At 35.3% G+C, this 57,340-nt stretch overlaps 1 protein-coding gene and 1 pseudogene across 1 annotated transcript; both read left to right on the top strand.

Annotated features, from left to right (window-relative positions):
- The first annotated feature begins 18,783 nt into the window (after window positions 1–18,783).
- LOC112039467 (UDP-glycosyltransferase 83A1-like) lies at window positions 18,784–20,773 on the top strand (annotated as a pseudogene).
- A 22,736-nt stretch (window positions 20,774–43,509) lies between these two features.
- On the top strand, window positions 43,510–45,237 carry LOC112039466 (UDP-glycosyltransferase 83A1). The gene is made up of 2 exons (XM_024072343.2): window positions 43,510–44,092; window positions 44,322–45,237. Exons 1-2 carry the CDS (start codon window positions 43,597–43,599, stop codon window positions 45,206–45,208), a joined length of 1,383 nt encoding a protein of 460 aa, XP_023928111.1. The 5' UTR covers window positions 43,510–43,596; the 3' UTR covers window positions 45,209–45,237.
- The last annotated feature ends 12,103 nt before the right edge of the window (window positions 45,238–57,340 follow it).

The raw sequence follows: 57,340 nt of genomic DNA, 5'->3' as shown, positions 1-57,340 counted from the left end.
AAGGGAGAGGAGCTACCAACTAAGGACATTGACTTTGGAACATACATGCTCTCGAAGTTTTAAGATCCCTAGGTGTACTTCATCATACATTGGGAAGAAGTTGATGAAGAAGGTGAAAAGATAGCCTAACATCAAGCTGAGAGACATCTAAGATGCTGTCCATGAGAAGTATACCCTAAATATAAATGTAGTAAAAGCAAGTAGGGCTAGGGATAAGGCTATAGAATATGTGGATGGGGCTTATATACAACAGTATAACCAACTGTGGGAGTACTGTGAGGAATTAAGGAGGTTTAGTCTTGGCAGTATAATGCTTATGAAGGTACATACCTTCAATGATGGTGATTTAGCAGCTGAGATGGACTTGGTGTGTGAAGTGCTTTATTTTGAGAGGCTATACGTATGTTTGGAGGGATGCAAGAAGGGGTTTTTGGCTGGATGCAGGCCATTCATTGGTTTGGATGTTTGCCATTTGAAAACTAAGTTAGGAGGGCAATTGATTACTGTAACATGCAGAGATCCTAATGAAGAGTATTTCTTACTTGCATATGCAATGATAGAGGCTGAAACCAAGGACTCTTGGACTTGGTTTATCAACCTGTTACTTGCAGACATAGGTCAGAATAGGAGATGAGTATTTATGTCAAACTAGCAAAAGGTGTGTAGTTAATTCTCCATTTGGTTGTTTTAATCTGTATTTAGTCATTGTACTTTTGGTCACCTAACTTCACATACTTGCCTGTGATACTGTTTGTGACAAGGGTTGGTGCAAACATTCATTGACAACTAGCCATAGTATGAACATAGGATTTGCTGCAGGCACATCTATAACAACTTCAGGAAGAACTATCTTGGTGTTTTGATTAGAGATACATTTTGGAAGGCAGCCAAGGCAACTTACAAACAAGAGTTTGATAGGGTGATGGATGAGCAGAAGGAGATTGATGCTGATGCATATAATTGGTTGGATGTTCACTCAACAACAAAATGGGCCAGACACATGTTTAGTGAGGATGGCTTGACTGACACCATACTCAATAATATGTGTGAGAGCTTCAACAACAGGATTCTTAAATTCATATCTAAGCTCATAATTAGCATGGTATGAGTATTTATGATCACCTACAGTTAATTATAGTGATTGTTTGGTACTATTTTTGGTAGTTGTTGCAATTAATATCTAATGTTTCATTGTACTTGTATGTGATTGTAGCTTGAGTGTATCAGGTTATATTTGATGACTAGGTTCCAAGAGAACAGAGAGAAGGGTGTGAGGCTAGAGTCATATATTTGTGCCAAGGTGATGAAGAGGTTGCACAAGGAAAAGCTAGCAACCAATAGGTGGTTAGCTTGTTGGGTAGGGCAGACACAATTTGAACTGAAAAATGGTCTGCAAAGTTTCATTGTTGACTTGGCCAAAGCACACTGCAGTTGTAGGAAGTGGAACATAACTAGCATACCATGTGCTCATGCAATCATTTGCATATTTTTCAACAGACAAGATGTCGAGTAGTATGTTCACCCTTGTTACCATGTCTCTACATACAGAGCATGCTACGAGCCAATCATATCACCAATCACTGGCCAGAATATGTGGAGACCAAGTGGTGTGACTTCAGTTTAGCCCATATCAAAAGAAGACCAATTGGCAGGCCTAAGAAGAAGAGAGCAAGGGAACCTAATGAGCCAACAAGTAAAAGAGTTGGTATCTCTAAGCAGTGCAAGGCCTGTGGTAAGTTAGGGCACAATAGAAGAAGTTGCAAGGATGAGATTGGAGGAAACTCTTCACTGCCAGGCACCACAAACAGAATCAGCACATATAATAAGGTAATAAAGTAACAATAGGGTGAAACAGTTGCTGTTCAATACTTACTATTAATGTTTGTGAATTTCTTATTTGTAGACCAGCAGAAGCACAAGTGCACCATCATAGGCCAGGACAGCCTCAGCCACACCATTTGCACCACACCAGGCCAGCATGCATAGCTTTAGTCCAAGTGCACCACCACAATTTAGCATGCATAGCCCATCCACTCCAAGTGCACCATACTAGTTCAGACTAGGTGCTCCATCCTAGTCCAGGACAAGGTCAGCCACTCAGTTTGCACCATATTAGACCAGTATGCCCCAATCCAATCCATTTGAAGCAAGTAGAGGCACATTCATCCATTTTTATACACAGCAGCATAGCTCTACACCAAGTGCACCATACCAGTCAGGTGCACATCACAGCTCCAACAGCAGCAACCCAACTTCAAGGTAGAAAAAGAAAAGGGTGGTCACATCAGAGACTCTGAAGGCTTCTAAGAATGCATCCAGATACATGGAAGCAATCAGCCATGCTGGGAGTCAATCATCTGTGCAGGGTGTAAGGAAATGAAGAGAGCAAGAAGTTGATTTTTCCTTTCGTTGATAAGGGTCACTTGTTTTGTGTTGGCTTAACTATGTAATTATGGTGATTGTGTACCAACTAGAGTTTTGGGTTAGCTGTGATAGTTAGAGTTGTAGTTGAACATGCTAGTGTGTTTTGTACAATTTTGGTAATGATAGCAGGTGTTGTTTTGTTTAAAAATGAACCATTTGTCTTGCTTTAATACTCATACCAATGAGTAGCAGTCAATGATAAGTTGAAGATGTATTTCTATTCAATTTGTGTTGTTTAGTTTAATATTGAATCTTGTGTCCTGTTTTGGAATACACAGCAATAGTATAGTTGACCTGTGTGTGAACTTTATTGTAAGTGATGGCAGTGAGGCAGTTATTGTAAGTGATGGCAGTGATAACAGGTGTTGAACATATATATCTTGGCATACTTTTGGTACTCACATCAATGAGAGGTAGTTAATGTATTTGTATTCAAAATAGATCTTATTCTGATTAATATTGAGTTTGTGATTTTCAGTAGTTAATGAATTTGTAATGTAGTTATTTTCTGCAATAGGTGTATTCATTTCATTCACATTTGTTAGGTTCTAAAGACTTAGGATTTTATGTATTTAGAACTCTAATGTGTAATGTTGGCAAAACATGATCAAAAAAATATGTTTAGTCTTGTTTAGGGTTGCTCAAAGTTATGTAATTCATGTAAAGTTGGAATCGAGTGGCTGCAGATGTATTGGTGCATTTCAGCTTGACTCGATCGATCGAATCTCGGGCATAATGTTTTTTTTTGTAGAATTTTCCAACTTAGCCCTACCTCATTAAACATTTTGGGTTTTCTAATTTTACCCTAAGTATAAAAGGAAAAACCTTAGCCACATTTTAGAGAGTTGTTCTGAGTGTATTGTTGCTCATATTTTGCAGTTTGTGTGAATCTCTTGTGAGATCCTTGAGGAAATTTCTTTCACATAAACTTAGGATTTTTTAGGTAGAGATTACTTCAACACCTTGATGATCAACTCAATTGCTGCCATTGAAGCTTAAAGACAAACAAGCGTGGGTGCTTGTACTTGGTGGAGAATCCAAAAAAGGAGTTCGTACATTTGGAGTTTGCACGTGGTCGTGTCAGTAAGTTCTACTAGTGGGTAGCATTAGGAAGTCAAGCGGGGAGCTTGTAAATCCTTTTGTATGAACTTCGATTCTTTTGCATAGTAGATTCAGGTTTACCTTAAGAATAGCTAGGTCAAATCCTCCCTAGGTTTTTACCGTGTGGTTTCCTGGGTCATCATATCATTATGTTATTTATTTTTCCGCTGCCTTATTATTTTTGATATGATTGTTTGATTGTGATAACCTAGATTTGCATAATTTGACTTAGTTAATTACTTGGCTAATCAACTAAGTTAATACAATTGTTGTTTTAAGGAGTCTAAATTTCTAACAAGTGGTATCAGAGTGGGTAGCTCTTCTGTCTGTAGATCCTTTGATCTAAGAGTTGATCCTTAACCTCTGTTATCATGGATAATTTGAAGTGTCTTTCTGCTCATGTTTGTGATGATTTGAATAAAAAGGACACTGTTGTTTCTGTTGATTTTATAGATGTCTGTGAAACTTTTTGTAAGGAATTATCTAAATCTTTGAAAATTGCTAAGAAATTTAAAGAAGTGTTAAAATTGGCTAATCTTGAAAAAGAGGAATTGATTGTGAGATTGGATGAGTCTAACAAAAAGAATGAATTTTTGAGAAATCAAATTTCCTGTCAAGATGAGAAGATGAAAAGCTTGGAACAAGAGTTAGTTGAATCTAAAGCTAAAATTGAAAATTTGACTAGTACCAAGCCTGCTGATGATAACAAAAGTGTTTCTGTTTCTCTTAAGCCTAAAGCTGAAAAAGTTTATATCCCTCCTTTCAAGGAATAATAATGAAAATGCTTATTTTGCTAGGTTAGATAAAGGTAAAAGTTCTAATGTTAACGCTGAAGTTTCTAAACCTATGTCTAAACCTACTATTACAGAGTATAATAAATCTGTTTTTGTGCCTACTTGTCACCTTTGTGGTGTTGTTGGTCATATTAGACCAAATTGTTCTTTGTTGAGACAAAAACCAAAATCTGAGACTAGAATTGTTGTTAGGAATACTGATGTTCCTAAATTTGTTCCTGCTTGTCACTTTTGTGGTGTCTCCAGTTACATTCGTCCTAATTGTCATAAATTGAAATTTAAGCATTTTGTATGTCAATCTAGGATATGTGATGATATTTCTCTTGTCATAAGTTCAAATAAATTATTTCATATGCTTTTGAAAAATTTGAGCTTGTTGGCTTGTGAAAGGAAATTGCAGGATTTTAGTTTTTCTCAGAAGATTGGTGTAATCCCTCAAATACACTTTGCTTCACATGGATTTTCACCTACAAAGCCGAAGACTCATGCTAGATGGGTGAGAAAAGATTCTCCTAGGTGAGTGTTGCTGACTTGTCCCTGTTTTAATTCTTTCAATTGTTTGTGGACATGTTTTGTTTCTGTTTTTGGTCGTGTATTTTTTAGGTTGTTTTTTATTTAAAAAAAAAAAATCCAAAAACATTGAAAAATTTCAAAAAGACAAAAATATTTTATTTTGTGTCTAGTTTTTCTTTTTGAGGATTACATGAATTATGATATCTCTCTCTTGATTTAGAACATGCTTGATATTGTGGAGAAACTTGCATAGTATGTGTTATATAAATACTAAGCTATTTCTGATTTTGTGTGAGTATGTACTAATTTGTACATGTACTTAAGGGTTAATAAAGAAATTGATATTTCTTGTTTGTGTACCCTCTATAACTTAATTAAGCACTATTATGCATTGCATTTGCATTGTTCATTTAGCATAATATTTGCTTTTTTTTGTTTTTGTTTTTGGTCATATAGTTTTTAAAACCAAAAAGATTTTTGTATTTTGTATTTCACATCTTGGATTTATAATCAAGGATTGACCATATTATCTTTACATAATAAGTTTATGTACCTTGTTTAACTTTGATGAGCTTATTTATTGCACTTTACTAGTTGAAACTTTGTAGTGCATGTTGTGTGGGAAATATTTTTATGGTGTTTATCACTTTACTTTAATCTTGAAGTCATATGTTATTTGACTGTTAGACTTGATCCTTTTGAGAAAGGCATCAATAACCATCTCACCATTGTTCACTAGCCAATCATGAACACCTTAGTGCATATCGTAAGATTCTGTGCTCGAGAAAGTGTAGCACATGCACAAAAAGAACATAAGGTGTAGCCTCGTTTTAATTGCTTAGTACTTAAAATTGGTGTGTACTATTAGACTTGATGCCAAATCACATAATTAAAATTGGTGTGTATATTATGAGGCAAATTTCAAGAAACTTACATGATTGCAAGCATATATTCTAGGAGATGTGGGAGTTATATGATGTAACTCTTTAGGTGATAGTCTCTTTTGAATTCTATGTGATGAATTTTGTAGACTTTGTGATTGATTGCTATTCACATAACACCTCACATGTATCTTAAGCTTTTGCTAGTCACACACACTACATAAGTTACTCTTTGCTAAACTTGGTATATTATATTGTGTGTGATTTTGTTGTGGCCATCCAAGATTAAAAGTTTCTTGATTTTAATGCAAAGTGTGTTTAATGTTTGCGCTTTGAGGATAAATTGATTGAAAATCTTGATTTTGAAAGATTTGGGTTGAATTCAAGTGTTTTTGAAAAACTTTTCGTCTCATACTCATGCATTTTTTTTTTTTTTTTTATAAAACAATGTGCTTTGAGGAGTTTTTGCATTAAAATATTCTGTTTTTTCAAAAATTTGATTTTCGATTGATTGAACTTGTTTTTCGATCAATCGAAATTGCAACTAAAATTTTTGGTTTGAGTTTGCTTGACTCGATTGATGTTTGATCGATTCTCGATTGATCGAAACTGAAAATTTTCAGTTTCTATGTTTTTGACCAATTTTTTTTTCATGCATCATTTGTGTTTGGGATTCACATGCATTGCATTGATTTTGTATCCATCTTGCAGTTTTGCAGTCATATCTCTCATTGTTTTCACACATAACATGCATACACTTTGCTACATTGGGTACTCAACTTGATCAAAAAATTGATTGATTAATTTTTGAGTTATGTACTTTATAGTATATGCATTTTTTTTGTGTGAACTGTAGAAAATATTTTTCTTAAGTGATATGATGGATAATCAATGTGCAAATATTTTCTCTCCTTATGCAACTGTTTATGGGTCACATAGTGCCATGTTTGCATTTTATTGAAAGAGAGAATATTTTTTCTTCATGTGTATCCTCAACTTAGTTTTTTTTTTTATTTTTTATTATTATTATAAAAAAAGACTTGGTTTGTGTCTTTTTATTTATCCCCACCCCCTTTATTTTTCCCCAAAACTGTTTTTCCCAAAACTTATTTTGTTTTTCCTATTTTTATAGGGGGAGAATTTTTTTTTAACCTTTGTGGTTCTTAGGGGGAGTTGTCTCTATTTTCTCTAGAGTTATATTGTTTTGTGTTCCCTTAATTTTCTATTTTCTCTTATCCTGTATTGCGTATGGTGACTGTTTACTCTTTGTATGAGTTGTCTTTGTCAATACGTGACAAAAAGGGGGATAAATTATTGATTTATGGGAATCATGTTTGTCTTGTTTAGGGGCAGTTGAAATTATTTTTGAAAGGGGAGAATATAAATAAAAACTTTTTGTTGTATCTAACTTAGGGGGAGAGTTAGTTTACTTATGTTTTTATTTCTGTTCCTTGTTCACTGCTCATTATTTATATTTATGAGTTATTCATGATATATGTCTTTGTTTTGTGTTTTGTGAAGTCAAGAATTTATTTGTTGATTTACTATTTTTCTGTCACACATGTGTTTATGCGTTTTGTTTAGTGTTTCAGGAAATATACAGTTTGATTCAATTGAGGTGCTGTCTACACTTATAACTGATGGATAGTAGTTAGGATTGGATTTGTTATAATGGACATTTTTTTTTGTAAATGGCTATTTTATTTGTAAACTTTGAGTTTTTAATTTGTGTTTTGTCACGGATTGCTAAAGGGAGAGTTTGTTAGGTTCTAAAGACTTAGAATTTTATGTATTTAGAACTCTAATGTGTAATGTTAGCAAACCATGATCAAAACAATATGTTTAGTCTTGTTTAGACTTGCTCAAAGTTGTGTAATTCATGTAAAGTTGGAATTGAGTGGCTGCAGATGCATTGGTGTATTTCGGCCTGGCTCGATCGATCGAAAGTTAGACTCGATTGATCGAATCTTGGGTAGAATGTTTTTCTGCAGAATTTTCCAACTCAGCCCTACCTCATTAAACGTTTTGGGTTTTCTAATTTTACCCTAGGTATAAAAGGCAAAACCCTAGCCACGTTTTAGAGAGTCTGAGTGTATTGTTGCTCATATTTTGCAGTTTGTGTGAATCTCTTGTGAGATCCTTGAGGTGCTTTCCTTCACATAAACTTAGGGTTTTCTAGGTAGAGATTACTTCAACACCTTGATGATCAACTTAGTTGCTGCCATTGAAACTTAAAGACAAACAAGCATGGGTGCTTGTACTTGGTGGAGAATCCAAGAAAGAAGGAGTCCGTGGATTTGGAGTTTGCACGTGGTCGTGTCAGTAAGTTCTACTGGTGGGTAGCATTAGGAAATCAAGCGGGGAGCTTGTAAGTCCTTTTGTATGAACTTTGATTCTTTCGCATAGTGGATTCACGTTTACCTTGAGAATATTTAGGTCAAATCCTCCCCAGGTTTTTACCCTGTGGTTTCCTGGGTCATCATATCATTGTGTTATTTATTTTTTCGCTGCCTTATTATTTTTGATATGATTGTTTGATTGTGATAACCTAGATTTGCATAATTTGACTAAGTTAATCACTTGCCTAATCAACTAGGTTAATACAATTGTTGTTTTAAGGGGTCTAAATTTCTAACAACATTGTGGAACCCATAGGTAGATGCATTCAAATCAGAATTTACATTTACATGGGCACAAAAAGTGTATTCATTTCATAGGGAAGTGGGTTACATTGCTAATAACTGGCAGGAGCACAAAATTACCAGGAGGTAATACATGGCTAAACACATCTCATAAAAAAATTGTACACATTGCCAGCCCAACATAAATTAACACTGCCCTACATACATTACCACTACCACTACCAGCCCTAATAATGCCCATAACAATCACTACCCTACATACATTTAAATTGCTAGCCTTACTAATGCCCTGTTAACAATATTGATTACAATAGCAGCATTAACAATAGTAGCACACAACATCAACAGTAGCAGCACACACCAGCATCAGCACTTGTTGCTTGCACAAAGCAGATGGTGCTCAAACATAGCAACAATTTACTCATCCTTATCTCATTAACACTGCGAACCCTATATACAACCCTACATACATTAACACTGCCAACACTACATACATTACCTAACCAAACATAGAGCTACACATATCACCATTAGCAATGCCACAGCCACAACTAAAAACTTCTCCCTCTTCTTGCAGCTTGCAACCTCAGCCTCAAGTGTGATGATCCTCTGCCTTTGCTGTGGGAGAAGCACCTTACCATGATCACATATCTCATCATCACGTCATTGCAAGAACACACACTTACACCCCACCTGAAATGCAAGTAATGCTCAAAAAATGAAAACCCATAAACTATTGCAGCAAAAAATTGAAACAAAATACTCAAATTAATTAATGTAGTAAAGACCACTTAAACAATTTACCAAGTAGTTTGGACAACCGTAGAATCTTTTGCCAGGATTGTTTGATGTCCATGACATAACTAGGACAATTTTTTGATTATAGTAGCACCTCATTGGTGCTTTCCTCCTGATGCGAACCCCAATCGACACGCTTTGAGACCCAACAAAAATATTGGAATACTTGGCCAAGAAAACTAAAATTCAGATTTTTGATAGAAACCCTGACCCTACGTTTATAATCGAAACACGAACCAAAGGTATAAGTGTAACACCTTGACCCAATGATTATAATTGAATCACAAACCAAATGTATAAAGTTTGAACGCCACAAGGAAGAATCCCTAATAAGTTCATAGTTCTTGAAGAACCAAAAGAAGAGCAAAGCTTCACATTTTCCAATTTTTATTCAATAATATTTCTATTACAATGAGTGCATGTCATTTATAAGACATGACTGGAAATAGAAAATATAAAAAACGTACTAAATAATAAAACCTTAAATAAAAGTTGATTTGGTCTAAAATTAGCAGATCTAAAATAGGAAAAATAGCTAAAAACGTTCTAAATAATAAAAGCCTAAAATTAAGATAGATCTGGTCCAAAATTAGATGCTCCAGACTAGGAAAAATATCTATTAACTAATATGGAACTGGAAAATCAATCAGCCATTAATCCACACCATAAATCACACCCAATTAAGCCTAATTAGCCCTCAATAGCTTGAATTAAATTTATTAAGCCTTCGTCTTTCTTTGGGCCAAGCTTGGAATGTCCTCCGTTAAAATCAGCCCAAAACTCTTGAATCAGCCCATTAAGTGCTTCTTTGATCTTCTTGGATCTTGCTTTAGTAATAGGCCCAATTGGAACATGCAATGGATCCTTAAATGCTTGTTGATTCTCATCACCTCCTCATGCTGGAACTTGTTGAAGAGCTTACTTTTGTTCTGGTTTAGGTTTCAAGGAATAGCTGTGTGGGTGGAGGTGAGGAATGTTTTTTGTTGTTAGGTTTTCTGGTACTGATTTGGGGGATTTTGGTTTTTTTGGTACTCATTTGGGAGATTAACATGGTAGTGGTGGTCACGTGAAGGACACGTGTGAAGTAAATTGGGTGGGAAGGCCATATGGCACGGCAGACTTGGCCACAATGGATTTTTAATGTTTTTAAACGATTTTTAATTCTCTTTGTTAACCACATTAGCTTTCCTCGTTAGTTGGCTGATAGTAAGGACTTAAATGTCACGCGTTAATTGATTTAGGGATTAAAAGTGGTAAAAATAAAACGTAGGCACCAAAATAGAAAAATGTGAAAAATGTAGGGACGAAAAGTGCATTTACGCTTTTTTTATTTGATGACAAGAGATTTTACAATTTGAGTTAGCTAAAAACCTACTCTCAACGTATCTTTTGTTGTAATAAATTTGGGCAATTAATTTTCTTAAGCTGTTTGCAACCAATAGGAATGCCTGAGAATTTAAGAGAATTCTTGGGATCGTTGAAAATTACCTTGAACCTAACACAACTTAGATCTAATATCTAGCTATTAAAAATTCAACTTGTTTCTGTTATTAAAATTATTTTGCTTTAGATGTTGCAACTCATAATTAATAAGCATATTTAGTATTTAATATTTGGTGTCAAAGAAGAAAGGGAAAAAAAGTATAAGAAGATAAAGTCCACAAAATTTGTGTCATCTAGTCATTTCACATTTTCTATTTTATAATAATTAATGAGAAAAATTACACTAGTCTCCCTCGAGGTTTTTTTTTTTTTTTTGGAAATTACAATCAACTCCCATCTAGTTTGGAATAAAACACTCACCTCCCTTAAAATGCAAACTATTTACACTAACCTCTCTTGGATGATTAAAAAATAGTTGGCATAAATGCACTTTTAGTCCTTACATTTTGACTCTATTTCTATTTTGGTCCCTACATTTTATTTTACCGCTTTTAGTCCCTAAATGAAAAAAAGCATTCCATTTTAGTCCCTACCATTACTTACTTAACAAAAATATCCTACGTGGCAAATAGAGTGCACTGTTAGCACCGTAAATACTGATGTGGCTGTTAAAAATAATATTAAAAAAATTTATTTAACATCCACATCAACATATAATTTAAAAATTAATTTCTCAATTTAACAAAATAAAAAACAGAATTAAAAACAAAAAATAACATGAATTGAGATCCGAATTTATCTTGAACAAATACAATAAGAACACAAACCCAAAAAATTTAAAATCCAAAAAATTAACATTTAGATCCACATGAACAAATCCAAAAAATCAAACCCCCACACAACTTCAAAACATCAAAATTGAGTTTAGATTTCACTTTCAAACCACACAGCCACATTTTTTTTTTCTTTTTTTCATTATTTTTTGAAAGAACAATGAACTTTTCTTCCATTTTCTCATGCTTTTTGAGAAACCAAACACAAACCCAGAAGATCACACAAACAAAGAAAAATCAAACCATCCACAAATATCAAACCTAGAAAACAAACCCATAAATTTCAGAACTAGAAAAATTTGAAACAAACAAAGACCATTAGATCAAAGTCCCTTCAAATCCAACCGATCCTTGCAACTTCCCAATACAAACAGACAAACCCCATATGAAGCTGAGAAGCCAAACCCATATAAAAATAATACCGTGATTGAAGATCTGAGATTTTGAATTTGAGAAGTCGAGTCTTTGAGTGGATCCATCGAAGTCTTCAATTTTGGTGTGGTGCATAAGACATAAAATTTGGGGATGTGCTAGGTTTACTAATGATATTGAACTGGGTTTGTGTTTTTGTTGTTTTTGTCCAAGATAAATTTAGATCTCAATTCAAAATAAATCTTGAAGCTTAACAATCAAAATGATATGCCATGAGCTCCAATTGAACCATTGGATTGAAAGATATTGGGGAATCAAATTTCAATGGCTAAATGCTTTTGCATGATTTAATCTAATCACGTGTAATTATGAAAAAGTGGTTTTGATTGGTTCCATAAAGAATAAATCTAAAATTAATGACGTGTCACAATCTTTTTGGATTTGACTTAAAATAATCATGAGGGAGCACACATTGGACAATTTATATTGTCAGACATTAACAATCCCTAATTGATTGGTTAAATAATATTTTAAAAGGGATACTGGATAATTAGGCAATAATTAAGGGTTATTATTACTAAAGTCAATGTAATTTGGCTTGAAATTGGCAAGAATCCCAATTTTACCTCAATTTTTATCCAAAAAAAGAATAAAAACATAGGCTAGCATTGGCTCTGCTACCCCATTTACTGATTGGTAGACATAAGGCAATATCCAAGTGCTGAAACCAGCTGACTCAAAATTCCAAATTCTAGCTCCTTTTTTCCCTCCAACTTCAAATTTTGAATTCAACGCTCCCAAAATTCGAGTTAGCCCACCTACCCATTGTTTTAAAAACCGAATCGGACCGGTCGTCCAACTAGTTCAATCAGGAGCTAGTCCGATCCTATAAAAACCCCTAAAACTAGTGAAAACCGATCAAAAACCGGGTTGACCCTGGAATTTTTTAGAAAAGGGTTCGGCTCTCGGTTTGGTTTTTAAAACCATGCACTTACCCCTTTTCTAGAGTCTTCTTATGCTCTTTAAATATATGGGGGATTCATAGTTCAAGGCACTCCACTCTTCTAGAGCTCTAGTGGAAGAAAAAAATAATGGTCATTGTGCATCCAACCTTACTAGTCTTGGATTGCGACTAAGTATTTCATTTCTCCTATTTTATGGTTCTAGAGAACTTCCCCCACCCTTGTTGTTTATTTAATTTTATGCAGGTTAGTGTTGTTATGTTTTAGTGCTATTATGATAGAATAAAAACATATTTTGTGGTGATGTTATCATGGTAACTAGGATCAAAGAATGTTAGTGATGTTCTTGTGATATTAATTTGTTCATATGTAGTTCATGAGATAAATTTAATCATGGTTAATCTTTGATTCCCATTAATTACATGCAATAATATGTTTATTTTTCCATTCTCTCATTATTTTTTATATCAAAGGTCCATGATCATCACTAATCACAAACAATCACATGTTTTTCTTTTAAGTTTCAAATCATGTTCTTATGGCATGTTCATCATCCCCTTCTTTTCAATCTTGACATGCACTTGTTTGCTTATAGTACATTATTTATTTGGGGATGTGACATGTTAATTGACCACCATGGTCTGGTGAATTGATTTTATCTGGCGGTGAACACCTTCTCACCTTGTAACTTAACATTTGAACTTAGATTATGGGTTCTTAGATTAAGGTTTTATACAAGTATCATCTTTTTAGAATGTTACTAGAAACTGTATGTTTATAGACCCCTTAAAACACAATTGGATTAACTTAGTAAATTAGCCAAGCGATTACTTAGTCCAAATTCCAGATCTAGGTTATCACAATCAAACAATCATATCATGTATAGCAGCGAGAATATAAATAATACAAAGATATGATGACCCAGGAAAACTAAACCGATAAAAAACTTGGGAAGGATTTAACCTAGCTATCCTCAAGGTAAACTTGAATCCACTATAGAAAGAATCAAAGTTTTACAATAGAATTTAGACCATTAATATTCTATTGCTACTCACCAGTAGAAACTGACACGACCATGTGTAAGTTTCGAGATCACGGACTCCTTCTTTCTTGGATTCTCCAGCAAGTATAAGCACTCCCACTTGCGTATCTTTAAGCTTTTATGACAGCAACTGAATGATCATCAAGTTTTTGAAGAAATCTCCTCCTTGATAATCCTAAGCTTGTGTAAAGGAAAGTTCATCTCAGATCTCGCAAGAGATTCACACAAACAGCAATATGAGTAACTTCTAAAACGTAGCTAGGGTTTGCCTTATATATCTAGGGCAAAACATAAAACCCTAAACATTTTAAATGAAATAGGGCTGAGTTGGAATTCTGCAAAAAAACGCATTCTGCTCGATTTTTGATTGATCGAGCCTAAACTTTGATCAATCGAGCCGGGCCAAAATGCATAATAAATTCTACATCAGCTCGATTCCAACTTTACATAAAAGGCATAACTTTGAGTAAGCTTAAACAAGACTAAACAACTTATTTTGATCATGGTTTACCAACATTACATATAAGAGTTCTAAATACATAAATTCTTAAATCTTTAGAACCTAACAGAATCAAAGCCATGTAAATTTTCTCTTAGATTATATCTAGGATTGCAACCATGTAATGTTTTAAGTTGTATTCAAATTGATGTACATTTTTATCAAACCAATGAAATGAGACATTTTATTTATTTATCTATGGCTTTCTTAATTTTCCAATAAAATAAGTGGTAACTTCATTCAAAACCCTTGATTTAGAAGGAAATATATATTAAGTTGAATCACCACCATGAGGGACACGAACAAGATCTCAACCATTCATATTGGTTTGGCCCAAGGTAGAAGTGGGCTGAGGTTGCGGTCATGGTCTCTCATAGTTTGTGTTGTGGAATGCACATTTGTGTGGGTTCAAATTAAGTACACATATCTCGACCTTACTTCTTTTCCAATTGAATAGTTAATATAACATATAAAGACACTACTTATTTCAAAAGTTTAAACATATAAGTTTGGGCCTAACTATATATAATTAACTACTCATTCTTATCATTATTATTTAGTGTGAGACTTTACTCACACATACATACTCAACAATAATTATACTCTAAGACAATGTCAATGAAGATTGCATTGTACCCATGTTAATTGGAATTGAGGATCAGCACTGCCATCTGTTCAGTTCGTGAGGGGTTGGAGACAGGTGATGACCCAAAAGATGAAAGGAAGCTAGATGGGATTATTGCTCAGTAGTGTCATGCCTGGTTAACTGGAGGACTTGATAAGAAGACCAATCAAAATGATATTGATTCAGATTGATCTCATCATTGCTGACTTTGGTATCTTGTTTTTTCACATTTTCTATTTTATAATAGTTAATGAGCGTAAATTGCACTGATCTCTCTTGAGTTTTTCATAAATTAGACTCACCTTCCGTCTAGTCTGGAATAAAATACTTACCTCTAACCTCCCTTAGATGACTGAAAAAAAAGTTTTAAAAATGATGAATTTCGTATTCTACCCTTAACTTAATCTGCCATCCTCACACTCTCTAATAGAGGATTTGGATTTGTTTTTCTGAGATTTTTAGCTCATTTTTTTAGTCATCAAGAAGAGGTGAGTGTCTCATTTCAAAATAGAGGAGAGGTGAGTGTAATGACATAAAACCTTAGGGAGGTCAGTGCACTTTTTCCTGCCATATGGGTTAACTAAAGTTGTGTTTTTACAAAGAGTGTATAACAAGATTTAGCCTATTTCAAAGATTTGCTTAAGCCAGCAAATCCGTAATTACTTCACTCATATAAATGAGTGTCAAGGCACAAGTTTATACTGAAGGTCAGAATAATATTGTACACATAACTTTTACTTTTGCAGAATTTGAGATCAAAACCTCATTCTTAATATATATATATATATATATATATATATATTTATATATATTTTGGGAGAGACTGATTCATGGGCTTAAGTAAACCTCATTCTTAATATATATATATATATATATATATATTTATATATATTTTGGGAGAGACTGATTCATGGGCTTAAGGGCATGTCACTGATATAAATATGTATATGTTGGTGTATGAAGGCAGTAAGTGACCACCACATATTATGGGCAAGCGAACACAGGTGCTAGCTATAGCATACCCTGCGCAAGGCCATGTAGAGCCTCTCATGAAGTTGTAGCCGGGAAAAAAAAGTGAGGACCATAATGGGAATTGGCTCAAAATGTTGGATCAAAAGTGTATTTACACCTTAAAAAAAAACAATATGTTTTAATAAAATATAAAATATGCATCTAAGTTTTAGTTGATAAAGACAACAATTTATTTGTTTTTATCAAATTTTTAAGGTAAAATAACAATAAGTATTTTAACAAAACATGCAACATGCATCTAAGTTTTAGTTGATAAAGACAACAATTTATTTGTTTTTATCAATTTCTTTAGATTAAATAACAATAAGTGTTTTAACAAAGCATGCAACATGCATTTTAGGTAAAATAACAGTAAGTGTTTTAACAAAAAAGTGTATTTCAATTGATAGAGACAACAACTTATTTGTTCTTATTAATTTTTTTAAGTAAAATAACTATAAGTTTTTTTTTTAACAAAGCATGCAACGTGCATCTAAATTTCAGTAGATAGAGACTAACTTATTTGTTTTTAATCAGTTTTTTTTGGGGTTAAAGTAACAATAAGTGTTTTATGACATGCAACACGCATCTAAGTTCTAGAAATTTAAATCCCACTCCAACTAAAATTCCATTATCGTTATTTTAATACATATATTCACCGATTGACCTTCCATAGCATCCCTTTTGCACCCCATGTTTTTGTTTATTTTTTGTTTTTTTTAAGTTACAACTTACGCATATGTATTTGTATTGGATGGATATACATGTTGTACAGGTTTATAGAAGTTGATAAATTTATATGATACTCTCTCTCACATGGGAACAATTTTTTTCCTAATAAACAACTATTGTCATTAATTATTAAATTATTATTTTTTAATTGTTAGGACAAATTTCTTTAAATTATGGGATAAAATTAACAACAATTTAACCTAAGCAAAATTTTAAAAGTTTTTTTTTGGTCCTTAAACTTTCAAAAGTTCATTTTTGGTCCCTAAACTTTGCAAAATGTTCTACTTTTCCTCATTCCATATATAATGTTGACGTGGTATTTAACATTGCTGAAACTAATTTATTTTTAAACTTATAAAAACATGGTGCACAATGATTGGCCCACATAGATTAAATAGTTCTACTAGTGTAACAAATTTACCCTTACACCCACACAACCCAATCAAAACCTCAACCGTCTTAAAAATCCCCAAATCTGAAACGCTTAAAACTCCAACACCACAATCTCACAGGCCAGTCCACGGCCTTAATTGATGACCCTAACCGGTGACCCCAAACCGGAAACGAAGTACCGGCGACTGAGTGTTCAAAGACAACTCTTGTTGCCGATTAAGAGAAATCCACATGAAAGTTTTGACCAAGACACAACTAATTAAACTCAAATCCACCAACAAATTTCAAACAATACAAGAAGAAATGTGACAAAATCAAATACTGATTCAATATGAACTATGAACTTCACTAAACTTGAAAAAAGAAAAATAATAAACCCATGCACCCATATCAAAATTTTGGCATATCATGGGCTCATCTTCAAAACAAAACAACAAAGGAGTAAATTTCAAGATAAAAAAAAAAAAATCAAATGAACAAAAACAAAAGACTGACAAAACAAAATTTTCTAACAAACCTCCAAGAGCAACTTTTGGCCAACTCAAAGAAGCCAAGAATCCCTCAAAGATTTCTCTTTTACTCCACACCAAACAAAGCAAGTCAATATTTAAAATCATTAGTAAACTTTCAACAACGCAAGAGAGGTTTCTTCTTTAGAAACTTTCAATTAAGCAAAAAATTTGTCTTTTGTTTGTGTATAACAAGAAAGTTCAAAGTCTTTCTGTTGCTTTAGTAATGGTTAGCTTCAACGATGGAAGAAGGCTTTCGTTGAACACTCCTTTGTCAGCTTGAGGTCGCCAATTAAGGCCGTGGGAGTGGCATTGAGGTTTCAATCTTTTCAGATTTGGGGATTTTTGAGATTGGGTTATGTAGGTCAGTGGGTGTCAGCCTCTGAGGGTAAATTTGTCTCACCTGAACTTTTTAGTACATGTGTTTATAAGTTTAAAAATAAATTAGTTTGGTCAGTGTCAAATACCACGTAAGCATTCCATTAAGCCAGTAGGACCTAAACTAATAGATATATACGGAAGGATGAAAAGTAGAACATTTTGCAAATTTTAGGGACAAAAATTAATTTTTGAAAGTTTAAGGACCAAAAACAAATTTCTGTGAAAGTTTAAGGATGAAAATGATATTTTACCTTAAATTTTATCAAATTTATATTTTATTTAAACTAAAAGTCTATTATAATTTTTATTTTAACTTCCTTCCTCTACAAAAAAAAAATTCTAAACTTAAAATCAGTGGTGGCTCTAAATTTTTTTTTCAAGGCGTTCCTTAAGAAGTATAAATTATACAATCTAATAAAAAGAGAAATTCATATATTAACAATAATAACAATAAGAAAACATGCAAATACATAAAGTTTACAATTGTTTTCTACGTGTTTTCATATTTTGAAATCATTACATGATAGTCTCATTATCAGTGTTACAAGTTATACTCTTTTAATATATACAATTAAACAATCATTCATCTATGTAATGTAGAGCAAATTATAGAGCAAAATTTAATTTTATTGCGTTTTTTTTTTTTTAAAATTTGAGAGTATTCCAATATTTTTTTTAAGAGTAAATAAATAAAAAATTTTAAATTATTATATATAATTTTTTTTTTAGGTCAACGTGGCGCCGCCCCTGCTTTAAATCGGGAATCCCACACAACCTCCCATATTTTATCCCCTCAAGTCGCATCTTGGGTTTTATTAATTATTTAAAAATATTATTTTATTAATTGTAGCCCCTCCCCCTTCCGATTTCACGTTTGTGAGAAAGAGCTATAAAAATCCAACCAATACCTCTTAAAATGCGTGAGCCCGAAATCCCTTTGAAAATTTGTGTCATGGACAGCCAGGGCAGGCAACCGCATGTGCTGGTCATACCATTTCCTGCGCAGGGTCATGTTGCCCCTCTAATGAAGTTGTCACACAAGATTGTTGATCATGGGATCAAGGTCACATTTGTTAACACTGAGTTTATACATGCAAAAGTCAAAGCTTCAATGGTAGTGAAGAGTGAAGAGAAGAGCCCAATAAGGCTAGTCTCAATCCCAGATGGGCTAGAACCTGGGGATGATCGAAAAGATGTTCTTAAGATGACACAAAGTATGCTGAAAGTTATGCCAGTCCATTTGATGGTCTTGATCGAGAAAATTAATCAGTCAAATGATGATGATCAGATCAGTTGTGTCATTGCTAGTATAGGGGTTGGGTGGGAAGATGGGAATTAAAAGGGCGGCAGTTTGGCCTGGTGGACCAGGAAACTTGGCTTTTTTACTTCATGTCCCGAAGCTTATTGAGGATGGAATAATAGATACTAAAGGTAAAAATCTTGCTGCTATTAATAATTCTAACTTGTTTATGTTATTAAAAAAGATTTTGATTTACATGCTGAAACCTTATTGAGCAACTCATAATCAAGCATCTTCTGTATTTAATATTTGGTAGAAGAAAGGTGAAAAAGGATAAGAATGTACCGGCCACATAATTAGTGACATATACTTGTTTAATTTTGAGAAAAAAAAAATAATAATAGTTGAATCACCCTGTAGGAACTCCAATAAAAGACAACTTGATCTGGTTGTCAAAGGAAATCCCAGCATGCAGTAGCACCGAGTTGCCTTGGAGCTTTCCAGGAGACTCAAAGATACAAAACTTTATTTTTGAACATTATACTTTGAGAGCGAACCATTATGTCAAACAATGCAACTGGCTTCTCTGCAACTCATTCCATGAACTTGACTCAACGGTCTGTAATTTAATTCCTGGGATCATACCTGTTGGCCCATTACTTTTGGGCAATCAATTAAGCAATTATGTTGGAAGCTTTTGGCCTCAGAATTCAGCTTGTCTAAGCTGGCTTGATAAACAACCTGTGGGTTCAGTCATTTATGTTGCCTTTGGCAGCATAGCAAACTTTAGCCAGAAACAATTTGATGAACTAGCACTTGGTCTTGAACTCATAGGCCAACCATTTTTGTGGGTTGTCCGATCAGATATAATAGATGGACCACTTGCTGAATTCTTGCATGTGTTTAGAACGAGACTAAATGATCGGGGAATGATTGTTGAATGGGCACCTCAAGAGAAAGTGTTAGACCACCCTTCTATTGCATGTTTTGTAAGCCATTGTGGATGGAATTCAACCTTGGAAGGTATAAGCATGGGAGTCCGATTTCTATGTTGGCCTTTTTTTACTGACCAATTTCATAACAGGAGTTACATATGTGATGTTTGGAAGATTGGTTTAGGGTTGACCCCAGATGAAAATGGGCTCATCACGAGGCATGAAATCAAAACAAAAATAGAAACACTGCTCTCTGATGATGGTATAAAAAGAAATGCACTGGAGCTAAAGAAAATGGCCAAAACGAGTGTAACTGAAGGTGGATCCTCCTCTAAGAATTTCGAAAGCTTTATTGAACAATTAAAGCATTAAGGATGTTATAAAGTGTTACTGTTATATTGTTTCTAAGTGTTTTCAAGTATGTCCTTCTTAAGATATTATTTTGAATCGTGTTCCATAAAAATGAAGCTTTAGATTGAAAGAAATAGTGTTTGTGTACACCAACTATGTAAGGATTGGGATTTCCTTAATGGATTGCAAAGTAGCATCATTAGTTGAACAAGCTTTTAATGCTTCTTAGGCTAAACTAGCTTCTTTTTCTTTATGGCAAGAGTCTTGTAACTCAATTATTTGATATCTGTTGTAATATTATTTTTTCTCATATCAAGTGAGAGCGGGGGGTGAGATATATAATAATGTCAATATGGAGTCTTTTGATAGTTGGTCGGTTAATTTTGTTTCAACACGTACGGTCAAACTAATTAGCCATTTGTTAGCTAAATGGTTTTTATTTATTTTTGTAGATGTGGTAGAATTTTAACCTATGATGTCTGTTTCATAATGATTACTTCTAATTATAAGACCAAGACATGAATTGATTTTTGGTGTAGGGAGTTCGAATCCCAAATTTTTTATTTGATGACAAGAGATTTTACAATTTGAGTTAACTAAAACCTACTCACGATATGACTTTTGATGTAATAAATTTGGGTGTGCAATTAATTTTCTTAAGCTGTTTGCAACCAAAAAGGAATGCCTGAGAATTGAAGAGAATTCATGGTATTGTTGAAAATTACCTTGAACCTAGCACAACTTAGATCTAACAGCTAGCTATTAACAATTCAACTTGTTTCTGTTATTAAAAATTATTCTGCTTTAGATGTTGCAACTCATAATTAAGCATATTTAGTATTTAATATTTGGTGTCAAAGAAGAAAGGGAAAAAAAGGATAAGAAGATAAAGTCCCCAAAATTTGTGTCATCTAGTCATTTGACATTTTCTATTTTGTAATAATTAATGAGAAAAAATTAAACTGGTTTCCCTTGAGTTTTTTTTTTGGAAATTACAATCAACTCCCATCTAGTTTGGAATAAAACACTCACCTTCCTTAAAATGCTAACTATTTACACTAACCTCTCTTGTATGATTAAAAAAAAGTTTTAAAAATCTTGAATTTCATATTTTACCCTTCACTTAAACTACCATCCTTATGCCGTCTAGTAAGGAATTTGAATTTTTGAGATTTTCAGCTCATTCTTTTCAGTCATCTTGAAGAGGTGAGTGTCTTATTTCAAACTAAAGGAGAGGTGAATGCAATGGCATAAGACCGCTGGGAGGTCAGTGCAATTTTTCCTGCCATATGGGCTAATTAAAATCGTGTTATTTACAAAAAGTGTGTAACAAGATTTAACCTATTTCAAAGATTTGCTTAAGCGAACAAGACCGTACTTACCTCATATAAACGAGTGTTAGGGCACAAGTTTGTACTAAATGTTTAATACTATGTACACATAACTCTCACTTTCGTAGAGTTTGAGATCAGAACCTCATCTCTAATTTTTTTGGAGATACTGATTTGCGGGCATAAGGGTATACTCTCTCTCTCTCTCTCTCTCTCTCTCTCTATATAATATATATATATATATATATTGGTTTATGAAGGCTGTGAGTGACCACCACATATCATGGGCAAGCGAGCACATGTGCTAGCAATAGCATACCCTGCACAAGGCCATGTAGGGCCTCTCATGAAGTTGTCACAACAGATTGCTGATCATGGTATTAAGGTCACATTTGTGAATAGTCCATACACGTACACTCGAGTTTTGGCAAAAATGTTAGGAAAGGAAGATTGGCAGCACCAGATTGATATTGTAGCAGGATATCGATCCCAGATAGGCTTGGACCAAGGGATGACCAAAAGGACGAGAAAAATTAGTGAATCTATGTTTAGGGTTATGCCTAGAAAGTTGGAGGATCTGATCTAGGAAAATCAATATATAAAGGTGACTTATGTCATTGCTGATGGAGCTGTTGCATGGGCACTGGAAGTTGCACATAAGATGTAATAATTGATCAACATATTAAACGGGCCATGTTTTGGCCTACTGCTGTATGAGGTTTTGCTTTGGGACTCCATATTTAGGAGCTCATTGAGTGAGTCTTTAGTTTATAAGTCTTGCTAGTACTTGCAAAAGTTAGGTTATTTTGTAAGTGCTAGTGTTGTAAATCTTATTTTCTCACTCCCTTTTTCTCCTATTTTTGACATTATTCATAACAGTAAAAGTCAAATATATTGTTAGGTTTCCCTTAGTCTAAAAATCATATAAATGTTATATTTATTATCTTGTTATATCTCCAAATATTCCTCTAACTAAAAATTAAATAGTGTTATGAAGTAAATAATAATAATAATAAAAACTAAAACACACAAAACAAAAAATCAAAACTTCGGTTTTAGTCTCTAAGCATTATTGTTCTAAATTGTTATATTACGTCTAATATTTTTCAAACAAATTGCCAAATTCCAAGTAAAAAAAAAAAAAAGAAAAACGAAAAAAAAAAACCACAAAGAATCAATTAGTTGAAAGGAATCACATTTAATTCTTAACTAAATGCAGGCATAAAACTGGTCTGGATAACCCTGAAAAAAAAGAAGTGTTAAGTGGCTAGCACTATAAATATTCTCTGTCCCCAGCAAAAACCCAAAGAAATTTTAAATTCCGCAATGCCAAATAACCTTCATGTCCAATTCCTTTTCAAATTACAAGTTCCACCCCTAAAGTTTGGGGATGTTTGGATTCTACACCTTAAAATTTTAGAATTTGAATTTTACCCCTTAGAGTTTAGGGTTGCTTGGATTTTATACCCTGCCGTTTTAGAATTTGAATTTTACTTCATAAAGTTTGGGAATATTTGGATTTCACATTCTGACATTCCAAATTCTGAAACGTCAGGATATAAAATCCAAATACCTCCAAACTCTAGTAAATCAATTAATACAAACACCCCTAAAATTTAGGGAATAAAATTTAAATTCTAAAACGTCTATGTGTAAAATCCAAATACCCCAAATTTCAAGAGGTAAAATCCAAATTCTGAAACTTCAGGGTGTAAAATCTAAACATCCCCAAACTTTAGGGGAGTAATTTGTAATTTACCCTAAATTTTTTTAATATTATTTTAATGGGCACGTTAGTGCCTAACGTGCTAGTTGTGTCACTTTGTTTGTGACATAGCCTATATCTGTTAGTGAGATGAGGATAGGGACTAAAATGAGAACGATTTTTTGATTTTAGGGATCATATCCAGGGAAAAATAGGTGATGACCAAAATGAGAATTGACCCAAAATGTAGAACCAAAAGTATATTTATGCCTTAAAATAAGTATTTTAATAAAACAAGAAACATGCATCTGTTAGTTGATAAAGACAACGATTTATTTGTTCTTATTAATTTCTTTAGATAAAATATTAATAAGTGTTTAACAAGATATGCAACATGCTTTTAGATAAAATAATAATAAGTGTTTAAACAAAATATATGTTTCAGTTGATAGAGACAACAACTTCTTTGTTCTTATCAATTTCTTTTGAAAAAACAACTATAAGTTTTTTAACAAAACATGTAGCATGCATCTATGTTTCAGTTGATAGTGACAACAACTTATTTGTTCTTCTCATTTTTTTTCCAAAGTGACAATAAGTGTTTTAACACATGCAACATGTATTTAAGTTTCAGAAATTCAAATCTTACTCCAACTAAAAAATCTATTATTAAAATTTCAAAACTTATATATATTCACCAATGTTCTTTCCATAGAATCCCTTTTGCACCCCACATTTTTGTTTATTTTATTTTTTTCTTTTTTCAAGTTACAACTTATGCATATGTATTTGTATTGGATGGATATACATATTGTCTATATTCATAGAATTTGATAAATTTATATGATACTCTCTCTCTCATTGGTAATTTTTTTTTTCCCAATAAGCAACTACTGTCATTAATTATTAACTTATTATTTTTTAATTGTTAGGATATATTTTCTAAAATTAAGGGATAAAATTGACAATAGCTTCATCTACATAAAAATTTATAATTTAAATTTTAACAAATTATATTCTATTCAAACTAAAGTCTATCATAAATTGGGCAAGAATTTGTTGCAAGCTAAGTTGTAGCAACTCCTGCAAAATGCACACATGTTAAGTGGTCATTTGGTCAAAAATTCAATCTTGACATAGAAGTTTTCATTTAAATATAATCTTGGATAGGAGTCTATCTGGGACATTATCATACGTGCATTATTGTAAGAGTTGTTACAACTTAGTTTATAGCATATCCTTACCCTTATAAATTTATTTTTACTTCCTTCCCTTGGAAAAAAAAAAAAAAAAAAAAATTCTAGTCTAACATCCGAAATTCCACACAACCCCCACATTTTATTTCCCCTCAAGTTGCATCTTAGGTTGTATTAATTATTTAAAAATATATTTTTTTTAATCGTTAGTATATATTTTTTGGAATCAAGGAATAATTTTCGAAAAGTCAATAGAGGCCATTACCAAGTCTGATGCTCCTGAGTACATTGAGGAGTTGTGCACAAGACTGCAGAATGAAAAAAGCCTAAAGATTGACCGAATTTGAAGCAACCACGGTAAAGAATTCGAGAACTCATGTATGGAGTCCTTTTGCATAAGATTAGGTATATCTCAAGAATTCTCTGCTCCTATTACGCCTTAGCAGAATGATGTGGTAGAAAGGAAGAATAGGGTTGTTCAAGAGATGGCCAAAGCCATGTTGCATAACAAAAATGTGGCTAGAAACTTATAGGGAGAAGCCGTAAACACTGCATGTCATATGGTTAATAAGGTGTACTTCAAACCCAGTACCAAAAAAACTCTCTATGAGTTATGGAAATGAAGGAAGCCAAATGTGAAGTATTTCAGAATCTTTGGAAGTACTTGTTTCATTCTTAAGGATAGAGAGAATGTGAGAAAGTTTGATTCTTGGAGCGATGAAGGTATATTTCTGGGTTACTCTTCTACAAGTAAGGCTTATCGGGTATACAACAAAAGAACTATGAAGGTAATGGAGATAGTAAATGTTGTCATTGATGAGTCTTCAGATTCTAGTCCTGAGAAAAGCATTGAGGAACTCCCCAAAGAAATTCTTCCTCATGAGCCTAAGGAAGTTCAAGACATCGTTGAACAAGAACATGCATCTCCAAGTACTCCTGGTACTCCTAGTGTTGTGGAAGACTCTGCAGACATACCTATTTCACCAGATTCTAAATCTCATGAAGAGAAAGGACCTTCTTCTAGGATTAAATTAAATCATTCTCTAGAAGTTATTGTGGGAAACATGAATGAACTCACATTAAGGAAACGTATAGTTGATAAATGTGTTCCTAACTTTGTGTCTTATTCTTGTTATTTGTCACAAGTTGAACCCACAAAAGTTGAGGAAGCTCTTCAGGATGAAAGTTGGGTCGAAGTGATGCATGATGAACTGCTTCAGTTTCAGAGGAATGAGGTTTGGACTTTAGTACCTAGACCCGAGGGTGAGCACATCATCGGAACAAAGTGGATATTCTGCAATAAAACTAATGAAGAAGGCAATGTGATCCGCAACAAGGCTCGGCTTGTAGCTCATGGATACTCACAAATCGAAGGAGTAGATTATGATGAAACATTTGCCCAGTTGCCCGAATGGAGTCAATCAGAATTCTCCTTGCCCTAGCATGTCAGCTGAAGTTCAAACTTTATCAGATGGATGTGAAGGCTGCTTTCTTGAATGGGTTACTTAAAGAGGATGTCTATGTGGCTCAACCAAAAGGATTCATTGATCCACACTTTTTGGATCATGTGCTGTACCTCAAAAAGACACTTTATGGGTTGAAGCAAGCCCCTAGAGCTTGGTATCATAGACTCACACAATATCTGGTGTCACATGGGTTCACAAGAGGAAAGGATGATCAAACTCTCTTCATCAAAAGGGAAGATGGTGAGTTGATAGTTGCTCAAGTCTATGTTAATGATATTATCTTTGGGTCGACTAAGGATGAACTTGCTCATGGCTTCTCAAAACTCATGCAAGCCGAGTTCGAGATGAGCATGATTGGAGAGCTGACTCACTTCCTTGGATTACAGATTCGCCAACAAGATTCAGGTATATTCCTATCTCAATCTAAATATGCTAAGAATCTTGTGAAAAAGATTGGTTTGGAATTTGCTAGTTCTGTTAGAACTCCTATGAGCCAAAATGTTAAACTTACTGTAGACTTGTTAGGCAAGAGTGTTGATCCTTCTCTCTATAGAAGCATGATAGGTAGTCTTCTTTACCTTACTGCTAATAGACCTGACATTAGTTATAGTGTTGGTGTGTGTGCCAGATATCAGGCTAACTTATAAAGTATGTCAAAACCACTGCTGGGTTTGGTGTGTGGTATAGCAAGGACACAAATGATGTCTTAGCTGGGTACTCTGATGTTGATTGGGCTGACAATGCTGATGATAGAAAGAGTACTTCGGGGGGTTGTTTTTATGTGGGTAACAATCTTGTCTCTTGGATTAGCAAAAAGCAAAGCTCCATCTCTTTATCCACTGCAGAAGTTGAGTATATCGCTGTCGGTAGCTGTTGCATCCAACTCCTCTGGATGCAAAAACTCCTTCATGATTATAGTATTTGTCAAGAGCATCTCACTATTTACTGTGACAATACCAGTGCCATCAATATCTCTAAGAACTCGGTTCAACATTCTTGAACCAAACACATAGAGATTCGACATCACTTCGTTAGGGAGCTTGTCGAAGATGGTACTCTCACTCTTGAGTTTATCCACATTGATGATCAAAAGGCTGACTTGTTCACCAAACCACTTGACAGCAAACATTTTGAGTTCCTTCGTCAAAACATTGGTGTCATCTCCATGGATTGATCTCCTTCTCTTGTCCTTCTTCCCCATGCATTTGCATCTAGTTTTATGCTTTGCTTTGCTTAACATGCTTTTGTTTGTTTGTTTTCAGTTTTGTTAGTTTTGTTTTTAAAATAAAAAAATTTTTGAAAAATCAGAAAAATACAAAAACAGTGTGTGTTTTGTGTACTTTGATACTTATGTACCTTGAATGGCCATTGAAACTAAGTTCTCTAAACTTTGTATCTTTTGTAACTTAGATGAGCATCTCTATGCACAATTAAGCAAGTGAGTTTTGTGGTTTTTTTTTGTGATGAGTAAGATTAAGTTATCTCTTGAACTTAACACTCATATCACTCTTTTTGATAGTAGGACTAGAAAATCATAAGAGAAATACATAAATAACCATCTCACCACTGTTGCCTGCCAATCATAATATGACACCTGTATGCTTCAGCATAGCAAAAGTGCAGTTTCAAATGCTTAACATCTTGGGTATTTCTTTTCTCTCTTTCATATACCCATTCATAATATGCTAAAGTAAAAGAAAATATGCAAAGAAAATAAAAAGCAAAAAGATCAAACATGTTTTAAATATAATTGCAAGCGTGTATTCTAGGAGATGTGGGAGTTATAGGATGTATTTCGAAGGTGATAGTCCCCATCAAACAGTTATGATTGTGTGTGAGTTAAAGTGATTTTCTCATATCTCAAATTGTCATAACATGTATACACATATGCAGTCTTGCGATGTTTTTTACATACAACACGCAATATTTTTTGCTACTCTTGATACATGTACAGGTATAATGTGATTTGGCCATCACAAATGTTTTACATGTGCTAATGTATACTCACTAAACTGTCTTGACTTATTTTTGAAATATAAAATTGGTTAGATTTTTTTAGTGTGTGCGTGTGTTTTATTGAGGATCCATGTGCTTAAAATTTTTGTTGAGAGATAATTTTGAGAGCTTAATATGCTGATTGGATCATTGGTTAAGTTGTATGTTGGATTGCATTCACGTCTGTGTTTTTCTGTTCTCGAAAAACTATTTTTAAAAGCTGTCTCGACACCTCCTTGATTCTTATCTATCTGTCGAGCTTCTCAAGCTTTTTCTTATTGCAATCTCTATACCTCCTCAACAACTGGTGGATCGATCGAGAAAGTTCTTGCCTCCTCGATAGCTTCTTGACACCTGGTGGATCGATCGAACTTCTCTTCTTGTGTCTGATGTCTTGTTCCGCGATACCTTTCGACACCTTCAGCTGTTGACGTTCATCTTTCTTAACACCTACTTCGACAGATGGCTCGATACCTCTCGACACCTCAGTTGTCAAGATTTACTAAGGAATCTATATAAGCTCCTCCTGCGATCCGCCTCTCATTTTTGTCGATCTCCTTCTCGATAGCTCTCTGTTTTCTCTCCTAAACTCTCTCATCTCACTCCAAACTGCTCCTCAAGGTTTCTTCAAGCTTTTTTCAAGTTTTTCTACACTTGGTAAGCTTCTAATCTCCCATTCTTCATGCATTTCATGATTTGATAGCTAGGTTTTGGGGTTTTCAAAATTGATGAGTGTTTCTTGAAATTTTAGGTTGGGTTTTCATTTAAATATGATTAAAATCTCATACATTGTATCACATATGCATTATAACTGTATTTTCATGCATTTAGATGTGTGTGATATGCTTGTGTGCTGGTAGGATTGGATTGGGCTGAGCCCATGATGTATTTTCTTTTGCATGTCACATGTTCATGTAGTCCCCTTGCATACGTATTCTCTTTTCAATATATTTGATATATTTGAATTGCTTGGGACTTTTTTGAGTTTTTTTTTTTTTCTCTCTCTCTCTCTCTTTCTCTTTGTTTACATTAGTCGTGTCTATGGCACCTAAACGTAAGTCTGCTCCGTCCCAGAACTCTCTGCGTTCTAGGACATTTTCATCTTCTGATCCTACTCCTTCTAACATTCGGTTTCGTGATGAGGATGCTCCTAAGGATTTCTCGGAGAACTTCCCTAGACGAGGTGTTCATTCGAAACGCTAATTCATTTTGATGGACTTCGCCGACACTGACCTTCCCTCTGTCATTCACAGTCGGGGATGAGAGTTACTGTGTGACGTCCTGGTCACTTGTCCTTTCGTGATTATTCAGGAGTTTTACTCCAACATGCACGAGATTAATCGTTCAATACCTTTCTTTTTCACTCGCGTTTGAGGTACGCGCATTCCTATCACACTGCAGCTTGTTGCGGATGTGCTTTGGGTTCCTAGGATAAAGCATCCTAACTATCCTAGTTGTGAGCATCTGCGAACTATGTCCAAAGATGAGCTTATGGCTACTTTTTGTGAGCGCCCTGTTGACTGGGGAGAGTGTCAGTATACACCATGTAAGCCTTTTGCTAAAGGCCCTCGCTTTATGAACATGGTGATGACTTTTGTACTCCATCTACTCTCTCACTACAACTCCATCACAGAGCCTCGTGCTCAGTTTTTGTTATCTCTTCTTGAGCATCTTATCATAGATTTTCCTTTTCATTTCATTCTTTCTATCATAGATGTTCATTTAGATTCGGCGTTCCATGATAAGCTCATCTTTCCTTCTGCTATCACGAGGATTTTATGCTATTTTTTTGTCCCTTTTCACCACTTCACACACATTTGTGCCATAAACGCCACTACCGTAAAATGTAGTGCAGTGCAGTTTCGGTCACGACAGCCGGATTCTACTTCTCCCTCCCGTTTGGCAACATCTCGTTTAGTTCCATCCACATCAACTCCCTCCACTTCCATGGGCGATGTATTACTTGGAGACATCATGGCACAGCTGCAGCGCATGGATGCTCACCTTGATACACTCTCTACTAAGTTGTATCAGGTGAACGTTCGTGTCGGTCGTATTTACAGTCAGGGATGGGAGTCACTGTGTGACGTCCTGGTCACTTGTCCTTTCGTGCTTATTCAGGAATTTTACTCCAACATGCATAAGATTGATCGTTCAGTACCTTTCTGGCGTTTGAGGTACGCACATTCCTGTCACACTGCAGCTTGTTGTAGATGTGCTTTGGGTTCCTAGGATAGAGCATCCTGACTATCCTAGTTGTGAGCGCCTTGTTGACTGGGGTGAGTGTCAGTATACACCATGTAAGCCTTTTGCTATAGACCCTCGCTTTATGAACATGGTGATGACTTTTGTACTCCATCTACTCTCTCACTACAACTCTATCACAGAGCCTCCTGCTCAGTTTTTGTTATCTCTTCTTGAGCATCTTATTATAGATTTTCCTTTTCATTTCATTCTTTCTATCATAGATGTTCATTTAGATTCGGCATCCTGTGATAAACTTATCTTTCCTTCTGCTATCAGGAGGATTTTATGCTATTTTTTTGTCCCTTTTCACCACTTCACACACATTTGTGCCATAAACGCCACTACCGTAAAATGTAGTGCAGCGCAGTTTAGGTCACGACAGCCGGATTCTACTTATCCCTCCTGTCCGGCAACATCTTGTTCAGCTCCATCCACATCCGCTCCCTCCATTTCCATGGGTGATGTATCACTTGGAGACATCATGGCGTAGCTGTAGCGCATGGATGCTCGCCTTGATACACTCTCTACTAAGTTGTATCAGGTGAACGTTTGTGTCAGTTGTATTCACAGTCGGGGATGGGAGTCACTGTGTGACGTCCTGGTCACTTGTCCTTTCGTGCTTATTCAAGAGTTTTACTCCAACATGCACGAGATTGATCGTTCAGTACCTTTCTTTTTGACTCGCGTTTGAGGTACGCGCATTCTTGTCACACTGCAGCTTGTTGCAGATGTGCTTTGGGTTCCTAGGATAGAGCATCCTGACTATCCTAGTTGTGAGCGTCTACGGACTGTGTCCAAAGATGAGCTCATGGCTGCTTTTTGTGAGCGCCCTGTTGACTAGGGTAAGTGTCAGTATACATGATGTAAGCCTTTTGCTAAAGGCCCTCGCTTTATGAACATGGTGATGACTTTTGTACTCCATCTACTCTCTCACTACAACTCTATCACAGAGCCTCATGCTCAGTTTTTGTTATCTCTTCTTGAGCATCTTATCATAGATTTTCCTTTTCATTTCATTCTTTCTATCATAGATGTTCATTTAGATTCGGCATCCCGTGATAAGCTCATATTTCCTTCTGCTATCACGAGGATTTTATGCTATTTTTTTGTCCCTTTTCACCACTTCACACACATTTGTGCCATAAACGCCACTACCGTAAAATGTAGTGCAGCACAGTTTAGGTCACGACAGCCGGATTTTACTCCTCCCTCCCATCTGGCAACATCTCGTTCAGCTCCATCCACATCCGCTCCCTCCACTTCCATGAGCGATGTATCACTTGGAGACATTATGGCGCAGCTGCAGCGCATGGATGCTCGCCTTGATACACTCTCTACTAAGTTGTATCAGGTGAACGTTTGTGTCAGTCGTATTCACAGTCGGGGATGGGAGTCACTGTGTGACGTCCTGGTCATTTGTCCTTTCTTGCTTATTCAGGAGTTTTACTCTAACATGCACGGGATTGATCGTTCAGTACCTTTCTTTTTCACTCGCGTTTGAGGTACACGCATTCCTGTCACACTGCAGCTTGTTGTAGATGTGCTTTGGGTTCCTATGATAGAGCATCCTGACTATCCTAGTTGTGAGCGTCTGCAGACTGTGTCCAAAGATGAGCTCATGGCTGCTTTTTGTGAGCGCCCTGTTGACTGGGGTGAGTGTCAGTATACACCATGTAAGCCTTTTGCTAAAGGCCCTCGCTTTATGAACATGGTGATGACTTTTGTACTCCATCTTCTCTCTCACTACAACTCCATCATAGAGCCTCGTGCTCAGTTTTTGTTATCTCTTCTTGAGCATCTTATCATAGATTTTCCTTCTCATTTCATTCTTTCTATCATAGATGTTCATTTAGATTCGGCATCCCGTGATAAGCTCATCTTTCCTTTTGCTATCACGAGGATTTTATGCTATTTTTTTGTCCCTTTTCACCACTTCACACACATTTGTGCCATAAATGCCACTATCGTAAAATGTAGTGTAGCGCAGTTTAGGTCACGACAGCCGGATTCTAATCCTCCCTCCCGTCTGGCAACATCTCGTTTAGCTCCGTCCACATCCGCTCCCTCCACTTCCATGGGCGATGTATCACTTGGAGATATCATGGCGCAGCTATAGTGCATGGATGCTCGCCTTGATACACTCTCTACTAAGTTGTATCAGGTGAACATTCGTGTCGGTCGTATTCACAGTCGGGGATGGGAGTCACTGTGTGACGTCCTGGTCACTTGTCCTTTGGTGCTTATTCAGGAGTTTTACTCCAATATGCACAGGATTGATCGTTCAGTACCTTTCTTTTTCACTCGCGTTTGAGGTACGTGCATTCCTGTCACACTGTAGCTTGTTGCGGATGTGCTTTGAGTTCCTAGGATAGAGCATCCTGACTATTCTAGTTGTGAGCGTCTGCAGACTGTGTCCAAAGATGAGCTCATGGCTGCATTTTGTGAGCGCCCTGTTGACTGGGGTGAGTGTCAGTATACACCATGTAAGCCTTTTGCTAAAGGCCCTCGCTTTATGAACATGGTGATGACTTTTGTACTCTATCCACTCTCTCACTACAACTCCATCATAGAGCCTTGTGCTCAGTTTTTGTTATCTCTTTTTGAGCATCTTATCATAGATTTTCCTTTTCATTTCATTCTTTCTATCATAGATGTTCATTTAGATTCGGCGTCCCGTGATAAGCTCATCTTTCCTTCTGCTATCACGAGGATTTTATGCCATTTTTTTGTCCCTTTTCACCACTTCACACACATTTGTGCCATAAATGCCGCTACCGTAAAATGTAGTGTAGTGCAGTTTAGGTCACGACAGCCGGATTCTACTCCTCCCTCCCGTCTGGCTCCATCTTATTCAGCTCCATCCACATCCGCTCCCTCCACTTCCATGGGCGATGTATCACTTGAAGACATCATGGCGCAGCTGTAGCGTATGGATGCTCGCCTTGATACAGTTGTTACTAAGTTGTATCAGGTGAACGTTCGTGTCAGTCGTATTGCATGACTGCAGGTGACTATGGGTGGCTTTGCTCCTGAGGCTTCTCCTCCACCACCTCCTCCAGTGGCTTTTGATTCTGATGCTAAGGATGATGATAATGATGGTGATGATGATGACACTTCAGATGATGATGGAGATGCTAGCTCTACCGATGAGATGTTTACTTGACACTCTTACCCTTTGTTGCTCGTGACAAAAATGGGGAGTAGTTTTGGATATTGAGAGTAGTCATACTTAGGGGGAGAGTTAGTATATGACATTTTGTTAGGAGGAGAGTATTGATATGAGGGATGTATTGAGGATTTGATTTATCTTTTTCTTTTCTACCTTATTAGATACATTGTTCGTGTATATTGGGTCTTGTGACCAGTTTTTACATACATTGTACTTATTTTCTCTATATGTGGATGTATGTTTCTTTCACCTTCCTCTACATGTGTTGTTTCTTTTCTATCTTTATACACATGTTTCTTATACTTGTATGCAATCTATTATTTCTGTTTTACACAAAGATGCCTTGATGAGTTTTGTTTAAAGTGTTTTAGAAATACAAGTTGTCAAAGTCTACTTGCCATAAACTCTCTTCTTGCAAAGTTTTCCAAGAGTTTATGTTAGGATAGATTTTATTGTATTCAACAAGTGAATATGAGTTGAATGATTTATGACTTCTCTCATATGTTCATTTATTTGCTGTGGTTTTGTCACGGATTGCCAAAGGAGGAGATTGTTAGGATATATGTGGTTTCACTTGTTAAATAACATATGTCATTCTTTTATGTAATTGGCTAATCCTTTAACAAAATGCATTAAACTTCTAATTGGGTAGTTCTAGATATTTTTAATACTTCAAGAAACAAGTTTTCAAGATCAAGTATTGAAGTCATCAAGTCTATCCAAGAAACAAGCTGAAGAAGTGTTGAATTATTAAAGCTTGACATCTGCTCGATAGCTACTCGACAGCTTCTATTTATCGAGATTTATAAAATTAGATTTTCTGATCTGATTTCTTGGGATTCGTGAATGTGTCTTTGGGCCTTCTTTCTTTCTAACCCTAGGCATATAAAAGGATTGTTTTAAGGGCCGTCAAAGTGTTCACAAGTTGCACAAGCATTGAGCAAACTTTGTTCAAGCAAATTGTGATCGGAGACAAAATTTTGCCCTAGTTCATCTCTTCTGAAGAAGTTGCTGTGTATGTGCACCTTTGGGTTTTGTGACCAAGCATCTTCTTGATCTTCATCGTTGATGAACTGAAGAACTTTGCAGCCAACAACTCTTTCTAGTTGGTGATTGAAGTCGCGTACTGGGATCCGTGCAATTGGTTAGTCACGTACTTAGGAGCCGTGTATCAAAAAAGGGGAACTGTCACTACAGAACAAGTCCAATTGAGTATTGGGGTAAGGGTTCAACTGTAGGTTGGTAAGGTATTTGAGATTCCTTTATTTGTAACCGCTTGTTGTGATAATAGTGGAATTTCAGGAGTGGTGACCTAAAAATCACCAGGTGGGGTTTTTGCCGTCATGTTTTTCCCCATTTGTAAACAAATCACCGTGTCATTTATTTTCCGTTGCATAATTAGTTTATTGGTGATTTGTTTGCGCTACCACACGTTTGCATGTTAAATTGATTAATTAATAACTTGGCTAATTAATTAATTAATTAATTTAATCACAAGGGATCAATACGTTTTTGGCCTATCAGTTGAAAATTTTCTTGAACCTAACACAACACAGATCTAATATCTAGCTATTAACAATTCAAATTGTTTCTATTATTAAAAAATATTCTGTTTTAGATGTTGCGACTCATAATTAAGCATATTTAGTATTTAATATTTGGAGTCAAAGAAGAAAGGAGAAAAAAAAAAAGATGAGAAGATAAAGTCCACTATATATATTATTGTAAAATTTTAAAGTACTCATAAGTGCACAAACCGTATTGAAGTATAGTTAATTTGACAAGAATGAGGTCAAACCCACAGGTACTTGTATGAGCATAGAAAAATTAATTAAATCTTAACCAAATTAATCATAATCTAGTTTATTAAAAATTAGTTGTTTTAAAATTATAGAGAGCTAAGAAAATAATCAAACTAAGCAAAGATATTATTAATGTAGTAAAAAGATGTAAACAATTAAGAGAAAGAAATTAAAGTTTTGGAATCCACCTTGTTAATTCATATCAGCATATATTCATGATCATTAATTTTTCTTAATCCACTACATGATAATCTAGAATTCAATTTTGTTACTATGGAAGATATTCTCATTAAAATCACTATTTTAAAAGTTTGAAGCATGCTCTTCTTTTATTCCTAGGTTTATCTCATATATAGTAATAAAGAGATAACCCCCACATAAATATATAACAAGTATACATTTTAAGACGTTATCAGGGCCCTCATTCGCCAATGATGCCCGAACTTTAAGGCCCAAGGCTAGTTTAGAGCCCAATCAGATATCAAATTGACTTGAGGAATGTTAAAATGGAAAATATAACTTTTAAATGAGCAAAAATCTATTTTTGGAAATAAAATGACCAAAGTGGCCCTACGTATGTAGGCCAAAGCATGCGTACGTAGGAGTGTGCCTGCATTTGCAACTAGGGTTTCAGAGTTTGTAATAATGGCTGAGATTTGAAATAAATCCCACATCATTTAGGAGCCATTCCAAACCATTTTTTTCCCACTATATAAAGCCTTACATGGTACATTTTCAAGATACACAGAAAATCCTAAGGGAAAACCTAAGATTTGCTAGAAAATAGTGAATCAAAAGGGAGTTTTTCACAAAACACATTCAAGTCATTTTTATCTGATTGGTACCTTTTCTGACTCCAATCCTTTTAGTTTAAAGTGGCTAATCACATTTATTGACTTGTGTTAGATTTGACTGAGGGTAACGCTCAAAATCAAAACTTGAGAACTCTTTTTGAGGTATTAAGTTTCAACCTTTCTTTTTCTCTTTAATATTTTTTTTTATTGTTTAATTCTTGTTTCTTTGCTTTGTTTATGCTTATATATGTTTGTGTAGTTTAGTTGTATGCTCTTTTTATGTTTATGAACATGTTTGGTTGTTAGAATTAGGTTTTAGTTCATGCTCTATTTTCTGCATAGTTTGTTTTTGGGTTAGGGTTTTGAACAACCATGCGTGTGTGTGCCATGAGCATGCGTACGTAGATTAAATCTTGCGTACGTGGGATTTGGCTTGCGTATGTAGGCCTCTATTTGTGTACGTAGGCCGTTGCCTAGAAACCTAATTCTTTTTTTTCATTCTTTTCACGCATTGATGCCACAGGTGCTGAGATGCTGTAAGGTGAGTTATGGATTCACATGAACTTGCATGTTGTTTCTTAATCCTCCTTTGATATAAATGTACAAAGTTGATGCCATGTTTTTGATCCATGATATGATTTGCTTGTTGTTGATGCTTATGTTTTGTTGCCATGATTTGTTGTTGCCTTATTTAAGATGCATGGTATGATAGGGTTTCACATACTAGGGTTTTTATGTGCATATGGGTTTGACCCTCTTTTGTTTAAGGGTAGATGTGTACATGTTTTGGGATGAATGATGCCATGATTGTATGCTTAGATATATGCAAGTGTGTGTGTGTGAGTATAGATACAAGTATTGAACATGTTTTTAACGAGGTTAAGACGTAAAACACAATGATGCCATGATTGACCCTCTTTTGTTTAAGGGTAGATATGTACGTGTTTTGGGATGAATGATGCCATGATTGTATGCTTAGATGTATGCAAGTGTGTGTGTGAGTATAGATACCAGTGTTGAACATGATTTTAATGAGGTTAGGACGTAAGACACAATGATGGGAGGCCAACCTTATGGTTGGGCGATCTTGGGTGCCTAACAAATTCCCAAGAATGTACCTAAACTTTGAACCCATATCTCTGGGAGTAAGATCAAAAGGTCATTCCTCGAGAGGATGCTATATATATGGTTCCTAGACCATTGCAAAAACTAGGTGGTGACTCCTTGTTGTGTCCACTGGTATAAGCACAACTCTTTTGATGAATGATGCCATAAGCACTAAAGAATTCAAGTAAAGAAAATTCTAGAGCATTATCTGATCTGAAATGCCAAATTTAGTAAGAATCATATTATAGAAGGAAATAAGAAGGTGTTTGACATTAGATTTGGCTTTCATGAGATAAACATAGGTAGACCTGGTAGCATCATCAACAATAGTAAGGAAAAACTTATAACCATCATATGTATTGAAAAAATATGGACCCCAAACATCCACATGAATTAGAGAAAAGGATTCAACCCACAAATTTTTATGAGAAGAAAAAGGCAATTTCTTTTATTTAGCCAATGTTAGGACATATGTGAATCATGTTAGGAACATATGTCAATTTAGAATTAGATAATCATTTGACAAAACACACTTTACTTGTAATTGAGTAGATCTAGAATGTGTTTAATATTTCAAGGAACAAGAGTTCAAGTCCAAGTGTTAAAAGCATGCAAATCTGTCTAAGAATCAAGTGAAGAAATGCCGGATTTTAAAGCTCGATAGTTAGCTCGACAAATAGCATCTATTGAGGTTTAAAAGGCAGCTTTTGTCTGATGCTCGACAGTTGCTCGATAGATACACTATCAATCGAGATTTATAAAAATCAGATTTTCAGTTTTGATTTTCATCCAATCCGTGCATACATGTTTGGACTTTCTTTTCTCACAACCCTAAACATATATAAGGATTATTTTAAGGGTTGTCACAACTGATGCAAGTGAGTGCAACTTGATGCAAAGGTTTTTCACAAGCATATTGTGACTAGAGACAATTTGCCCTAGTTCATCTTTCTCTTCAAGAAGCTGCTGCATTTGTATGCCGTAGGGTTTTGTCACCAAGGAGTTTCGTGATCTTCATCGTGTTGATGAACTGAAAAACTTTGCAGCTAACATCCTTTTCAAGTTGGTGAGTTAGTCACGCACTTGGATTTGTGCATAAATTGGTTAGTCACGTACTAGGAGTCGTGCATTGAAAATGAGAGATTGTCACTATAGAACAAGTCCAATTGGGTATTGGGGTAAGAGTTCAACTGTAGGTTGGTATAAGGTACTGGGATTTCTTTACTTGTAACCGCTTGTTGTGATAATAGTGAATTCTCAGGAGTGGTGATCTTAAATCACTCGGTGGAGTTTTAGCCTTGGTGGTTTTCCCCATTCCTAAACAAATCAACGTGTCAACTTTATTTTTCGCTGCATATTAACTTAGTTGGTGATTTGTTTGTGCTACCACACGTATTTCATGTTAATTAACTTAATTAATTCACTTGGTTAATTAATTGGTAATTTATCACAATGGGATCAATATATTCTTGGCCTATCAGCCAAGGGGTAGATAGTACAAACATTAGTACATTTATTAGAGAAAGAAGGTGATACATTCCTTAAAGGTAAAAGTTTATTGAAAGAAGGGTGTCATAATCTAAAATGCCATATGGTTGACATATCTTTATTGGAAGCAGAAGTTGAAAAGGTTGACTTAAAAGCCTTGCTGATGGAAAGGTAGGCAGACAGAGAAGGTGCAGTCCTAGAGGTTGATTTTTGCCAAAAGTACAAACCATTGTGGACTTTGTCCCGTCCAATCGTCCTCCAACAAGAAAGGTCTTGAATGAAACATAATTGAGACAAAAACATAAGACAAAGAGGCAACTTTTGAGTAAGTTGACTAACAGATAAATGGTTGAAAGAAAAGGATGGAACACAAAGAACATGTTCAAAAGTTAGAGAAGCAGAGAGTTTAACAGATCCAATGTGGGTAACAAGTGCTGATTCATTATTAGGCAATTCAACAATACAGTGAGAAGCAGTGGTATAAGATTGAAAAGAGATATGGAACATATAATATGATCACTTGCTCTTTTGTCCATGACCCATGTATCATTACCAAAAGCAGTTCTATTCACAAACTTAGTAGAGAATATGGAATGCTTGAGATTACTTGCCAATGGAGTGGATCGAGATGTTCTAGCTTGATTGAAAGAGACATTGTTGGGCATAGCAATGGCATTATTTTGAACATCATTGCCTCCAATCATAGCAAGCAGCTTCTAGCACTACTTAAGAGTAAAAGGGAAGGGTTGCTATTGCTATGTGGGAGTTGTAGCAGGTTCTTGAGTAGACTCAAGAGTGGACACTTAATTGGCCCTTGGTCTTGTATCTAGGAGGATATCCATGGATTTTGTAGCATTTCTCAACAGTGTGACCAAGTAAGCCATAATGGCTGCAAGTAGTCCTTTCCTTTCCTTTCTTGAAATTCTTGGAACCAAGATTCATTGATTTAGCTGCAAGAGCTATGGATTCAACAAAAAGGACCATTGTTGCTACCTTGCCCAATTGATCTTTGCCTTTCCTCTTGAATTAGTGTTGACACCCCATTTTGTAACATGTATTTAACCTCACATGGAGGGTAAAAGGGTAATTTTGCATTGAAAATATGTATCTTGATTCTGGCCATTAGATCCTTAATCTCATTTCACTAACATGATCTTGATGTTGTAACGATCAAATTGACTGGTCATAAGCTTTAATCAGACCACCAGATTGAAAGTTATCATCAAATCAAGTTTTAATGGCTGAGATGCACTATCACAAATCTAGTCCTACTATATGTGATTATGAACAATTGATTTCAATTGGTTATAAGTGTAATAAATTTGAGATCAATGACGTGTCATAAATTGGTTAGGGCTACATTTATGGTGAGGTTGCGTACACCTAATTAATTAGATAGTTAAACATTAATTATTCAATGAGTAATTTGTGCAATTATCTTTTAATTAAAGTAAATTTGGAACCAATTAGGTCTGAAATGGGAGTGATTGGAGCCATTTAATGTTAATTGGGAGCTAATTTGGGACCTATTAATGTTAATTATGCTGAAACCATTTTCTAACAAATGACCTTTGCTTACCATTTTATCGATATCTCTCAGAATATTTTGAATCTGTGAATGAGATTAATTTTCCCAAAAACTAGACATCCAGGGCTTCAATTTGAGCACAAGAATGAGACAATTACATCAAAATCAAGTCAGATATGATTTTTCAAAATTGGCTCTACAGGCTGTTACAGCAGCTACGGGAAAACCGAAATTTTGCTTACTCCCCACTCCCACCAATCTCTCCATTTAATGTACCAGATTTTTCTCAAGGCTAAAATGAGGTCTAGGTTCATAATCCTTGTCAACCCTCACTAAATAGCCTTCCATTCATATTCCCTTCATCACTATTATATAAACCCTCCATCTCCTTCATTCCGAAGACACCACACAAAAAATCCCCTCTCTTCTCCTCTCTTGATTTCTAGTGAAGTTGAGTAGTCTTGTCATATCTTGGTCTTCCTGAGACTCAAGGTATTGAGTGAGACTTACTCTCCATCTCCTAGTTCTTCTTTTCTCCTCCACCTTCAAGACCTCCACCAAGAGTCTCCTCCCCCGTCGTATGGATCTTGCATAAAGATATAATTTTTTTCCCTAACTTGTTTTTTATGTTGTCATGATGAGAATTTAAGATTAAAGCATGATGATAATTATTTAAATTCTCTTGAATATGTTTGAATGTTTTTAAATGTTCTTATGTGTTCTTTACATGTTCTTGGTTGTTCATCACATGTTCATGCATAAACACTAGTTTTGATCTTAAATCCATATCAAAAATATGAAAAACATGTTTGTTTAATAATCTTTTCAAATCCTTGAATCTAGATTATCACCATCCACACACATTCACTAGAATTTATTTTTCAATCCAAATGTAATGCTTAATAAATTGAATTAAGGTTTATCACATGCACACATATTAAATTCAACAGTAAAATGATTGACATATTGGATGATATGATATGATTGTTGGCCACCATAGTCTAGAAGACTGGTTTCACGGAGCAAGGTGGGTGTCTAACACTTTCCCATCTTGTAACATAGCCTCCGAACTTAGATCGAGGGTTAGTAGATCAAATGCTAATCCATATAATTTTTTATTTTTGGATTGTAACTAGGAAACAAAGCCATGTACTTTACCTTAGATTGTATCTAAGACCAAAGCCATGTAATTTCTTATGATCAATGTAAATTCAAAATTCAAATCAATAAAATGAGGAATTTTCCAATTATGGTTTTCTTATTTTTTTCAATAATTAAATAAGTGACGACTCCATTGTAAAACTCTTAATCTAAGAGGGAAAATATAACTAGTTGAACCTCCATTTTGAGAGGTAATAACATAACTCCACCCATTCACGTGGGTTTGGCCTAACAACATTCCATAAAAAGGGGCTGGGGGCGCACTCTCTCATAATTAGCAGAGAGTACACCTTGTCAATTGGTGGAATAGGACCCATCAGTAGAATCTGACCTCGAAGAAAGAGTCATTGAGACCCATCAGAAGTTTCATAATCATTTCCCTGTGGCGAAGATTAGAAATCTTGTCATTCACATGGCATACACACTTCTCACATGAGCAAAGAGAAAGTGGGTTGAAATTCTATATCTCATCCCGCAGACTTGAAAGATTGGTGAAGTAATCACTCACAAAAAGCTCCCCCTGAGAAATACTAGCAAGGTCCTTTTGCAATTGATAAACTCTTGGTCCAATACCTTGAGAGAATTTACCTTGGAGTTGCTTCGAAACCTCCTTGGCAGTCTTGCAATACACCATGCTAGTTTCAATTTTAGGGGAAACATAATTGATGATCCAAAAGACCACAATGTTATTGCATCGTGCCTAGGTTTGCACAAGAAGAGGAATTTTCTCCATTGCTGATGTCAGAGAAGTAGAACCATTAATCAACCAAAACTAGTTCTTGATTTTGAGGGATCTTTCCATTGAACGTGCCCATGTAGGATAATTTTCTCCTCCAATGAGTGGTTGAGACACGAGAATTGCACCAGGACTTTCAGTGTGGTAAAGGAAAAATGGATGTGACTCATCAATGGTGATACTAGCAGATGCTTGATTAGTGGAAGCCATTGATGAAGCTTTGAAGAAGAAAACCTAGCCTTTGAAAGAGGGAAAAAGGAATTCTTGTCGAAGAAAGGAAAAGAAAAATGTAAGCAGAAGCAGAGAATTGCTCTGATACCATGGTGAATTTCTGGAGCGTGTCTTAGTCAGTTGAAGGGACATTCACATGTACAAACATGCTGAAAACGTGCTGGCTTCAACCACCCTCACTTGGAAAGGAGCGAAAAGCGAGGTTTTGGGTAGCTATTATGGGGGACAAGGATCCAAAACAGTTGATAAAGGGGGTGAGGGCATTCTCGAGGAGGAAGACCTCGAGGAACATTGGCGGGATGTCCTCGAAAAGTACTCCCCTAATTCATATAGAGGCTGAACAACCACAATTGGCCAAGGCATTGAAGACGCCCACCTAACCTCAGAAAGTCGAGAGGTAGAGTTAAAAGTAGCACGGCGCAACCCGAAAGTGGAAAAGGGTAACTTGGCATTAAACAAGGAAGAGAAGAAAAATGAAGGACAAAGTAGCCACCCCCTCTGCATCAAATGCACTGCAACCACTTAGTTGTCTGCATTAATGGGGAGATGACTATGAGAGTACCCATACAACTCACATCTTAGTGTAAAACCTTCTAGTAAGGTCTTGATGGGATAAATATCAAGGAGATCTAGTCCTAACCCTCCAAATGTGGAGTCCATATGCATTTTGGCTAACTATATAAAGCTAAGAAGCACCTGAATCATTTTTTTGGGGGGGGGGGGGGGGGGGGGGGGTGGGGGGGAGGTTTAAGAGAGAAAAAGAGAGATTATCCAATTGTACCTTCTTCCTCGGACTGAACCTGAGGACGAGCACTTATCCATTTTTAGACTTATTACGAATGAATATACTCAATTACACCTAAGATTAATATGATTATCATTATCCATCTTGTCAAGAGTATTTATAGGTTGAACTTGCTTCCCATCTCTAAAATTAATTGTGTGAGCAGAAGGTAGCATGTTAAAATCCATTTATTCCGTTAGTTTTACTTTTTGCCTACCACAGATATATTTTCTCAAATCAAGGGATAATTTTTGAAAAAGTCAAGACAGGGCATAGTCCCCCTTCCTTTGCTGATTCCATTTGCGAGAAAGAGCTATAAAAATCCAACCAATAGCTCTTAAAATGCGTGAGCCCGAAATCCCATTTTTCAGTCTTCAGTTTTTAGCCCTTTTGACATATGGACTTTCTGCTTTGAAAATTTGAGGCTAAGGTGTCATGGACAGCCAGGGCAGGCAACCGCATGTGCTAGTCATACCAGCTCCGGGACAGAGTCATGTTGCCTCTCTAATGAAGTTGTCACACAAGATTGTAGAACATGGGATCAAGGTCACATTTGTTAACACTGAATTCATACACGCAAAAGTCACAGCATCGATGCCAAATAAGAGTGAAGAGAAGAGTCCAATAAGGCTAGTCTCAATCCCAGATGGGCTAGAACCTGGGGATGATCGAAAGGATGATATTAAGCTGACACAAAGTATGCTGAAAGTTATGCCAGACCATTTGAAGGACTTGATTGAGCAAATTAATCAGTCAAATGATGATGATCAGATCAGTTGTGTCATTGCCGGTATATCGGTTGGGTGGGCACTAGAAGTTGCTGAGAAGATGGGAATTAAAAGGGCGGCAGTTTGGCCTACTGGACCAGGAGACCTGGCCTTTGTACTTCATATCCCGAAGCTTATTCAGGATGGAATGATAGATACTAAAGGTAATATCTAGCTGCTATTAACAATTCTACCTTGTTTATGTTACTAAAAGAGGTTTTTCTTTACATGTTGATACCTTATTAAGCAACTCATAATCAAGCATCTTCAGTATTTAATATTTGGTATAAGAAAGGTGAAAAAGGTTAAGAATGTACCTGCCACATAATTAGTGACATATTATTGTTTAATTTTGAGAAAAAAAAAAAAAACAATAGTTGAATCACCCTGTAGGAACTCCAATAAAAGACAACTTGATCTGGTTGTCAAAGGAAATCCCAGCATGGAGTAGCACCGAATTGCTTTGGAGCCGTTCAGGAGACTCAAAGATGCAAAACTTTATTTTTGAATATTATATATTGAGAGCGATCCACTGTGTCAAACAATGCAACTGGCTTCTTTGCAACTCATTCCATGAACTTGACTCACCGGCCTGCGATTTAATTCCTGGGATCGTACTTGTTGGCCCATTACTTTTGGGCAATCAATCGAGCAATTATGTTGGAAGCTTAAGGCCTCAGAATTCAGCTTGTCTAAGCTGGCTTGATAAACAACCTGTGGGTTCAGTCATTTATGTTGCCTTTGGCAGCATAGCAACCTTTAGCCAGCAACAGTTTGATGAACTAGCACTAGGTCTTGAACTCATAAGCCAACCTTTTTTGTGGGTTGTCCGATCGGATATAACAGATGGACCACTTGCTGAATTCTTGCATATGTTTAGAACAAGACTAAATGATCGTGGAATGATTGTTGAATGGGCACCTCAAGAGAAGGTGTTAGACCATCCTTCTATTGCATGTTTTGTAAGCCATTGTGGATGGAATTCAACCTTGGAGGGTATAAGCATGGGAGTCCCATTTTTATGTTGGCCTTTCTTTGCAGATCAATTCCATAATAAGAGTTACATATGTGATGCTTGGAAGATTGGTTTGGGGTTGACCCCAGATGAAAATGGGCTCATCACAAGGCATGAAATCAAAACAAAAATAGAAACACTAATCCCTGATGATGGTATAAAAAAAAATGCACTGAAGTTAAAGGAAATGGCCAAAAAAAGTGTAACTGAAGGTGGATCCTCTTTTAAGAATTTTGAAAGCTTTATTGATCAATTAAAGCATTAAGGATGTTATAAAGTGTTACTGTTATATTGTTTCTAAGTTTTTTCAAGTATGTCTTTATTAAGATATTATTTTGAATTGTGTTCCATAAAAATGAAGCTTTAGATTGAAAGAAATAGTGTGTGTGCGCACCAATCGACGTTAAGGATTTGAATTTCCTTAATTGATTGCAAAGTTAGGATCATTAGTACGTTGAACAAGCTTTTAATGCTTCTTAGGCTAAATTAGCTTCTTATATATTGCCAATATGGAGTCTTTTGATAGTTGGACTGTTAATTTTGTTTCTAAACGTGCAAACTAATTAGACATTTGTTAGCTTAATGGTTTTTATTTATTTATTTTTATAGATTTGATAGAATTTTAACCTATGACGTTTGCTTCATGAACATAGGAAAATTATTCAAATTTTAACCAAATTAATCCTAATCTAGTTTAATAAAAATTAGTTGTTTTGAAATTATATAGAGCTAAGAAAATAATTACACTAAGTAAAGATATTATTAATTAATGTAGTAAAAAGATGAAAACAATCAAGAGAAAGAAATTAAGGTTTTAGAATCCGCCTTTTAAATTCATATTAGCATATATTCATGATCATTAATTTTTCCTAACCCACTTCATGGTAATCTAGAATTCAATTTTGTTACCATGGAAGATATTCTTATTAAAATCGCTATTTTAAAATCTAAAGCATGCTCTTTTTTTCTTCCTAGGTTTAAAATCAAAAATCAATTGTATCCGTTGACAAAAAAAATCACAAAAGATATCAATTTAAAAATAAAACATTGATAAATCAAGCATTCAATTAATTAAGATAAATCAAAAATATGAGAAAAACATGATTAAACTCATATTAAGAATCCTATCCTAGTCAATTGATATGAAGCAAGTTAAAGAACAATTATTGTGTGAAAAGTAAATCACATAAGTACTACTTATAGTATTTAACAAGGTTTCATCCTTAACCCTAATTGAAAATTTAGATACTCATGTTCATTGAAATAAAACACAAAAATAAAAATACTATGTATTAAACTAGACAAATAAAATAAAGAAATAGTCATGGTGCTAGCTAGCATGGAGAAAAAGCTACCGAGGAAGCTCCACATGTGGCTGCCTTTTCCTTTCCTAATGTTCTGCTTTACATGTTACAGCCTTAGCCCCCTCACCCCCCCTTGGCCTAGAGGCTTATTTTAGCTACAAAGTTGGTTATAGCTTTAAGTTACAACCTTACTCAATATTTTTTTTTTTTTTTTATTGAAGGTGAAATTTCATTTATACTTGTAAAATTTCTAGAAAATTAAAGATCAGTAGCTATATATGTCATCAATAAATTGTTTAAATTGCAAGTTTTTGTAATTTAAAAATATACATAAAATATAAGACCAAGACACCAATCGGTTTTTGGTGTAAGTGAAAATTAAACTCTAAATCTTTTATTCAACCATCAGTCTTTACCAGTTAAGCTAACTAGAATCCACATTTGACATATATATTAAAAGCTTAAAGAACATGCAATTCAACCATTAGATTTATAAAATATATAGTAACGTTTATTTTATCAAGTAAAGTTGTAGTTTTAGGTTTCAACAAATTTTATAGCTAAATTTTTCTTCTAAAAAGAGAGCAGCGTGATCCACTATGCTATAATCCTAATACAAGTAGAACAAGGAATTAATTCATATTGCCAAGCCACGTACATGCAAGGGACTCCTTGCTTTACTCGTTGACTTTTATTTCCTTTGTGACACGCCTCATTGCTTGATTTTAGGAGTCTATTTCTTTGCAAACTTCATCCTCGTTGGGTTGAATCCTGGCCTTCTTATTTTTTTCTTACTTTGTTTTTGGTCTTTTCTTGAATTCATGCCTGGGCTGAATGTTTTACTTTGGGCTGAATCTTTACATCATGCTTCACACCTGGGTCTTAAGTTAGCTTGATAAATCGCCTAGCCCCACTTTGTATGTAAAGTCTTTATGACCTATTCAACAAATTAAGACTACTTATATTCAGCCGCAAAATAGCATAAAAGTGAGGCTAAAAAAATGCAAATATGAGACTACATTATTGTACATATTTCATACACACACATATATGTGTGTTATTCATTTCGAATAGAAAAATGATATATTCATAATATTTTTCACAATATTTTTACAACAAATCCTAAATGGTAAGTTGTTACTTGTTGTTATTGTTAGGGCAAAAAAGTAATCTTTGTGTTAGTTCAAATTTAAACCAATAACAATTAACCAGCTATGATTTGTTGTGAAAATGTTTTGGATGTAATACCTCTTTTTGAAATAACTAACATATTCCTTAAAATAGGGAAGTAGTTTTCCTTCCCTAAAAAGACTGTGTTAGTCGTTTCTTAGTAGATGTAAATCATGTAATAATTTTTTAAAAAAATTTATTTTAAAAAATACAAATTTTCTATATGCACGTAGCAATTTATTTGCATCTTTAACATGTGTTAAGTGAGAATACCAACTGATCTTAACATACAATCAACCAACTCCAACACTATTTGACCCAATTATATGAAATAATTGAATCCAATTCGAGTTAGCGAACATGTGTCCCCAAGAGGTTTTTGAGCAAATTTGGAAGCAGACTGGGGTTCTTTAGGCTGATTTGCACTTTGGGTGCCTAGGAAGAGTCAAAATCAAGCCTTAGAGTACTGAACGGAGGTCTGGTCTCTAGCCCAAGTGTCAATCAACCCTTGAAGATGTGAAAGTGCCTCCCTATAGTTTCGAGGCATGAAGTGTTATTTTTTACCCACTTGCTACAATAGATTTATTTATTTATTTATTTATTTATTTTTTATTTTTTTTGAGGAGCTGCTACAATAGTTGTATTGTATCCCAATTCCATGAGTTGTATATCATAATAATATGTTAAAAGAACTTTCTTAGTTTAAGGTATAATTAGTTGAAGGCCAAACGTTGCACGAGTTTGATCATGAATTTATACAAACATTAAAATAAAGACGGGAAAAAATTGGCCTTTGTCCTTTTAAAAAAAAAATCCAATATTTTGCCATTTTTCTCAAACTAATTAGGAAAATGTCCCTCTATTAAAAATCAATTTTCTCAAAATCAAGTTAAGCCCTATAGTAGCTTTTTTAAGGAGCCTATAGTGACGTTTTAAGGACCTATAGTGGCGTTTTGTAACTCAATCTTCATAAAGTCGAGTTATAGATAAAAAAGAAAAAAGAAAAAAAATTGCATGTAACTCGACTTCATGGAGATCGAGTTACAAAACGCCACTATATGTCTTTAAAACATTACTATAGGCTCCTTAAAACGCCACTATAGGGCTCTAGAATTATTTATTTATTTATTTATTTTATAACTCGATTTTGAGAAAATTGAGTTTCAAAAGAGGAGCATTTCCTTAATTAGTTTGGGAAAGGGGCAAAATGCTGGATTTTTTTTTTAAAGGGGCATTCGCCTATTTTCTCCAATAAATTAGACAATATGAAGAGTGAGAGAATTATAGATATAACTAATATTCATTAGAATTTAAAACGCTATATTAGTTGAACAAGCTTTTAATGCTTCTTAGGCTAAATTAGATTCTTTTTCCTTTACAACTCAACTATTTGATATCTCTCCTAATATTATTTTTGATCATATCAAGTGAAGGTGGGGGCAAGATATATAATGTCAATATGGAGTCCTTTGATAGTTGGTTGTTTAATTTTGTTTCTAAGGGGGCAAAAAAATTAGCTATTTGTTAGCTAAATGGTTTTTATTTATTTATTTTTTATAAATATAATAAAACTTTAACCTATGACATTAGTTTTATGATAATTGCTTTTTATTATAAAATAAGACATTAATTGATTTTTTTGTGTAAGGGATTTGGACCTCAAGTTTTTTATTTAATGAGAAAAGATTTTATAAATTGAGTTAGCTAAAACCTACTCCCAAAGAGTCTTTTGTTGTAAGAAATTTGGGCAATTAATTTTCTTAAGCTATTTGCAACCAAATAGGAATCCCTGAGAATTTAAGAGAACCTAACACAACTTAGATGTAATATCTAGCTATTAGCAATTCTACTTGTTTATGTTATTAAAAAATATGCTTTACCTGTTGAATCTCATAATTAAGCATCTTTAGTTTTTAATATTTGGAGTCAAAGAAGAAAAGGAAAAAAGGATAAGAAGATAAAGTCCACAACACACACACACACACACACACATATATATTATTCACTTGGAATAACAATTCTTTAAAATAGGGAAATAGTTATTCATCCCTAAAAGAACTGTAATAGTTATTCCTCACTAGATGTAATAACTTTTAAAGTAATATATTTTCATAAATACAAATATTCCATGTACACATAACAATTATTTGCATATTTAACATGTGTTAAATGAGACTACCAACTAATCTTAACAAATATTTGCCATTCTATGTTTACGTTTTGCTAAAATTTGAGTAGGTAAGCTCTTAAGAGCATTAGTATCAAGTGTGCTAAATGCTAAATGCAAAAACCCACCTACATCAGATGTTTCAAATCTAAAAAAATTTAGCATTAAGTTAAAGTGATGTTCTAGATTTGATGGTATGGACATATGGTCTAAATTTTTTATTCCTCTCTCTCTCTCTTTCTCTCTCTCTCTCTTATAACCCATCACCACAGCAACAACGATCATAGACCCACCTTCAACAACACCTCTGCCTATTGCCATCAATCATAGCAAACAAAACCATTAGCGAAACCCACCTAGCATTGCCTTCAACCACCAAACACCAATCACTAGCCAAACCACTGATTATGGCAAACAAAATCACCAACCAAAGCCACAGAACCAAATCCATCACTAGCTAAACCCACCTTCAAACTTGTACCACCAATTGCTAGCTAAACCCACAAAGCCAAGCCCATCCACCACCATCAATGAACTGAGGAGAGAGGCGATCTTAACTGTTCATCACCATAGCTAACCCAAAAATCTAGCCGATCATTTACCGTCTCCTAATTGTGAACCCACAACTCGATTTCAACTCTAAGAAAAAGACAAGAAAGTGAGAGAAAGAAGAGAGGCTAGAGATTGAGAGAGAGGAGTGGCTTTAGCTCATGGGATGTAGAAGAGTTTTGTGTTTTCGCTGTTATGCATGAGAGAGAGTGAAAGAGAAAGACTTGGAGAGGACGAGAGAGACCACCATTTTCTCTCACAAAACCTCCATTTTCTTCATCAATCCTTCATCAATCTTCAAGAAAAGGTATGGGTTTTCTCTTATTCTCAAAGTATTTCATGTGTTTGGCCCTAGATTTCTTGGATTTTGTGTTTATGTTGAGAATTGAAAATATGATGTTTGAATATGAGTTTTGTTGGTTTTGTTAATACAATGCCTATTATACATGTTTTACATGTTTGTTTCTCATTTTTGTGCATTATATCATGTTTGTGTTGTGTTGTGCATATCATGTTCATGATAAAATCTTTCATAGATGTTTTCATGTGTTTCTTTGGATTCCATGGAATACAATGGTTGTAGGGACAATCATGTTTCTTTGATTTTGAAACAACATGTGATTATGTGTTCTTACACTTTGCCCTATTTTGCACACTTTTTACATTTAATGCGCACACACACACTTACTTTGACATGTTTGAGTGCTTATTGCCATGCTTATATTGTTTTATTGATACTATATGCTCTCTCATGTCAATTTGTTTTTTTTAATTATGCTTTAAATTTTGTTTGTTGTTTAATTCAAAATTTTGATTTAGGACTAACTTGGTGCTAATCAAGTTTATTGCCATTTGTGTTCTCTCTTGCTCTTTGATATTACATGATACAGCTTGACAATGTCTCCATTCAAGAAATCAGTCGTGAAAGGCAGTAGTAGCAAGGGAAAAGAACCGGTGATTGATCTTGATAGCCTCACTCCTAAGTCAAAGAAGACTCGATCATCGACAGGATTCTATGATATCAGCAAGTTTAGATCATATGCTACATCTCAAGCATATGAGAACAACTTCAGGGATGCTCCCATGTTGGTTGAAAGGGTGGTTGAGTAGGGTTCTCTTCTTGATACGAACATTCTGAAATTGTTTGCTAACAGGGATTGGAATTTCCTCCTAACCAGCTTAGACGAAACGTATGAACAAATGGTGAAAGAATTCTATGCAAATGCAATTTCTGATAGTGATGAGCTAAAATGTTGGGTTCGAGGTAAAGACTTCATGGTGACACCTTCTTATCTTAGCATCATCTTAAATATCAACTTGCTAGTGTTTCAAAAACCATCGGTGTATGATGACTTGAATCCGGAGGAGGATTTACTTTAGGAAACTCTCGGAGATAGCTTGGAATTCTCTCCAAATGGGAAATCAATTAGTGTTTCTTCACTATCTTTTGAATTGAGGCTGCTCACAACGATCATGTTCCATAACCTCTATCCTCTCTCAAGCACTAGATACATGAATCTCGGTAGAGCTTTGTTTCTTCACGATCTGATTAATGATGAAGAAATTGACATTTGCTCTCATATCTTTCATATTTTGAGCAAAAATGTTGAGAGAACTGCGTTAAGGAATTGCATTCCTTTTTGCTGCCTTAGTTCAAAAAGTTTGAAGCTCAAAGGCATTCATCCATTGGAAGATGAGTCTCCCTACCCTAAGCCAAGTCCAATCAACATTCGTACTCTCAATGCCAGCATCAGTCATAGTCGAAAGGGAGTCAAGCAAGAGGGTCATGCTCATCATGGTAGTTCGTGCTCTAGCTCACATTCCTATGATGAGAAGTTAGACAACATTATGGCATCCGTCCAAGACCTCAGCACCAAGATGTCCGGACTTGCAACTATCATGCACTCTCACCACCTCTGATGTGAAACAAAGTTCACATCTCTCCAAACTCAATTAGACGAAATCCAAAGGAAGATAGAGGAAGATGAGGACTAGCTATTGCATGAAAAAAAGGGGGAGATGGTTCATGATAGGGGGAGTGACATGATAGGGGGAGAAAGAGCTTGATCAAAGGGGGAGCATTAAAGTTGAAGTGCAAGAGAAAGAAAAAGCCTATGTTTAATACTTTGCTTTATATTATCTATGGTTTTTGTTCATAGCTCATAGTTATGTTTTAAACTATTTAAACTAATCTAAATTATGTACCTTTGCTTTTGTAGCCTAGTATTTTTAATTAATGTTATGCATTTTCTGTAGTACTTCACACTTGTGCCCTTGTTGGATCTTGTATCCTTGATGCATCTACCTTAGTGTTTTTGTATTGGTTGTATGTTGGACATGCAAATGATATTTTGCATTAAGCTTATTGGCTTGCATGTCTAGATGTTCATTCAATGTGTGAATGATCATTGTGGTCACTATTTATAGTGATTGTTCGTGTTTGGTCAAGCTATGCTATATTGTTATTTTTTATTGCTTGATTGCATTGTGCTTGCTCCATATGCATTTCAAGATTTTTGCTTACAATGATCTTCTTATTTTCAGGAAACTTGTTTGTATGGTTCATGAGTTTCACAATTTCTAGAGTTAGGTGTTAGTGAGTTTTGGTAACTGTTCCCAACTCACATTTTAAGTCTAGAGTCTATTTTAGGGTTTTTTCATGGAATAGCCAAAGGGGGAGATTGTAAGGTTGAATTTATTTAATCATGTGTTGGCTTTATTCTGTGCCAAATTTGCTTGTATTTTAGCAATTAGAGACCTTGTATTTAGGTGGAAATTATGTAAGGATTGTGTGTGAGAGAGTGTAAAGAAAACTCAAGATGTGTGCATAGAAAGGAGCCTCGCAACTGGATCTCACAACTGACTCGCGACTGGCAAGTTGCCAAAGTGGTACACGTGTAAAGTATGCAGGGAACTGAAGGGTCACGACAGTTGAAACACTACATGACAAAATATAGAGTCTGGCCAAGCAGTTATTACTAGATGTAATAACTTTTAAAAGTAATATATTTTCGTAAATACAAACATTTCATATACACATAACAATTATTTGCATATTTAACATGTGTTAAATGAGACTTCAACTAATCTTAATAAATATTTGGCATTCTATTTATGTTTTGCTGAATTTGGCAGAACTAAATAATTTTTGAGTAGGTAAGCTTTTAAGATAATTAGTATCAAGTGTGCTAAATGCTAAACACAATAAACCCACCAACATCAGATGTTTCAAATATCAAAAAATTTAGCATTAAGCTACAGTGATGTTCTAGATTTGATGGTACAGACATATGGTCAAAATTTTTTATTATTTTTTATTCATCTCTCTCTCTCTCTCTCTCTTTGCCTTTGTCTTCTCTCTCTCTTCTCTCCTGCGTAATCCTCACCATAGCAACAACGATCATAGACCCACCTTCAACAACACCTCCACCAATCACCATCGATCACAGCAAACAAAACCATTGGTGAGACCTAGACATGGCAAAACGGGTGGGACGGGTTGGGTCGGGTTCGGGTCGGGTCAAGCGGGTTGCGGCTTAAACGGGTCACGGGTCAAAAACGGGTCATTTTAAGCAGGTTAAAAACGGGTTCGGGTCAATCGGGTTGCGGGTCGGGTCGAGTTGGGTCGGGTTGACCCGTATTTTTCACATGAATTTTATTTTTTATTTTTTATTTTTATTTTAAGAAAACAACATGTATTTGCCATTTGGAAAGTTATGTAATAAATTACTTGATGTAAAATGCATTATTTTGAATTCACCACTTATATTAAGAATGAACTCAGTTAAACTTATTAATACTTATTCAATAATTTTAAAATTATGCAAATCCTAACATTGCTATCTAAAACAAAATAATACAAAGATAAGTAAAACAAATACACAAGTTTTATTTATACACAATATGAACATTCCAAAATATAAAACAAAATGACAAATGACTTATTGGATAACTCATTTGATAAAGAATAAAAACATATAAGAAATTTACAATCTTGAAAATTAATTTTATAATCTATTATCAATTATGGTTGGCACTCTATTTCAATTGATATATACATTAAAATTTAATTGCTTACTTATTTATACATGGTTTCTTTTATGAATATCATATCATTATTAAGTAACATACACTCTAGAAAATATCATAATTTATTTTGAAAAGCCGTTTATTTTGGACATAAATTGTTAAAAAAAATAGGTCTAAGCATTCATAATTTATGCTAATTTGATACTTTGGCTTTACTATTTTCACACTTGTGAATGTTTCTCACACATTTCTACAATTTTAAATTTATGATTTTAACTCTACTGTAACTAGATTATCTTGGCATGTACATTACTATTTGATATCTAAAAATCTTTACTCATTACAGAATGCTCAACTATTTACTTTTCAATTGATTTGCATGTAGTTATGTAAATGTATCATAACAAAGGATATAATAGAATTAAAATGAAAAAAAAAAAAAAAAAAAAACCTAAAAAAAAAGTTTAAAAAAAATGTTTCGGGTTCGGGTCGGGTAGCGGGTTGGGTCGGGTTGACCCGGAAAAAACACGGGTCGGGTCACGGGTCAACCCGTTTTTGCTTCGGGTCAAAAAAATCGGGTTCGGGTCGGGTATTTTTTGGGTCGGGTCGGGTCGGGTCAGAAAATTCTGACCCGTTTTGCCATGTCTAGTGAGACCCACCTAGCACCCCCGTCAACCACCAAACCCAAATCACCTGCTAAACCCACTGATCACAGGATTCATAGCAAACAAAATCACTAGCAAAAGCCATAGAACCAAACCCATCGCTTGCTAAATCCAACTTCAAGCTCGCACCTCCAAGCACCAGCTAAACCCACAAAGCCAAACCTATCGACCACCATCAACGAACCCAGGAGAGAGGTGATCTTAGTTGTTCATTGCCATAGCAAACCCAAAAATCTAGCTGATCATTCACCGTCTCCTAATTGTGAACCCACAGCCTGATTTCAATTCAAAGAGAGAAACAAGAAAGTGAGAGAAAGGAGAGAGGCTAGAGACTGAGAGAGAGGAGTGGTTTAGCTCATGGGATTCAGAAGGGTTTTGTGTTTTCACTGCTGTGTATGTGAGAGAGAGAGAGAATAGAAGTAACAAAAATAAGAGATGTCATATAGAGTGACTTGTGAAATGATGTGTTATAGTAGATGAAGTAATTTTTTGACGTATTAAATGTTAATTTTTTTAGAAAAAATTGATACTAGTGTTTAAAGCACCAACCAAAAGTTGAGTTACAAGACCATTAACATTTAAAAAGTACAATATATCATACCTTAAAAAATTGAGAACCAAAAAAAGTGGACACAATTTTGTTTTCTATTTACTTTTTGTGGACTAGAAAGAAAGACATCAGTTGAGCATCATCCTAAGTTAATTTACAACAGCTAGAATTTAGATTAGTTTTATTATAGTCAATGTTTACAATTCGGCTTTAATAAGATATTTACAATCAACTAATAAGATTAAGAAAACTAATTAAAATAAAATAATAATATTTTAATCCACTTTTTTTTTTTTTTTTTTTTGAGAAAGTATTTTAATCCACTTGTTTTAACTTTCTACAACTTTTAATTTAACTTAAGATATATGTGGGGCCCGTGGGCCTGATAGCCTCAGCTCATCGTGTAGTAGGCCCAAGGCTCACGTCGAGGAAGAATGATCATCCGAGGCTAAATTGGGGAAAGCCTCTTTTTCGGATCCACGCCGAGGACCTCTTCGTCCTCGGCATGCCAAGTATAACTTTGGGAAGGGACAAGCCCAGGGCAAGCTATCACCTTCACACTTAATGCATTCACCTAACCCCTCTGGCCACATTAATGAAGATATAACCCCTTAGCAGGGCGGCGTTAATCAGAATGAACCACTTGAGTGCTGATAAGGCCTCTGATGGGACGGACGGTCAGGAGAAAGGCGAATGGATGATCAACAATGAAGACTATATAAGAGGAGCGAGTAAAGTAAGAGGGGGGGGGAGAGAAGAAAAAGGGCTCCTCGGCCATGGGCCGAGGAGCATCCCCCAGTTGTAAATAGTTCTAAGTATTTTTTAATAAAAGAAGAGAGTTCATGCTTGGTGAACGACGGCCAGCGCCTAAACCTTCAATCCACTCTCTACAAATTTATTGTTTGGGCTTGTTGGGCTGAAAATCCAAATTGAGTCCCTACAATTGGCGCTGTCTGTGGGGAGGATTAGTGCGCTGGCCGGCGCACTAGGCGATTGTTCTAAGTGGTCATTTTATAGTAGGTTGGCGAAGTAAAAAAAAAAAAAAAAAAAGAGAAAAAAAGAAATAGAAGATTTGACAGCGAAAAGAGAAATCTTGATATTATTTCATAAATAGAAAAACTACAAATTACAATCAGAGGCTCAGGCAGGCGTGCTTTATAAACAAATTTACAAGCTAATCCTACAATCAGAGGCCCAGGTGGACCCGTCCTAGAACTAGCTAAAGGGAAGTGTCAACCCGTTCCCTTATTGGCATCAAGAGAATGGGAGAACTTGACACTAAGAGGGCGGAAGGGAGCTGAGGCTGGCTCGCTTCAAAGCCACCAACAACTCCTTTCTCGGAGCGGCGGAGCTTGAACAAAGCGAGGAGCAGATGCAGGGGCTCCAGGACACCCTCCCCCATGATGTTCCCTTGATTCTCTCCAATCCTCACGAGCGTTGGCCGTTGGAGATGGCAACACTCGAGCACCAGCCACGACATGAATTCACACGTCTCCTTCGTCGGGGGTGCGCTCCAAGGAGAGATGTTAGGTACTTCAACGACATCCCCCCGGGCCACCTTGTATGGGGCCATCGGGTTACGCCAAGATTCTGCCGCACCGGAAGCCCAGTAGGGGCTGCGGCCACAATGGCTCTAGGCACGGATGTCCTCATACCCGCCCAAAGCCTCCCCATATCTGCCAACTCTGGTCACAATTCCGGCGGGGTTATTAAAGGGCTTGGGGAGCTGAAAGGTGTTTTCCTTCTATTTGTGTTGGGAGGTTCATGGAGTATGGAGAAACCATCCCCCCGGAGAGCCTTATAAGAGGATGAGGGTTGGTGAGAATTAATTCACGCAGAATTCGAAAAGAGAGTTATCAGCAGGGCTAATAATGAAGCTACCAAATTCCAAGGGGGCCGTAGACCGTTGGACTCGTGTTAATTCACGAGGACATTAATGAAGGCGCGTCTCGCGCACCGAAGC

This window comes from Quercus suber, unplaced genomic scaffold (genome assembly GCF_002906115.3).
Source record: "Quercus suber isolate HL8 unplaced genomic scaffold, Cork oak 2.0 scaffold_717, whole genome shotgun sequence".
Taxonomy (NCBI): domain Eukaryota; kingdom Viridiplantae; phylum Streptophyta; class Magnoliopsida; order Fagales; family Fagaceae; genus Quercus; species Quercus suber.
This window is presented reverse-complemented; position numbering and strand designations above follow the sequence as displayed.

Excerpts from the sequence above, each read along its gene's own strand:
- LOC112039466 (XM_024072343.2), top strand. The coding sequence starts at position 43,597 with ATGGACAGCCAGGGCAGGCAACCGCATGTGCTAGTCATACCAGCTCCG. Across the intron at positions 44,093-44,321 it reads TGGAATGATAGATACTAAAG|GAACTCCAATAAAAGACAAC; the intron begins GTAATATCTAGC and ends ATCACCCTGTAG.